The 72,089-nt window shown below is 37.6% G+C and overlaps 2 protein-coding genes and 1 long non-coding RNA gene across 5 annotated transcripts; 2 read left to right on the forward strand and 1 right to left on the reverse strand.

Moving 5' to 3' along the window:
- Window positions 1–8,438: 8,438 nt before the first annotated feature.
- Window positions 8,439–13,817, reverse strand: LOC122316227 (protein FAR1-RELATED SEQUENCE 5-like). The gene is made up of 6 exons (XM_043132761.1): window positions 11,541–13,817; window positions 11,343–11,432; window positions 11,161–11,235; window positions 10,219–10,337; window positions 9,956–10,007; window positions 8,439–8,567 (listed from the first exon to the last, which is right to left on the reverse strand). The coding sequence occupies exons 1-6, from the start codon at window positions 13,815–13,817 to the stop codon at window positions 8,439–8,441; spliced, it is 2,742 nt and encodes a 913-aa protein (XP_042988695.1).
- A 2,243-nt stretch (window positions 13,818–16,060) lies between these two features.
- On the forward strand, window positions 16,061–43,848 carry LOC122315319 (mitochondrial proton/calcium exchanger protein-like). Of its 3 annotated transcripts, XM_043131175.1 has the most exons (16): window positions 16,063–16,310; window positions 17,664–18,324; window positions 18,954–19,617; window positions 19,693–20,005; window positions 21,710–21,856; window positions 21,972–22,060; window positions 22,202–22,294; window positions 32,592–32,718; window positions 33,479–33,543; window positions 33,626–33,797; window positions 34,901–35,095; window positions 35,244–35,291; window positions 41,087–41,233; window positions 41,396–41,478; window positions 42,679–42,794; window positions 43,351–43,848. In XM_043131175.1, exons 3-16 carry the CDS (start codon window positions 19,022–19,024, stop codon window positions 43,431–43,433), a joined length of 2,274 nt encoding a protein of 757 aa, XP_042987109.1. In that variant the 5' UTR covers window positions 16,063–16,310; window positions 17,664–18,324; window positions 18,954–19,021; the 3' UTR covers window positions 43,434–43,848. The 3 variants fall into 3 exon arrangements, with proteins under 3 accessions (XP_042987110.1, XP_042987109.1, XP_042987108.1); XM_043131174.1 differs by lacking the exon at window positions 17,664–18,324 and having other exon boundaries at window positions 16,064–16,310; XM_043131176.1 differs by lacking the exons at window positions 17,664–18,324; window positions 42,679–42,794; window positions 43,351–43,848 and adding an exon at window positions 41,916–42,656 and having other exon boundaries at window positions 16,061–16,310.
- Window positions 29,938–32,241, forward strand: LOC122315320. Its single transcript, XR_006244006.1, has 3 exons — window positions 29,938–30,164; window positions 30,254–30,357; window positions 30,447–32,241. It is a non-coding gene; the product is annotated as an uncharacterized LOC122315320 (long non-coding RNA).
- Window positions 43,849–72,089: the final 28,241 nt, after the last annotated feature.

Raw genomic sequence — 72,089 nt, forward strand, 5'->3', positions numbered from 1 at the left:
ATATTTTTTTATTTGAAAATTTGAGAAAGTTGTAATGATTAATTTGAAAGTAGTTATATTTGAGTGATATTTATGAAGGAGATGAGATGAGATGAGAGAGATGACAATTTTAGGATGAAGACTTTTCCAAACAAGCCCTAAGATGTGATGATGTTTGCGATATGATTTGGTTAATTTTTCACTCATAGGATGCTACATGTCTTTTTTATGCTCATGTGAATAATCCAATACTATAAGACCAAAGAATATGTTAAAGTAAAATGAGATGCAGATAAGTTGTACGATAGGATATTGAATGGATTATGGAAATAAATATCTAATAATTACAAAATATATACATTTAAATATACATCCATGCCTCCAAAATATTCAATAATTACAAAATCAGTTTTCAAAGAAACTTTAGTCCATAAAGTCTTAATTATCCGTCTGTTCCTCAGGAGCTTGGTCCTACTCTACTTGTTTTGTAATAACATTCTCAATAAGTTAGCCCTAAAACTACATTAATAGAAATTTTACAATGACACACATACAAATGTATACACATATATATTAATAAGTATGCATATGAGTATGAATGTCAATACACTTATTTGGAAGACTCGTTTCATTTTCTTTGAAAATTCTTAAATTTCCAACACCGGATTTTATCTTGTTGCCATACACCATGAACCCCCATCATAATCGTGTGCACGCCTGGCTCTCTCCATCACACCTTCAAGTGGCATCCATCGATGTAATTTCGTCTAGAGAATGCATTTAGCATTTCTATCCACTACTAGCAAAAGGGATCCCCTACGTCTTGAGGCGGTTACAAATTATCTCTACCATTGTGTTGATTATTCGTCATCAACCCATGGGATACCCACTACAACAATGCTCATTTTTTACGGCACTTGATAATCGTCGTAACAAGGGGCAAAACTGTGGCTAAACTCATTAAGTGATGTGAACCCCAATCGACTCACTTTGAGACCCAACAACAATATTAGAAAACAAACTCAAGAACGCCAAACTCAGGTCTATGGACGGAGAATTTAGACCCGTTGAGATCTCGTTTCAAGAACCTAGATTATATTAAAATCTAGACCCAATGAAATCCCGTCTCAAGAACCCAAATTACAAGGAGGAACGCCACAAAGGTTGTGATTTACCTTTAATAACTTCAAACGTTCAATCAAGAACAAGAAGAGTAAACTCAACTCACAACAAAAATTCAATAAAAAATGTCTTACCCTCTCAAATGAGGCTACAAGTGGTTTAAATAACAATTCCCAAAATCTTAAGTGAGTCGCGGGTACTGTAGCGTGAACATTACCTGGGCTACAGTACTTCTAAAACCCTAGTTCACTTTAAATAATAACTTTCCAAATATGCCATTGGCCAAAATACAAGGCCTTCCCAAAAACCCTAATTCAATAGAAATAAGACATATGTCTGGGCCAACATCATCAAGCCCACTTATTCTAAACTAATAAAATAAACTCTTTTATTGAAATAAATAAGTCCAAAGCCTTCAATAACAATAAGTCCAAGTTGTGTCTTTCGTAGCATATCATGTGGATGAAAACTGGATCTCCTCCTCTCAAGCCCATCTTGAATATTGGGCTCTTGCTAAACACGTCTCAAGTGGATTGCACCCCTATCCATGCATAGCTTCCTTGATCTTCCTAGCTTTTAATCTTGTAATTAACCCATCTGAAACTTGCAAATGCTCTTTACAACTTGGTCCACCTTAGGGCCCATTATTAAGCCACGATTTATACATCGTAGATGAAACGCCAATATTCAAGCTTGACATCTGCTCTAATTTTCACCGCAATGAAGTTGCTGAAGATTTTTCTCCTCTTCCCATTGATCTACCTATCGAGAAAGCCAATGGTGGTAACTGCAGCTATTGAATTCCATCCAAGTCGATTTCAACGCCGCTAAGACTTTCTTCACTCCCTACATGCATCTGTCTATCACAAATCTGTGAAGCGCTCGGCGATTTAAGATCCGCCAAGCAAATTAGCAGCAATACTATTCTCACCGGCCAAATGGATTGGAGATTTTAGATTGGCGGAGCAAATTACGGCATCGTACCATATCGCTGCTCTTTCCCTTCCACCCTCAAATTTTCTACAGCAATACACTCGTCGGAGATTTGTTTGTATTCGATAGAGTTTAAGCCAATCTATGACGTTCTAGTTCATCGTGCTAGCAACAATTATTGACGATTTCCACCCTAGGTTATTCAGCGCTAGGTATCAATTTTCTGGCGATTTCTTTTCACAAAATTTCCCTTTTCGCACATGTTAATCAAATTTGGGTGTAAATTAATAACTCATGAAAATAAGCCAATCATTGAAACTTGAACTCTTAAATTAAAGCAGCAAATTTTTCAATAATTAAATTTCTATAATTTGTAGAGATGGTCCTCCTAATCAACATTGTACTCATGCATGGTGATTGATCATAAGCAGGGGTAGGGATAGATTATTTGATACTCTGGAACTAATCAACTTTATTTTCTCATATTGGGTTTGCACAATATAGGATTAATTTTCATAAACAAGCAGATATATTCCTCTTCAAATTGGTCTAACATTTGATTTTGCAATTGTGTTTATATATTTATAAACTTGAATCAGGTTTTGCACATGATATATATCAGCACAAATAGTCCAATATATATATATATATATATATATATCAGTGTGTGTATATAAGACACGGAGAGGAGATTGCATATCTTAATGTATATATATCTAAATTAATCAACTATGCAATTATAGAAAACCTCCTGATGCAATTGAATATATATCATTTACATTCCTATAGAAAGCAGTATGTCAAATATCTCAGTTAGAGATTACTCTTTCATTCAACTTGGTCTATAACTTAGTTTAGCAATGATATCAAAGCCTTCATCCATACTTGCGATTTCAACATGCCAACAGTCATACCATAAATCATGTTCATGTACATACCCCACGTATTAAGGAAAATTTATACTTAATGTTCTTTGAGGTCTTGGGTAGTACATCCAAATCACCACCCTGATTTTGGCAAAATATTGACCTGTTCCAAATACACAACAATGACATAAAAATTAGGTCAGAAAATATTGATATGCATAACTATTTAAGTTTTGTAAATTTCACATCTTCATTAGTAATACTTTCAACTGCCAAACCCCTACAAATAATATGCTTATTGTCTATTGGGCAGCCTAAAACACTCTACAAAATTACTGCTCCATTACCACAACATTAGTCTCATTTTTCCTTCATTACCTAGTGGAGATGAATGTGGTTCAGATTCAATTGTCATTTGCAATTCATATATTGCATACATGTGTATCATATACAAGTAAAATAGCAATCTCATTTTTCATAATCATCTTTTTATGAAATTTGATGGATGTTTATTTTTTTTACCTCACTGATTGCAAACCCCTGAACAACCTCTCACTCACTGCCACTTTGCTAGGGAAGCTCGAATCTGAAATTTCTATCATTCCTTTATAAGAACTATGTCTTGTATATATAACAACAGTACAGAGTCAATAAAATTATGATTAAACATAATTAGTTGTAGTTATATTTCATCATATCTCTAGAGTACTATAACAATTGTGCAAGCAATAACACTAGGTGGCAAATGAAAGCATTAAATATTCCTAAAAATTGTTAAACAGGGCAGTAGGGTATAACTAAAATTCAAAGCTGCCCAATTTAGCTACCACCCATATCATTAAATACCAACTTTTGTATTTATATAACATAGGGTATTTTAGCATACAATAGGTAAATCATTTATTGTTCATAACCTCCCAACAACTAACCCAACTAACTCTATAGCAATTTTAACATTGTAACCTAGTTTTTCCTCACATGTTTTGCCTTCTATCAAACAACCAAAAGTAGAAATTATTCAGTTGTCACTTTATTGATAATAAAATTTAAAGGTCACTGAATCTGTCATAGATGCCCTTTGCCCACCAACAGTAATTAGGTATATAGCATTGAGTCAATATAGAGCCAAAAACCAATTTACATCTCATGATCCTTGACCCTTTCTAGCAAGATCAGAATATAGTCATTACTTTTCAAAATGCGCAATAATCGTAAATCAGCATCCCCAACACACCTTCATCAAAAGTAATATTAAGGTGTAGGTCAAAAGTATTAAAAAAAAAAAAATACTATTAGCATGCACAAAACAAAAACTAAGAAACTGCAGTTTGAGTCTCTCTCTCTGAGACTCAATTTTTGACATTTGCAAATCAATACGTTGCTCATATTCTCGCATATGCTCTCTCATAGCGGTGAAACCACCTTCAATATCTTTAAGCCGATGTTGGTAATACTCTGCATTTTTCCTATTTGCTTCATTTTCTTCTACAAGTCGTTCATACTCCTCATTACTCACTCCAGCCACTTTAGTAGATTCGGGCATAATAAAGTGGCACATCCCTCTTGAATACCTAGACCTATATCTCAATACCTCCCTAAAAACATTTGAAACCATTACCATCACACAACCAACAACATAGTCAGTAAGTTCCATACTTATGTGCTAACACTAAATATTGAACTCTACATGTACTTTTCTATAAACAATTTTCTGCTCACATAAATGCCATTTATAGTTCGTATGATAAATCTCCCATTTTTATTTGACCAATGCACATCTTTGTAGAAATGGAATTAGATTCTTGTTCTTCTACATGAACATATAGACATACCAATCACATTAGCATAGTTTGCTAAATATTCCTTAATATATTCAACCACAACATCCAGGATATGTTATAATGTCAATACCTTTCTTTCCATTAGTACAACAAACAAAGTCCTTCCTCTTATATGATTGACTCTTTGTTTACACCTATTTTCTTTGTTTTGGCTGGATATTTTTTGCAATAAAATAGAAATTGTTTTTAAAAAATTTCAACCATATATAAATTGCCAACCCATATATTTGTTTAACTTAAAACAAATACATGGATATGGGAAATATTATATAAAAACAGTTTCATTTCCTTATTTAAACAGCCACATATTTAACCTTTTTGACATGTGAATCCTACAAGAAAAACAACCACATATGCTTACCTTGAAGTCATCACTTGCCCACCAATTGCATAACCATTCCCAAACTGGTTTCTCTATCAACCCACCTCCATTAGCTACTGCCTCCTCATGTGATGCATAACTCTTGTATTTAAGGTATAACTTGTAATGAAATGCGCTATATGCATGAGATAGCTGACTTGTGACTGTCCGACGATGATTTTTCTTGGTCCAATCCAAAATAAAGTCAGCCTATCAATGCTATTATGTTAAACCCAATGGGCCATTATAAAACAAGAACTTAATTCCTAAGATATTGGTTATAGAAACCCAATGCTTATACTAAAAGTGTTTGATGCAACACATTTTTTGTTAACATCTCAGCTTTTAAAAAAATGTTTACTCTTGCTAAGATTATGTGAAATAACTCATACAATAAAAAATCACAAACTTGCAAACAACATAAGTCACATTAACTAACAAAATTTCTTATTAAAATTGATGATGCAACAAATATATGTGCCCATCTTTGTTGACAAAAGAGATATTATGTGAAATAACTCATGCAATAAAAAATCATAATCTACTTTTCACATAGTAAGTCACATTTACTAACAATATTTCTTACTAAAACCCATGGTGCAACAAATATCTATGCACATCTCAGCTCACAAAATAGATTTTTGTTGTGAAATAACTCATGCAATCAAAATTCACAATCTACTCTTCACATAATAAGTCACATTCACTAACAAAATTTCTTATTAAAACTGAAGATGCAACAAATATCTGTCACATCTCAGCTTACAAAACAGATTTACGTGAAATAACTCATGAAATCATAAATTACAATCTACTCTTCACATAACAAGTCACATTCACTAATAAAATGGAATCCAACAAATCCATTCTTTGTGTTAAAATCCACTGTACCATTATCCTCAGCAGGTAAAGGTTAGTGCATTGTTTAAAACACATTCCCCATGAATTTTTTCACACATACAGCATGAAGAATGTGTTTTTCCATTAATATATATTTACATTTTTAACAACATATTCAACTAGTACTGATATTATATCAATAATTCAAGACGGAAAGCCATACTCGAACACGTTCAATAAGTTCCTCATTCTCATTTTCGTCCACGACACTCTAGCTAATTTGCCCCATTTCTACATAGTGCTCGATGATCCAGGTGACCCTTGATGTGCATACAGTTCTGTTGTTGCATGACTGGCCTATCTTGGCATCTTCTATCTCAAGTGGTATCTTGCCATACTTTCTCATTCTCTCAAAATTTGTCCCATTTGCTACACCCTTACCACGTTTACTAGTGTTGGGCACTAACCTAACAACATAAACAGTCATAGCACCATGTATAAGTGTTTTCGAAAAGTGTTTATGAATATGAAATAGAATGTGAAAAAGATTATACTTACCCTCTGTAGGAGTAAAGGGAGGCAGAAGCGATAAAGTTACATCATTTGGAACTTGAGTGGAGTCATCAAAGTCTACGGCAGCTTCATCTCTTAAAGTCCATGCTGCTGATTGACCTTATGGGTGTTGTTGTAATGTTACATGTAAAACCCGTCCAATTGGTCCAGTAGCTATTCCTTGGCCCTCTCTCTCTCTCTCTCTCTCTCTCTCTCTCTCTCTCTCTCTCTCTCTCTCTGTGTGTGTATAAATCATCTCTATTGCATGCACATTATTTGGGCAGAAATGTAAACTTATATAAGTGACTACTAGTATACTGTTATGTTGTTGGAATACTCTTACAAGTGGCTATTAGCTTAAACGATGCTAGAAATCCATTTACTGAAGTTGTGGAAAACCATAAAACCATAATAAGGCCTACCAAGTTGATGCTATTCACAGAACAATTTTTTTGAGATTTGGGCAGAACAATAAGCTTATAGTTGATACTTTTAGTTTACTGAAATTGTGAGGTTGAACAGCATGATGAAATAGTTTTAACAACAATGAAATAACAAGTGACTACTAGTTTACAAGAGTCTGGAAATGCATTTACTGAAGTTGTGTAAAACCATAATGGGAAAAAATGGACTCTTTTAGTTTACTGAAGTTGTGAGGTTGAGTAACATAGTGAAATAGTTTAACAAGAATACTTTAACAAGTGCCTACTAATTTAGAACAAGTCTGGAAATGCATTTACTGAAATTGTGTAAAACCATAAAAAGGCATACCAAGTTGATGTTGCTGACAAAATGCTAACTTTGATATTTTTCTACCTCCCTGATAATTTCTCTTGGAGTCGCAAGATGTGTGTAGCAGAAAGTTTCTTTTCAGTTCTCTATACAAGTAAGAGGGCCTCAAGAAATGAAAGTAATTGCTTATGACGTGTGTCAAATTCCCACCTAGCTTGAACCTTCTCTCGTGCAAGTACACAAGCTAGAAGTTGTCTGAGAAAGCATGGTGATGATATGGTGTTCCATAGCTGACTCCAATTTTATTAACTGCAGTATGGTTATTTGTATTGCTTTGTCATTGCAAGTCTAACAAGGCCTTGTTATAGCATGATTGCAAACCACTTGGCAACTAAGGGAATAATACACATGTTATGTTCTTTGTTTTATGTCAATAGCTAACAATTTATTATTATTGTCCTATATGTATAAACCACTTGATGCTTGACTTTTGTATACAACAATTTGTTTTATATATATTCTAGGCAATTAAATTGTAATACCCGAGTCCAATGCCAAGCTGTTTTTGAATTTTTTATTTATTTATTTTTATATATGTGCGAAAAATCCATTTGAGTTTTCAAATATATATATTTTTCTTTTTTTAAGTAGACCATGGGTTTAAAAATCTTTATTTTGGTGGATTATGATTTTCTTTAGGTTTGATGTTTAAGTTAAAAATCTGTTATGGATTGAGATAACTTTTTTAATAAATTACATTATTTTTATTGAGTCGAGACTCAAAATTTGGACAAAAAGACCAGGCCCATGAAATCTTGTATTAGACTCCTCTTTATTTTCGGCTTCATCTCGTCCATTTTTCACGACATAATTGATGCATGTCGTTATCCTTTTCATGCACGTTTGTCCCACTAGGTTATTGGCAACACTTTTTACTCAAATATTTTTCACTGCATAGATTGCACCTAGCCTTCTTGCAAGATTCACGTCCCAACTTCCTTCTTTCTCTAGGGTTTTTATAAGTTTTTCATTTATATATTCATGTTGTTGGGTCTCTAGCATATTTTTTTTAATCATCGTCAACCTAAAAATCTAGGGCTGCCGCTCCAAGTTTTTCTCCTTCTCTCGGTTTCTCACTGCCGTTGCACTACCTTGGGGTAGCCATTGTCCATCCACGCAAAACCATTACCAGCCATCCCTGTTGTTTCACCCTCACGGCCTCCCCGCAACCCACAGCGTCCGTTTCATCCAACAGCCTCGCCACTTTGAAGCCAGGCCAACCTTGTCACTGCTCCTTCCTTGGATCACCACTATACCCCTTTGCTCAGCCGCCAGCTCTCCCTATAATGACCGAAAACCACTTTGTTTTTACAGCTTAAAAACAGAGCAAGCCCGTTATGTTAGGTACAACCAGTCACGAGCACCACAACTCCTTCTCGTCGAGCCACATCAAGCCACTGCGCAGCTCCTCTGCTACACTGCTATTGCACTACCCGTAGATCACCCCCATGCCCAGCCATCGAGAAGCATTGCTAGAAACACCCTGCTTTGCACCACCGAAAACAAAGGATATCTTTTCTTCTAACCAAGGGCCAACCACACCGAAAACCACCCAGATCAGTGGCACCTTCTCTGCATCGCCTCAGCCCAGCTCCTTTTTCCCCACGATGTTGCTGCTGCAGGTCCTCTTGTTGGTTAAACTGCTGCACGATTTTCTTCTTCTTTTGGTTAAACTTCTACCGCCACCCTATGTTTTGTTCTCTGTAACTCTTGTATGAAATAAGAGTCTGGTTTATTTAGTAACCCTTATATTTTTCAAAAGGGTAGGTTTTTAAGTTTGGATTACATGTATATCCCTTTGTTGATTAGCAAACTTTGCACGTTTTAAACATATGTTTTTATCTTGAACTGGGCTTAATCTTAAATTGAAGTTGTTTTTAAGTTGGATTTGGGGGTATGTTGTTAAGCCTATAAATCTTATTTTTCCCGGAATCTTGTTTCAATATAAAAAAATCTTATATTGATTTTTTAAAATATTGATTGGTTTCAAAATATAAATCTTATATTTTATCTGATTTGTCAAGTATATGCATCATTTCAATTAAATATAGACATAAAATGTGAATTAAATTAAATTTTAGTAATGTATGTGCAAAGTTTTCGAACGGATCTTTTGTAAACATTTAAGGGTTTGTATAGAAATAGATCTTATCTTAAAATTTTTATCTTATCTCATATCATTCTATCTCATTCTCAATCATAATTTAAATACAAAATTTTAAAACTGATAATTACAACTTTTTCAAACCAATCATTACAACCTTATCAAATTTTTAAATAAAAAATAAAAAATAATTCAACTTTTTTAAATCTCTTAATAAAAATAATATTATAAAATATATTATAATAATATTTTAATTTTATAATTTTTTTCTCTCATTTCTCAAAATTCAAAAAATATGTAATTCAAACTATCTCATTACTATTTACAAACTATTAGATTATAATTTACAAAATTTTCATCTCATCTCATTCTCTACATAACTCTAAATCTCGCAGTTGAAATTAATTATTCAAAGCTAATAAGAAATCAATCGGGTGCATCGATCGAACATAATGAATCCTATCTTTATATTACTTTCAGTCTCACATCTAATAAATTACAACTTTATAAACAGATACAATACTAATAATGCCTTATATATGCTGTAAATTGAGCATGGATTTACTTCCCCATTCTTTTTGGGTACATCTTCGTTAGTCTTGAATTCTTGCACCATCCTGCAAGTATGAATATTACCCCATAAAGAAGAATATTCTGTTTCGAAAATGATATTTGCACACGGCTACGGGTACCCGCCGCGTACACGAGGCCACGTGGCTGTTTTAATGAAACGGTGCGCATCGTTAAACTGAAAGCTTCCCTCGAGTTTTCACACGGCTTGATCCCCTTTCCTCATCGTGCCAAACCCCCTTCACGCACAGAACCCACCTGGATGAATTTAGGGCAGGGATAAGGCCGTCGTAGCAGAGAAAATCGATTTGAGTTTTGGGTTCCTTCGATTTTGCCTTTCCGTGTGCTTCCCCCTTTCTCATCGTGCCAGATTTCACCTTCACGTACAGAACCCGGATGAAATTAGGGCAGAGATTAGGTCTTTCAAAATCGAAATCGAAATCAAAAACCCTCACGGTGAGTCTCTCTCTCTCTCTTTATATATATATATACACTAACACATATATGCGTATTCTTTGTTGTCTCTCTATCGAAAGATAAGCTGGTCGATGTAATTTATCTTTTCCGGTGTTTGATTTGTGCTGAAGAATTTTCTAGAATCCATAAATCTTATAGCCTGATATTAGATTTTTTGGCTGATTTGGAGGTGGACTCAAGTGTTTGCATTATGCTTTGAAATGGGTTTGTTCGAGTTTAAATGCTCGGTCTTATAATTTCTTGTCGAACCTGGATACGTATGAAAGAAAAAAAAAATCTTGGATAGACCTGGAAAATTATACAAAGTGGCTGGAAAATTAAACATATTCTAACAGAAAGTATTTAAAAGGAGTCAAGCATGAAATTGCCAATAGAGATTCTAAACTTGTTATGATGTAATGGATGCTAAGGTGGCAAAATTGTGTTAAAATGTTATAAAAACAAAGTTCATCAGAGTTTTTGTTTAAATCCTCAAAAAAATATTGGTAAACTCTATACCCTTGTCACGTAATTTAATTTATAAGAAGATAAATTATAAGATATGTTATGAGCATTACATTATTATGTTATACATATGGAGGAAGTGGGTGGAGTGAGTAGAATAAGGGGAAAATATGAGCCATACGGAAAGCACACCTGCTCCGAGTAATTAGTGTTAACGGGTCTTAAGTAATCTAGTTACTTCAATATTACTACTTCTTAAATAAAAGATTGAATTGTTACCATTTCTTGACTCCCGATCATTGATCCTTGGCGCTGGGTTCGACATTTTTCCAGAATTGAGCTTTCTTCAACAAGCTGGTCAAAAACAGTATAACAAACGTTTATAAATTTATAACCCAAGTCTGATTTTTATCAAATAACCTAGCACATGAAACGGTAGGTTGATCTACAAGCTCATGTACTTGCGACAATCCAACATCACAAGTATCTTTATCTGACGGGCCAAATAAATTCCGGCAAGTGTCCGGCAATGGTGTATCTCCTCCATCTCTCTAAAATAAAACAAGTAACATAACCAATGTAGAAACAATGCATTAATAACCATCCATACACCAAATAAAGAAGTATAATAAACAAGTAACATAATAAACACGAATTACCTGTTTACGTTTTCCCTTGACTGTTGCATTCTTGGCCTTCGCCCGTACTTTCCTTATCTCTTTTTCCATGGTCGATGCTCTCCTCAGAGATGGTGGTCTGCCTTTCCCTCTTACTATCAATGGACTGAGTACTTTATCTGAACCCGCACATGTAGAAACATCCGGTATCGAAGGAACAACATTGGATCCCGTGCATGTTCTTGATGGAGGTTCTTGGTTGTCACTATATAACTCAATCATTGAATACAACTTCTGTGTAGCATCCTCAGTATGTTTTTTTGAACCCGCAGCGTGAGTAATCATCTTATAACATATATTCAACAAAGTAGAATATCTGTTAGCATCTGCTCGCTGAGCCCCTTGGTCATAGCTGCTGTTGATTAACGTGTACCTCCTCTTAATGTCCTTCATCCATCTGTCTAAAATATACTGTTTTGGAAAAGCTTTTATACCATTACATTTAAAAACAACCAAAATATGCCTGCACAGTATACCCCTCATCTGAAATAGCCCACACGAACAGTTTGCAGCTGTATCCACATCACTAAAGTCCACTGAATATGTCACTAGCTTAGTGAAGTCTTCCACATGAACTTCATCCTCAACAAGATACGTCTTGACACCACCATCTCTCTTAAGTAATTCTGGAGCCAAATCTATTAGACATTGCAATTCTCGCTGGACTTCCCTGAATTTTGCATTCGTGTATAATTCTTGAAACTTCTTTTCGATCGGAAATCTAGATATACAAGGAATGGTCACGCTAAATGAGTGAAAGTCAGCGTTATTTTCATTCTCAATTTTCTTCTTCAATGCGTTGTCAAAATGGTCGACAAACTCTTTCAAGTTTGTCTTCGCGTGAACATAACCATAAAAGAAAGCATTCATGCTCTCGCTCCGCTGCGTTGTACTCATCCCCGCCCAAAAAGTATCTTTCAAGAATGCCGGTACCCAATGCTCACGCTCAGTGTATAAACTTTTCAGCCACGCATTCTCCTCCAACTTGTAAGTGCTGATTAATTGCTCCCAAGCGCTTTCAAACTCTGCAACATTTTGAGTGTCATACACGCATTTCATCAAAGCATTTTTCATCCCACTTTTGTAGGCAGAATAGGAGGAAAGCTTCTCAGGAACTTTTTTCAGTATATGCCACAAACAAAATCGATGTCGACTCTGTGGAAAGACAATAGCAATAGCATTCTTCATTGCTCTGTCCTGATCTGTGATAATAGCTCTAGGAGCTATACCATCCATACACTGTAACCAGGTCTTGAATAACCACACAAATGTTGTCGTATCCTCAGTGGATATCAATCCTGCTCCCAGAAGAGTTGACTGGCCGTGGTGGTTTACACCAACAAATGGTGCGAATGGCATCCCATATCTATTCGTCAGATATGTGGTGTCAAATGTAACCACATCACCGAAAGAGTCATAGGCTGCCCTACTACGGGGGTCTGCCCAGAAGACATTCTTCAACCTCCCGTCGTCATCTAAATCCATCGACGCAAAGAACCCAGGATTCTTGTATTGCATCCGTTCAAAATATTCCCGAAGCGCACCAGCACCACCAGCGCCAAGTCGTAAATGTCTTGCCTTATCGATGTAATTCCGACAATCCTTTTCCAAAAAGGGTAGGTTTTCGAAACCTCCCGCGCCAACGACAAGAGATCCGAAACTCTTATTCATTCGGATTCCGGCCAGATCATTTGTATCTAAGACTCTTTTTACAGAGTCACTAACTTCTCTGTTACATCGGAAAAAACGGGATTTTTTGGGACTGAGCCCGTGGTTATGGGTGTTATTAACTGTTGTCAACTGATACTTTCCATCTACCTTTAAGACATTAATATGGGACTTACACTCCGTTTTGCCTGTCGGCCGTGGCCTGACAACATTCAACGTTCTATTACGGGCTTTCCCACCACGGGCACAACCGAGTGTGGCATATCTGACAGTCCCATCATCTCCCTTCTCAGTCCTTCTTGTCATCACCCCAAACCCAATATTCTTAGTATACTGCTTGTAATAAGTCATTACTTCTTCAAAAGAGTTAAACTCCATTTTCGACTTGGGCTCCTCAATCGTGTCACCACCAACCTCATGATCTAACTGACCTGTCTCGTTTATTCCATCCTCAGTTTCAATTGAATCCTTGGGTATATATTTGTTGCTTTCTTCAACTCTAGCGGATGTAGATGGACAATCAATTTCAGCCGAATTGGGAGACAAGTCTTCTATATCACCTCTTTCGCTTACGGCGGATGCAGTAGTCATAACAGGAGTTGGGTAAACATCATTGGGCTAAAAAGAAGAAGTTAAATATTTAAAAAAGCACATGAAATGATTCTTAAAAATAAAACATTTGAATTTATAAAAATTCAACAATACAATTGTATCACCTCTTGAATATTGCATGGATATTGGTACCCATCTGGTTGTTGCGTTAGAGGTGCCCACGTTGGAAGTTCCCCATAGTAACCACCCATGTGCATGTAATTTCTGAAGCTTACAGAAGTTGACGGTATGCCCTAACATGTTATTACACAGGTTATTCATGTACTGTAATGCATAGATATCAACCCAATATTGTCATACAAATTTTAAAAAAATATAACACACCGTGGTTGGGAGATTTGAGCTAGATGGTGTTAGCGGAGCTGAGTGTTCTTCCCCTTTTTCCATGATTCTCGAGTCTGCATTAAATCAAGTATAGCCATTTTATCCATGTCCATGCCAAAAACACGACCCTCATTCACTACAGAAGTTGAGGTCAATACCATCCCTCTTATTTCATCACACTACAAAAATTACTTTATAAATTATAAGTTTCTTTCGATGGTTTTGTAAAATAGAAGAATAAAATAAAAAGAAAAAGAAAGAACACACTTCCCGAACTTCCTCTCCTAGGTGTAATCATGATTTTTTAGAGCTAAACTAACTCCACTTGTGGGTCTATTATGGTATGTGTTCAATGACAAAGCTGTAATATTCTCGAGCTGAAATGTTCTTTTTTGATAAGTTATATTCTCAACCAAAATGCTGATATAACTTATATGGTATGTATTACAATTACAAACAAAATGGATTGGTTGTGGAATAATACCAAACAAATTTATCGGAGTAGTGATGTTGAATACGTGCAAATGAACTACCATTCATTGACTTTATTCCATGTCATTAAATGCCCTTCACATGTTCTTGTTGTAATTGGTATTAATCTTTCGCATTAAATTAAGTTACCAGAATCTCACTACTTTGTACATACCTACAAACGTTACATTGTCAAGGGTATGATTAGCATTACAAGCAAGCCATTATCATGGAAATATCTAACTAGCTAGAGAATAGGGATGGGTTGCCAAAAAGAAAGAGAGCAGAAAAATAGAAAGGAAGTAGGAGGAGACTTGGTCAAGATGGGAGAGGCCATGACAGTCCTTCTCCCTCCTTAACTCATCAACATGGAAGACCTTAGATTCCATTTGTTATAAAGTCAACAAAGATGATGACAAGTCCATCTTCCTTTAAGCCAAAGGAAGAGGTAAACGTGTTGATTGATTCTTAAAAAGCAACTTCATAAAAATGTTGTTTTACCAGTCAAAAATGATCATCAAATTCTATGGCTTTCTTTTCTCAAACTCTGTCAATTTCTATAGAAGGTTTTTTGTTTGTTTCTAAGGTCATGATATCCAATGTTTTCTTCTTAGTTTTTAAAAGAATTAGAGGAATTTGTGTTAATCGGTCAATATATATGTGTTAGAATCGCTGATCCCAGACAACACCCCCGCTCCAATGGCATTGGCTTAATAACATGTTACAACACAGTGAATAATCAGAGACATGGATGCACGTTGCACAACTAAAAAATTCGTGTTACAGAACCCATGCAGCATATATTTCCTGCATGGGGTCTAAATTTAAAACATTTCTGTTTTTCCATTCCTACATTGTTCTTCCAAACAATCAAACTTACAACAGACCCAACCAAGAACATTGTTCTTGCCCACGCGAAAATCCTTTTCCTAAACCATCACTGGAAAATCTTTTGGAACTGCAACATACCCACACACATTGTTTTTGCCCACACGAACAGCACCCCCAGCACTAATCTTCTACACTATTTCCGGAAGTTATCCAAAAAATAAGTTAAAAACAGAATATCACTGCAAAATGGGTTTCCGGAAGCTTGCAAGAGGAACATTAAACTAAAACTGTTTACATACCTGAAAAATCTACTGCCTTTCTTGAATCGACGGCGACGGCAACGTTACCGTGCTCTGAAAATGGGTTTCGAGTTGTGGGTGGCTTATCTCCTCTCGGCTTCTCTGGGTTTCCGAAAACAGAATAGGTTTCAAAATACGCCTAAAACGGAAACGATTTCCGCCCTTTTTTTTTTTTTTTTAATATGTCGGCTGACGTGGCAGCCGATTCCCCAGCGTGTACGCAGCGCCGTGTACCTGTAGCACTATTGATTCTGTTTAGTTCAAAGCAACAAAATTGGCGTCAAGGTGTTGGTATGGTCCGCTCCAGACAACTACTTTTTTCGCACAGTTGTACGCGACGCGCGCCCGCACTCGCACACATATATATACGCATACTAGAGTCCGCTGGATTTCGCAAAGACGCCCACGCCATTGCATTTTCTAGTTTCTTCACCTTCCCTTCATGTCTCTCTGCTGACTCGCTCACTCTCTCTCGCTGCATCTAGCTCTCTCTCTCTCTGAACTTGCCCCTCTCTCTGATCGCTCTTCTTTTCTGTGAGCTCGGAAGGTAAGTTTCGTATTGACCTAATTGCCTTCTTCTCTCCAAGTATTTCTTGCATCGAACTTCTTTTTTAGGCATTTTCTTGAGTACCTTCCTGTATTTGTTCTATGGCTTTGCCTAATTGTTACCAACGTTACACCAAACATACAAAACTACGTACATAAATCTATATATGTTGTATTCTGCGCGCGTGCGAGTCTCTCTCTCTATAGAAAATGATACTATAGAGTTTGATCTCCACAATTTGACCGCTCATGTTTTTTTGTTTTAATTTTTTTTTTTGCTTAATAGTTAAGGAATTGACTATTAGTCTACTCATATTTTTTTTTAAAAATGTTTTAAAATGTTTGAAATAAAAAGGAAAAAGGAAGAAGTGCAATTTGCACTAGGGGGCACGTCCACAGTCAAACCTGAGCGGCATAGTAGCAGCACCCTATATACATATATTATGTATAAACGTGTGTATGCATAAACGTGTTTGTATATGCTTTGATTAACTAAACCAAATGGCACACTCTTTTAATATGGCTAAACATACGAAGTAAGGAAAGGATTCACAATTTTTTTATATTGTTTTTCTGGTTTTCTTATTAGAATCCATTTTCGAGCAGGGGCTTTACATCCTTAAACTATGATATAAAAATGTGTTCTGTCTGTGTGGGGGAGTGGATATGGGTGAGGCAAACGTGGTATAACTAATGATTATGCAAACCCCACTAGGCTAAGCTGGTTATTGTGAATGGTGTGCCTAATTAAGTTCAGATGACAATTCAGTATATGATAGATCCATTTGCATGGTTTCTATTAGACGTATATTAAACGGACTTGTTTTAATGGGTTGACAGATTTTTTGGTAAATATGATGATATGCATATATCTGTACATGTTGTATGCATGTGTGTATGTAGACCATGGATTTGTAGAACTGTGTCTGGGGTGCTCAGAACTGTGAACTTATGTTTGAATTTTAACTTTCAATATTTAGGCTTCAGGGAAAAGGCATTTATACTGAATCAACCCAAAATAGCTGATGTTATTAATTCACTTATTTTAGTTCATTTTATTTTGTTTTGATGAGTAAATGTTTTATTAATATCAGTATGCGTGACCCAAGTACACTGGATGTATACAAGAAAAAAGGCCTAGTTAAAAAGAAGAAATAAACACAAGGAAGTTATGAACATTAAGCCCATTAGAATCTAAAGCTATTGAGCAGATAACCAGTGTGCTGAAAAAGAAGCTTTTGAGTCCGTTCAATAAGGATTCCTTATCTTCCAAGTTCAGGTTGTTTCTTTTTTTTTTTTTTTGCTCAAAATGCACCACAGAAAACACCATGTTTTATATTTCTGCACTTTGCAGCATACCATAGAGACTTCTCCTGCTGACAATAAGATCGACCACTCTCCAAGTATAACTCATGCTACCCCAACTTTGTCAAAAAAATCATCCCATGGGGCCCTGGCAACATTATAAAGAATCATTATATTTTTGGAAACCAAAGATCATAAAATTGTAGAATTCATACTTCTTGGTCAGAGCTCTGTACAAGGTTATGTCGATCCAATCATCTACTGTTTTTGCTTGCAAGTGCATTTGGAGAAGTAAGGTGCCTCTCAAGGTTGCGCTTTTGGTTGGTTGGCCTCTCATGGGAAAATTCTTACTATTGATAAGTTGAGGAAGTGTAGTATATTTATTATGGATTGGTGCTTTATGTGTAAAAGGAATGGTGAATCGGTGGATCATCTTCTTCTCCGTTGTATGGGATGAGATTTTTGGTAGGCTTGAGATTGCATGGGTGATGCCTAGGAGGGTGGTGGATCTTTTAGCTTGATAGACTGGAATACAGGGCAATCGTCAAATAGCGGTTGTTTGGAAGATGATGCTGTTATGTCTTATGTGGTGCATATGGAATGAGAGGAATGGACTATGTTTTGATGATAGAGAATGTTCATTGGGAGTGATTAGAGATTTATTCTTCCATACGTTGTTACTTTGGGCATCGACTATTTTATTGGAGGGGGTTAGCTTTAATGATTTTTATACTTCTTTTTCTAGCTCTTAGATTGCAATTAGATGTTTTTTCTTATATACTAGATGTGTACTTGGGCTATGCCTAATTATGTGAATTAATAATTTTTCTTACTCATAAAAAATAAAAACAAAATCATATTCCTTGTTTTCCACTTTGCAATAAAAATGAGGGTAAATGAACAGGTTACAACTTGAAAAAATATTGAAATTTCCCCCTTTCACGTGCAAATATAGTTGATAATTTCTTTGGCCCATATTATCAATGAAACCATTGTGTATTTGGTGAGAACTGTGAAAATGAGAGCATGGGTCTTAATAAATAGAGTGGTGCTACTGTGCCCGAAAACACTTTTTAGGTTTTTATTTTATTTTTATATTTTTTTAATATATTCATTTTTTAAAAATAAAAAACACCAATTTATTAAAAATTACTTCTTTAATCATTAAAAAAATAAAAATAAAAATTTGAGTGGTTCATTTCAGTGGTACAACACAGGCGGCAAAGTAGTGTTTCTGTAATAAATATATAAAAGCTTCTATGAGAGCATGCGCATCATGTCAAAGCTTCAAGTAGTATTTTATATTCGTTCACTTGATTGAGAGCACCATTGCATACAGGCTGGCTAAGTCGAGTGGCTGCATGAGCCGTGAATTTTTTCTTTGCGCAAGGGCTGAAGATTGTAATAATGGCCTCAAGAGGAATTTTGCAAAGGAAAAGAAACCTCACCAATTCCCTGAATCAATCCACTTGCTTGATTCGAGGTTTTCCAAATTTTGAGCTACTAAGGACATACCCATCTGATGTATTATTGAATTCAAGCTGGGTTGCAAATCATCCATTTGCAGCTACTAATTGTAGAAATGAAGGAGGTTTATTTTCAGTCAACAAGGATGGATTACCTGGTCTTTTATTAGGATTTCCTAGGCATAACTCCTTTGCAATTCCAACTTTAGGTAATGGAATTGGAAGGGTGGGTTTCGTTCCCTCTTTGGGAGTTCAATGGATTTCACAATCTGTTCGCTTTGCTTCAGCAGCCCCATTGGGTCAAGCTGAAACAGCTAGTGGTAATGATGAGAATGAACAAAAGGTTTCTAAAAGGGTAAAGGAAGCTTCACCGGAGGAGTGTGACCAAGCAGTTGAAGGTTTGAGTACGGTTAAAGCCAAAGCAAAAGCTAAGCAGATGCAAGAATCACAAAAGAAGGTCGAATCTATTATGAAGACAATATGGACAAAACTTCTGGGAATTGGTCCTGCTTTAAGAGCTGTTGCCTCCATGAGCAGGTTCTAAACCTCTAAATCTGTTCTGTTTGATCTATTTTAACTGGTTTAGTACTTATTTTTGTATTATTCTAATAGGGAGGACTGGGCTAAGAAGTTTCGCCATTGGATGGATGAATTTAAGTCTACATTGCAGCACTATTGGTTGGGTACAAAACTACTTTGGGCCGATATTCGGATCAGCTCAAGGTTAACATTGAAGCTTGTGAAAGGGAAGACTCTTTCTAGAAGGGAGAGACAACAACTCACACGCACCACAGCTGATATTTTCAGGCTTGTTCCTGTTGCAGTTTTTATTATAGTTCCATTCATGGAGTTCTTGCTGCCAGTATTCCTGAGATTATTTCCCAACATGTTACCATCAACCTTCCAGGACAAGATGAAAGAAGAGGTAATTGTTTTGAGGTCTGTCACATTCATAATTTGGAGGACCATGAGTGGATTGACCTTTGTGGTCTTTTTCCTTTTTGTTTAGCTGTTTAAAGTTTCATTGATTTCTATACTTCACTGGTGGTTGGTGTGCAATACATATAGCCTTTTATTGCTGATCAATGGGTTATGGCTCTAGGTCACTGCCCATGAGATTTTGCTGTGAGAAAGCATCTTAGTTTGTAGCAAACCTGTGTTCATTTTTTATGAATTTTCCAAGGTAAATGTCTAAAGTTGATAAAATGAAGAAATATTTGATATTTGCTGGTGCAAGGGTTCTTCAGGTATCTTCTTCTCTACTCTAGTTAGTTATGTTAAAATAGTTATATTTGGCACAACTGTTTAGAACAGCTAAGCACTATTTATATAAATTATTCTGCTTTTGTTAGAACTCAATAAGATAGAGTACGGAGCAGAAGTACAAGGAAAAACCCTTTCCTTCTTGATTTGCATCAATCTACCAAATATTTGATTGAATTTTAAAATTTGGAAGTGTTTTCTCTAGGTGTTCAACAATTCTAGGTTGAGATTAAAATCTTTGTTGTGCTGATGGTATTTCTCCAGGGAAAATAGAAGAAAAGAGTTATTAACTGCAATGCGTATAATATAGTCTGATGTAATGTCAAATAATTTTTTTATAAGCGATTTAGTGTCAAACTATTGATTTTGTCTTCAAAATTTGCATGAGTATTGACAATGAGTTTTGCATGAGCAATTTTGACAAGCCGATATTACATTTCCTGTAGCACTTGAATTGCTGGTTCTTCTTGCCTTCATATTGAGATTGAGGATGTAATACCCCAGGTTTAATATGAGAAGGTGGTGAATAAGATCTCACATTGTTTGGGAGGGAGAAGTTCTTCTTGCCTTTTATGATAATTTCAAGAAGCTCCAATTGTATCATTTTGTAGTATGAGTCAAAATATGGCTTGAACTTTGCTTTTGTCATTTTAAATGGTATCAGTGCCAATCCCAACCAGAGGTGTGGGACTTGACCAGTGTCACCTATAATGGAAGGACCTGACGAGAATGTTAGGGACTTAAAGGGTGGGGGGGAATTTTAATAACCTGGGTTTAGTATGAGAGGATAGTGAATGGAAACCCACATTGCTTAGGAAAGAAAAGTTTTTGCCCTTTATAATGACTTTGAGGAGCTCCTATTGTATCATTTACTAGCCATTGTGGAGCATAGGATCTAGATATGGCTTGGGTTTTCTTTGGATTGTTTCAGATGAGTTACTTATTTACTTCTCTATTTTGTGCTAATATATATATGCTGTTAGTAGACCATAGTGATGATTCCAAACAGCTGTAAAGGTATATATTTTCGTTAGATATGTTATGTAACATATAAGCAAGGCTTTCATGTCTATTTTGAAAAGAGAAGGCTAAACCAGCTATATCACTGTTGCTTAAACTTAGTTATTTAAAATATCAGCAGTTTGTTGCACCTAATTGCTTCTTGTGTGTCCTGTTTCCATTCATCACTGTTGACAGATGAATCGGGGTACCTGTGATGTGATGTGTAACCCCCCTGTTCCATATATTACACTCCAATGCATATGCATAGATATATACATGCAAGTCTATGTTTGTTTTCTCCCAATTTTAGAGGGCCCCATTGTCAAGGAGAATGTTGGTTTCAATTATAATGATTAACCTGCAGGAGGCATTGAAAAGGAGGCTAAATGCAAGACTAGAATATGCAAAGTTTCTTCAGGACACAGTGAAAGAAATGGCGAAGGAAATCCAAATCTCGCGTAGTGGAGAAATTAAGAAGACAGCGGAAGATCTTGATGAATTTGTCAATAAGGTTAGTTAATTTTTGTGTTATCCTTCTAATAAACAAGGGAGGTTCAGTTGCTCTATAATCATCTGTTTTCCTGTTGTGATATCTGTTGTTTATTTTTGCTCTGTGATTTGCATAGCTGAGAAAAGGTGCCAGTTGTTCCAATGATGAAATTTTAGGCTTTGCCAAGTTATTCAATGATGAGCTTACTTTGGATAACATCAGCAGGTTGGTGCTTCTGTTGTGACTTCATATTGATAGTATTATTCCATGTATGACTTTTGTAATCCAGTGACTCCCATAGTTATTGGTGTTTTTGTTATCAATGCAGTATTTGACAAAGTACCTTATTTTTGGTGTTAAATGTAGGCCTCGGTTAGTTAACATGTGCAAATATATGGGTATCAGCTCATATGGAACTGATGCGTATCTGCGGTTTATGCTTCGGAAAAGACTACAACAGTAAGATACATTTTGTTTTTATAGCCGCATCCTTTTCTTTCTTCTTCCACTTCTTCTCTCTCCTTTTTATTATGATTTCTGTTAGCTTGCTTGTGTGTTTTTGGTCTGGAAAGAGACTTTCCGCTTATGTTTGTGGTCAGAAGTTTCTTTATGGGGGCCTTGGACAAGTGTATTTTAAAAGTGGGGCGCTGAATCTCTCACTGTCTCACAAGTGGTCATTTTTTAATTGTTTATATGTATACATCCATACGAACTGAAGGTTCATTTGTGAAATACCTTGATTTAATGTTGATTTGCACTTATAAACAAAATGACATAAGGAAATGTTATTCGCAACATTGTCTTGCTTGAAAGGAGAAGAATAGAATTGATTTCTAACAGTAATTTATCTTAAATACTTTTGGAGGCAATTTTAAAAGGTTTTATGTTTCTATTACAGTTCTGGCATTTGAAAATTTCTGAGGAGGGTTTATTAGTGGATAAGCTCATGCTTGGGAGTTTTGTGGTTTTCTTCCTTCTATTTGATTTTGGTTTTCGTTTCGATTTCATGCGTGTTTCACCTCGCTAATATGATACAAGTTTAATTACCCTTTGCTGCTGTAAACTACAAAAAGTTTTAATTTGCACTCTAAACTATTAATAGGTTTCAATTTGCACAATATCCATGGCTTTTAAGATTTCTGGCAGAGAATTTTGCAGAGTAATACTTCCCCCCCCCCTCTCTCTCTTCTCCATACACTTTTTTCTCTCCATACATTTTTTCTCTCTGAAAACTTGTTTCGATGGTAATCGTAGGCATTTGATCATGTGAGTTTGCTCGTATGGGAAGGAAAATGGGTCTTTTGAAAGTAGTTGTTATAGAATTATAGTCATTTGAGGGGTCAAGGAATGGCTGTTGGGTGCTCCTTACTGAAAGATGGTGGAAGTTTATGAAAAATATGAGCTTGGAGTTAGCTACAGCACCTGGTTCACCAAAGCTTTGGAGGATTGTTTGAAGGTTGGGAGAAAGGAGTTCTATACAGCCCATTGGGAAGGTGATAAGGGCTTCGTAGCACAGAGGTGCTCAAACTCCCAAGGTGCGTTCATGGCACTGTGATGGAGATGCAAGAAGGATCAAACACTTGTCACCAAGATGTTGACTGAATTTGTTGGCAAATCCCTTAATTTTAGGGGCTGATGTGATTTGGAGGAAGTTGAGCATTTGAATGCTCTTTAAATTAGGAAGTTTTAATAATCTATTTTGAATATCGATTTGTTCATTTGTTGGATTTGTTCCCTTAATTTTAGGAGATGTTGGGTTTGTTTTAGAATGTTATCTTGAAAAAGCTTGTTAGCAGGAATAATTGGGGGGGGGGGGGACTAACCGAACCCTGGGGTATTTAAATATTTTGCAACTTTGTATTGGATTATTATGCTATTTTTTGAATGGAAGTTATCTCTTTTTTTAAGAATTGAGTGCTAGCCCGAGTTAGTCTTGATTTTCATACTCCAAACAATTCGGATCTTGGTGTTGCCCCGAGGTAACCCTTGATTCATCCATCTAACATGACCGTAAACACCTAAGCGCAAGCGAGGCTTCCATCATTGGTGCTCTCGTTGAGAGTAGTTCAACCCGTGGAGAGGAAGCCAAGGAGGAAGATCATGGCTGATCGACAACTGACGCATAGGGGGCAGATTGAGAACCTTGAAGCCACTTTGGAGGCACAACAAACCGCCACCATTGAACGGCTTGGAAGGATAGAGAAGATGCTCCACCAATTGGTAAACCAAAAGAGGGTACCCAAGAATGGAGGTGGAAGGTGCCATAGAAGAAGGGTTGAGAGACACCATAGTCCCGAGGGTTCTGTTGGGTCTAGAAGAAGCCAATATCATGAGAGGGTGGAGGATTTGGATTCATCTAATAAGGATTCCTCAAACTCCGATGAGGAATCAACCGAGGAAAGTGAAAGGGAAGAAGAAAACCGAGGTAAGAGAAAAGGTGTTTGTAATGGAAGGCCAAGGGAGGAAGCCATAAAACCTAAGATGGACTTTCTCAAGTTCAATGGTGATGACCTGAGTACTTGGGTAAGTAGGGCTGAGCAATACTTCGAGCATAATCACATGGAGGGCCATGCTAAGGTGTCCTATACCGCCTACTTCCTTGAGGGGGAGGCTAACCGATGGTGGCAATGGATGAGGAAGACCTATAGAGCTCAAAGGAGGGAATTGAAATGGCGGAAATTTGTCAAGAAGCTCTTGGGGAGGTTTGGGACAATTGAATATATGGACTACCATGAGACTCTCTCAAAGATCATGCAAATCGGATCTTTAAAGGATTATCAAAAGGAGTTTGAATACTTGTCTACAAAGGTACACTTGTAGTCGGAAAAAGCCCTTATTGAGACTTTTGTGGGAGGCTTGAAGAGTGAATTGGCGGTGAAGGTAAACCTTAAGAAGCCAAAGACCTTGATGCAAGTCTTGGAGGTTGCACGGATTAAGGAGGATCAACTCCAAGATTTGAGGAAGAATAGCCGTTTTGAGGTAAGGAAACCACCTCCAATGGTTTCCAAGTTTGGTACCAACAAAACTTTTAGCAAGGAATTTTCATCGAGAGGCCCTAGTGGTGGTGCATCAAGTGGAGCCAAACCACTATCCGTAGGCGTGAAGAGGCTATCATGGGAAGAGATGCGACAACGAAGAGAGAAAGGGCTTTGTTTCAATTGCAATGAGAGGTTCACAATGGGCCACAAATGCAAGGTGAAGCAAATTTTTTTCATTGATATGGAGTCGGAGGAGGAGGAAGACTTAGGGGAGTGAGAGCAAGGAGCAATTTCCGGAGCTTGACCTTGAGGACAAGGTCAGTCTTGAAGGGGGGAGGACTGATGGAGATGCAAGAAGGACCAACCACTTTCCACTTAGATGTTGATCGAGTTTGTTTGCAATTTCCTTGATTTTAGGGACTGATGCAATTTGGAGGAAGTTGGGCATTTGAATGCTCTTTAAATTAGGAAGTTTGAATAATCTAGTTTGAATATCGATTTGTTCATTTGTTGGATTTGTTTCCCTTAATTTTAGGAGCTGTTAGGTTTGTTTTAGAATGTTATCTTGAAAAAGGTTGTTAGCGGGAATAATTGGGGGGGACTAACTGAACCCTAGGGTATTTAAATATTTTGCAGCTTTGTATTGGATTATTATACTAATTTTTGAATGAAAGTTTTATCTCTTATTTTCGAGAATTGAGTGCTAACCCAAGTTAGTCTTGATTTTCATACTCCAAACAATTCAGATCTTGGTGTTGCCCTAAGGTAACCCTTGATTCATTCATCCAACACGACCTTAAACATCTAAGTGCAAGCGAGGCTTCCATCACACTGGTAGAGTACCGAGGGGGTGGTCGCCAAAATTGCATTTCTATTTCTGAAGATAGGGATGGAATTGGGTGGCAGAAGCTGTTGGAGGTATTGAGGGAGTCTGGACAAGAAGGTCGTGTCGTTGGGTCGGCAACGCTAGCAACGACGGTAGCTCCACTTCAATCTTCTACCTAGTCGTACATGGAGGTTCTCCAACAACCGAGGGTTTTGGACTTGTCTCGTCACCCTATCAGATTGGATGCCAGTTCTGACACTTCAGCTCGATTGAGTGGAGCCGCATTGCTGCAACTGTTAGGAAGTGCCGCCGCTTCTGTAGGGGCCCAGAGACTTCGGTGTCAAAAAGGAAATGGTTCTTCGGGCTATGATTGAGATGCAGAGTCAGTTGGGTGAATTGCAACATAATATAAGTTGGCTGATACGTTGCGTTGAGGAGGGAAAAGGGGTGGGGGTGGGCTTGGGTTGGGGTGATGGGCTAATTGAAGGCAACATGAGGGGAGCCTCTCTTCAGGCTTCCATGATCAAAGGGCCTAGGGTAAGTCTAATGGGTCGTCTATGTTAAACAAAGGAAAGGAACCCATGGGCAATGAGAACACCCAATAGCGGCTGTGGAACATCCAGCAACCAAAGTGGCCAGGCATTGGGCCTCAAACCGTGGGCAAGCAGAACACCCAACAATAGCTGGGGCCTGTTTGGAGGAGACGCAACCCCAACACCACAGGTCCATTGACGTGTGGGTATCAGCCACCATTGCCGGCGAAGAGCCAGGGGGCCCCATTGAAGGCCCCGAAACCATTGATGGGGGCTATGCAGTCGGGGGTCGCACTTGCAGAGCAATGAGGTGCGGGATTTAGCACTTTTCATACCCCTCTTGCTTTTGATGTGCCGAGTCCAACATAGAACAACTTGAGGGAGGATGTCAGTGCTTCAATTGCAACAACACCGTCGTTTAGGTTGCTGGCGTTCGTACTCCCAACAAGGGGGGTTCCAAGAATTGAGGCCTCTCCCATCTCCTTGTCAAAGAGTTGCTTGTGATGGTGGTCAACCATAGACCGCATGGGCCACCACCATCGCACCAGAAAACTCACGGGAAAATGATATAGTGGGCTCACAGGGCAATCTTGCGGAGATGGACATGATAGACAGGGCAATTTTGATCAGTGAACGACTTGAGTTGGTTTTCACTCAAGGGCCTCTTTCAGACTTGAATAGGAGGGATCCAGACTCGTTTATGCCATTGGCTATTTGTGACAGTGAGTGCTCTATTGTGTTTGGGGGGGGAGGGTGTTGAACCAACCCTTTTTGCACACTCCCCCTAGTCCTAACACAGAGAGGTTTATTTCGGAGTGGGTGTTCAAGAAGGTAGAGGAGATACAAGCATGCGTTGGGGTTTCTTGTGTAGGCTTTGAAGAACAGTTTAGGGCGCTTCTTGTAGCCATTGAAGATGGTCAATCGAAGTTAGCCACAAAGTGAGATAGTGAATTCAAAAGGCTCACATGTGCTATTAATTATGAAGCGAAGGATGGGAGTGGCAGAAGGGATAGATTGAAAGGGAGGGACACTCTGTGTACTTATGAAGCCTAAGATTCTTTCTTGGAATGTGTGGGGGCTTAATGATTGCAATAAGCGCTTTTGCATAAAATCCTTATTGCGGACGTGGAAGGTTGATGTGGTGAGTTTTCAAGAAACAAAATTGCGGGTCATCAATAGAAGAATCATTTGTAGTTTGTGGGGGTGTTCGTATGTGGGTTGGTCCTACTTGGCCTCTTTGGGAGCTTGAGGCGGCGTTCTTTTAATGTGGGATAAAAGAGTGGTGGAGGTGGTAGATGAGTGTGTTGGAAATTTTTCGGTCGCTAGTTTATTTAAAAATACTGTAGATGGATGGGAGTGGGCTTTTGTAGGTACATATGGGCCAAACATGGATACAGATAGGAGAAGACTATGGAAGGAGTTGGTGGGTTTATATTATTTATGGGAGGTGCTGTGGTGTATGAATGGAGATTTCAATATTACTTGCTTTCCCAATGAGCGATCGGGGAATTATCGCAATTCCTTAGTGATGGATTAGTCATGGACGAGTTCTATAAGTTCATATTAGATTTAGACCTCTTGGATCTCCCCTTGTCGGGGGCAAGTTCATGTGGTCAAATAGCTGAGATTGGTCGAGATTGGATAGATTCCTCGTCTCTCCTTCATGGGAGGCCCACTTTCTGGAGCTATGTTTGAAGCGGTTGCCTTGAGTTTGCTTGGATGATTTTCCTATTTTGTTAGATTGTGGAGGTATTCGGGAGGGATGCCGGTATTTCAAGTTCGAAAATATGTGGTTAGCGGCTGATGGTTTTGTAGAGAATGTGCGTTCTTGGTGGTCTTCTTATCAGTTCACAGGCACTCCCAGTTTCATTCTTGCAGATAAGCTTAAAACTTTGAAGCAAGATCTAAAGAAGTGGAACTTGGAAGTTTTTGGCAGCGTTGACAACTAGAAGACTACCCTTATGGAGGAGCTACAAGAGTTAGAGGGGAGGGAATTGATGGGAGACACCTCAGAGGAGGTATTATTGAGGAAGAGTTCAGTTGTGACTAAACTGGAGAGGGTGTTGTTGATGGAGGAGACTTGATGGCAACAAAAATCCAGGGCACTTTGGTTAAAAGAAGGTGATAAATGTACGAAGTTCTTCCATAAAGTGGTTAATTCACATAGGCACAACAATACTATTGAGACACTTCACTCAGGTACTCAAGTGCTCTCTTCCCCATTTGAATTAGAAAATCATATTGTGCATTATTACGATAACCACCTCATGGAACCGGCCTGTTGGAGGCTTGATGATTTGTTGTTTGAGTCTATTGATTCACAGAGTGTGAGTTGGTTGGAAAGACCTTTTGATGAAGACGAGATTTATAAGGTCATTCGTGATATGGCCAAGGACAAAGCATTGAGTCCGGATGGCTTTTCGATGGGATTCTTTCAAGCTTGTTGGGATATTGTGAATTGTGATGTTATGTAGGTTTTCCTTGAATTCCACTTTTTCAAGAAGTTTGAGAAATGCCTCAATGTGACATTCATTACTCTTATACTGAAGAAACATAGGGGCAGTTGAGGATTTCTGCCCCATAAGCATTGTGAGTGGAGAATACAAGATCATTTTGAAGGTTCTTGCTAATCGTCGTAGCCCGGTATTGGAACAAATTATTTCTAAGCCTCAAAATGCATTTGTTTGGGGGAGACAAATCCTTGATTCGGTTTTCATTGCCAATGAGTGCTTGGATAATAGGTTGTGGGAGGGAGTTCCAAGTATTCTATGCAAGCTTGACATGGAAAATGCATATGATCATGTGAATTGAGAATTTTCTTTATACTTACTCGGGAGGTGTGGCTTTGTTGACAGGTGGATTTCATGGGTTCAACATTGTGTCTCTACTGCTCGCTTCTTGATGCTAGTTAATGGCACCCTTGCTGGATTTTTTAACAGTTCTCGTGGATTGAGGCAGGGGGATCCATTGTCTCCTCTTTTTTTTTTGTTATTGTTGTGGAGGCACTTGGCCGGATTGTGAAGGCTGCTATGGGAGGAGGATTTTCGGTGGGTAATGGCACTAATGGCTCTTTCATAATCTCACATCTCTTATTTGCATATGACACTCTCCTTTTTTGTGAAGCGGATCATGGCTAGATTCAAACTTTACGAGCACTTTTGTTATGTTTTGAAGCTGTGTCGGGTCTAAAGGTGAACCTTGGTAAGTTCGAGATAGTTGTTGTGGGCGTGATGCCTAGTGTCTTTTTTGCCTATGAAATATTTGGGCCTCTCGTTGGGGTGACTTTTAAGGCTAGAGCTATTTGGGATGGGGTTGTGGAGAAAGTAGAGAACAGGCTGGCTGGTTGGAAAGGGTTGTATTTATCGAAAGAGGGTCAACTCACATTAATTAGGAGCACTTTAACTAACATTCCCACCTATTTTTTATCTCTATCTCCTTTGCCTGCGGGGGTGGTGAATAGGATTGAGAAATTATTTCGGGCTTTTTTTTTTTTTAATTTTTTTTTTGGGGGGGGGGGGGGGGGGTAGTGGGGGAGGAAACAAAATTCCATCTTGTTAATTGGAATAAAGTTTGTTCCCCAATTTTGAATGGTGGCTTGGGAGTGTGCGACTTGAGGACTATCAATAAGCTTTGTTGGGAAAATGGTTGTGGAGGTACCACTTGGAGGGGGATTCGTTGTGTAAGGAAATTATTGACTCTAGACACGAAAGTGCTTCGGTGTTTGTTGGGGTTTTTTTTTGGGGGGGGGGGGGGGGGGGGCGCTGGCTGTGCTCCAATGAAGTGAGAGAAGGGGGGGCTATGGTTTGGGCTTATGGAAATTTATTAGGAGGGGATGTCAGAGTTTCGAAAATCATATCTGTTTTGTGGCTGGAGAGGGTTCTATAATCAGGTTTTGGCATGATATTTGGTGTGGAGATCGCACTCTTCATAGGGTCTTTCCAGCTCTTTATCATATTGCAGCTAACAGGGATGCTTCTGTGGCGGATTTGCCGGTATTTTCTCTTGGTTCTCACCAGTGGAATGTTCTTTTTAATAGGGATATTCATGATTGCGAATTACACACCGTTTCAGAATTTTTCAGGTTGATATACTCCCTGGGAAACATTACAGCACATGAGGATAGGATGTAGTGTAGGTCCAATGGCAGCAAGAAGTGTACAATCAGGGCTTATTACAAAATACAAGGTAATGTTCCCTTCCCTTGGAAGAATATTTGGGGGTCTCGTGTGCCTTCTAAAGTAGTTTTCTTCGTATGGACTGTTGCTTTTGGGAAGATTTTGACTACAGACAACTTGAGGAAGAGGGGGCTCATTGTGATGGATTGGTGCTATTTGTGTAAAAAGCATGGAGAATCAGTGGATTGCTTATTACTGCATTTTGAGGTGACAAGGGGGCAGTGAGATGAGATTTTTAGAAGAGTTGATGTCGCTTGGGTAATGCCATTGAGGGTGGTTGATTTACTGGCTTGTTGGAAGGAGATTCAAGGCTGCCCTCAAGTGGCGGTAGTGTGGAATATGATTTCGATGTGCATTATGTGGTGTACTTGGTTGGAAAGGAATGAGTGGTGCTTTGAAGATAGGGAGCGCACAATGGCAGAGCTTCAGAGTTTTTTTGTACACACATTATTGCTTTGGTTTTCAGCCATTGTACTTGATGGAAACAATGCTCATGACTTCCTGTCCTTAATCTATTGATCCTAGATTGTATTTAGGTGTTCTTTTGTATACTTCTTGTGTACACGGGCTATGCCTATTTTATTCGTATCAATAAAATTTACCCCTTATAAAAAAAAAAAAAGTTTTCAAGTTGCACCATCTATTAAGATTTGATTGTCATGATTGTGCCACTTGATTTTATTTTTGTTTCTCCTAATATTTAGATCTAATGAGGGTGCAAAGGGAAACATATTGGTAGTTTTTTTTTTTTAGAGGACTCGAACTGGTGATCATTGGAGAGTCAAGAACTGGTGATCATTGGAGAATCAACCCAAGGCCTGACCAATTGAGTTACCTCTCAGGCCTAACCATATTGGTAGTTTAAGGTGCTAATTGGGAAAACAAAGGTAGTTGGGGATCTAAAGTGTAATTTCTATTATGATTTATCATTTAATGTTAAAATATGATTAGTTTTAGTCTTGTATGTGTTAATCGATTTGAAAATTGTTAAATTATAATCATTATAACTAGGAGTGACAATATATAACACGACTAATGAACCCAACACGAACATGACTTGAAATAAGTGGTTTGGGTTTTATATAAATGAGTTTGGGTCAAAATGGATTAACCTGATAAAACATGATTAATAAATGGGTCAATTTTAGGTCAACATACGAAACCTACAATCAACCCGTGTAACAAGAATACATTCTGAATGGATTATGTTTAGGTTAATCCAATAAAAATTAATTATTAAACAGGTAATACGGATCATGTTGTGTCATGTCAACCGTTATTTATATGGATTGTGTTAAAGTTTTAGGGTCTGGCCCATTTAATTAAACGGGTTGTGTTTGGGTTGACCCATATAGTCTAATACTCATACCTTGACATAACACGAGCAAGACCTGCATACACAAACTGCCACCCCTAATTAGAATCAGTGTTGTAAAAAGCACACTTAAGTGCAAAGTGCAAAGGGCCACAGCTGAAGCATTTCACATACCAAAAGTGAAGTGCATTTACAAGGCACTTTATTTTTTTAGCTTAAAGCGCAGAATGCGCTTTTATATTTTTTTCAAAAATCCATTCAAGACCCAGAGAAGGATATAATAAAGTATTCTTAAGTCTTTAGTTGATATTGAAGATCATTTAAGTGGTGGCACATGTCAAAGATTTATATGCTTTAAACCTGATATAATAGTCCAAGTTGGTTTTCTAGATGGATTGATATTTGGTTGCTTATGCTGCATAGAAGCTAATAGCTCCAATTCTTGAACTTTTTTGGTCATAGTCTCATAGATGTTTATAAGCATGAGAGTTATATAATTTATTTATTTTTTGATAAGTAGCATGAGAGTTATATAATTATGTTTAGATTTATGTAATTAGTTTATTACTTTATCCATAATGTTGCACAATATTCTCATAAATGGAGTTAATAGGCTAAATATATTAGCAGTTTGCTTTTTTTATTGTATTTTATGGGTGTTTTTTGTATTATAATATATACATCATTTTAAAAAATGTGTGTTTTACTTCAGTTGGTCACTTGTTCTTAAGTGCACCTAGCTCTTTCACCAATGCTGATTCTTGCATTGCTTATAGAAAAAATTATTCTTGCATCAAAGAGTTTTGGATTGCCATTTTGGGGATTTAAAGAGAAGATATAAATGACGGGGATAATCAATAACTTCCTAAGACATCTTTAATATATTCAAGTTTTGGATGAAAAAACCTAAAATTGTTTCGGTTTGGCAGGATCAAGAATGATGATAAGTTGATTCAGGCTGAGGGCGTGGAGTCCCTTTCAGAAGCTGAACTTCGTCATGCCTGTAGAGAACGAGGAATACTCGACTTATCTTCAGTGGAGGAAATGTGTCAACAGGTTCTTGAACTTGCATCCTATTATTTTCAATGACACACGGTTCTTGAACTTGCATCCTATTTTTTCGCTGATGCACTTCTTCTTGGGTGATTGCATTTGAAAAGTTCTGAGGATTCCTTAGTCTGTTGTCTTAATTGAAACCATTTGTTCATTGTACTTACTTACATCCACCAGAAACTCATTCTTTTGATATGGTCTGCATTCACCCACTAGTTTTCTGCTCAGAACTGTTAAAGTAGCCAATTGTCTTGATTGATTTAATGTGTGCCAATTTAAGCAAGGTGCAGTAATTTGATTGTCTATCGTCCCTGTAATTACTGCCCTTGAGAACAATGTGAATTGTCATGCCTTATAGATTTACTTCACATTGAACCTAATTGGTTCTGAACTTCTGATGTCTCTGTTCAATGTCCTCATGCAAAGGTCCAATGACCTTATCTGAAAGTCACACTGTCCTGTTGATACAACACAAGGCATCTGCTGAAGCAGTGAGAATAATTTTAACAGGACATTTAACACATCTAGAATGCTACCTGGTGACAGCTTTAGCAACTCCTAGAATCAGTCTAGTTCAACCTATCTTATGGCAGTGCCTCTCTTCTGATGTCTGTGACTTATTCATTAAAATTTTGAAGATGCCTTTAAAATAGTTAGAATTTGCTTTGGAAGTTTTGATATATTGCTCTTTGCATAGAAGGTACAAGAAAGGTTTCCCTTTATTCAGGCATGTAAGTTTTTGTATCTGTTTGCAACTTTGCAGCTGCGTGATTGGTTGGATTTGTCTCTCAACCACTCTCTTCCATCTTCCCTCTTGATTCTTTCTAGGTAACTTATTGCTGCACCTGATATAGATGTTTCATGACACAACCATTCTTGAATTTCTTGATTGTGGTCTGGTACTTTGCAGAGCCTTCTCTACGTCTGGTAAAAAGCCAGAGGAAGTTGTTCAAGAGGCAATCTCCTCTCTACCAGATGAGGTTGTGGATACTGTTCAAGTGACAACCTTGCCGTCAGAAGATGCTGTTTCAGAAAGAAGGAGGAAGTTGGAGTTCCTAGAAATGCAGGAAGAAATGATCAAGGTTAATTATACAATGCTTTAGGTGCTTTTGCCTTTTCCAGTGGCATTTTTGTTGGGCTAGAGATTTGGTATTTCTACTATATATATATCTGGTTTTCTTTTGATATTCTGTTACTAGTTCTTGTTCGCTTATATGTATAAAAAAAAAAAAAAACTAGTTCTTGTTTGCTTATTAGGTGTATTGGAAGTATATTTCTTGTGTAAATGCCTATGTTCTTTCTTGCTCATTAATAAAATTTATCTTTCTTATATATATATAAACTAATGCTTATTGAATTTATGCCCCAAACTTTTTCATCAAATATGAGAAGAATAACAGGTCAGAAATTCATAAATGCCATGTCTTGCCAAAATTATTCAAGATTTCTGAAACAGATCATTCATAACATAAATACATAAAAGAGCTGTACTGTGTTGTGAGTCAATTAGCGTGCAAGGATCATATGATTGTGTTGCATTGAAACTTTTATGGTTCTTTAGGCCATCTTTGGTTATCACTTTTAAAAAAAACATTTAATTTCAATCCAAAACATCTTTCAATCTAAAAACAAATTCTATATCAATTTTTATCAACTCATTTGCTTAGATTTCAGTGAAAAAAAAAAAGCACGACCAAAAAACCTTTTACTTAAAAACCACTCTTAGAAAAATGTATTCAAACAACTTTTCAACTTTACCTACCCACTTTCACAAACTTCAATACAAGACAAAAAATTAATAAAAAATTTCTCACAAAACTCAATAAAAAAACGCATCTCAATTTTTTCAAAAGAAAATTCTCAAAATCTTTCTTAACCAAGAAAAGCTTAATAAGAAAAAACTACTCTTAAGAAAAATTATATTAAAAAAAGCTTTTCAACTTTAACTACCCACTTTTACAAACTTCAATACAAAACATATAAGAAAAACTTCTCACAAAACCCAATAAATAACGAATCTCAAATTCTTTAAAAAACAGTCTCAAAATTCTTCTTAAACAAACATACGCTTAGTTCGTAGGTCTGTGATACATCATGGTATATCATTTTTTGATTGGTATACATCATGGTATATCATTTCCTTACCCTTTACTTGTTTATTAACCATTTTGACTAATCTCTATAGGAGGAGGAAGAGGAAGAAGATGAGGAGCAGGCCAGGATGAAGGAATCTGCTGGCAGCCAAAAGGATGTGGCTTTGGAAGAGATGGCTGCAGCCATGGCTAGAGAAGCACAGGAACAGTCGAGAATGAAAACACTGGAGAAAGTGGAGGAGCTTTGTGAGCTCAGTCGTGCACTGGCTGTTTTGGCTTCAGCATCTGTAAGGATTGGAAGTAATTTGACTTATAAAAAAAGGATTGCTAGTAATTTTAATTTTATTAAGGCTTGTCCAAGTGATTGATAATATCTTATTTAATAAATTCCTCATACTTATTGTTTGGTTTTTTTTTCTCTGCTACACATTATAGTCTGTGAGCAGGGAGCGCGAAGAGTTCTTGCAACTTGTCAAAAAGGAGGTAAGCTAACAAAACCTCTCTTACTTTGAACCAATACATTTTTAACTTTTGCTGAGTCTGTGTATGTGCATATATTAATTTCTGAGTTTATCTAAAAGTCGCACCAAAATTTTCTTAGTTTCTGTGTATGTATATATAACAATTCCTCCTTCATGTTGTCATTTTTATATCTTCTTTTCATCTTCCGGAAGGGTCTTATCGAAATTTGTCTTTTAAGTAGGAACTTTGTTCATGTATGCTGGGTTCGTATAACAACTGGAGGTGGTTTTTTTTTTTTTTTGGATCGGTAATCAAGAAGTTATTTATAATAATAGGCAAAGCCCAGGTACATAGGGAATATACTTGAGAAATACCTATCTAGAGTTTACAACTGAAAAAAGAAAGTCATGGACATTTAATCCGTTACAAACAATGGCCCCCACCCAAGAAAACAATGTTTTAAAGAAGAAAATTTTCAGCTCCTCTATCATTCTCTCACGGTCTTTGAAATTTCTATCATTTCTCTCTCGCTAGATACACCAACACATACATATGGGAACCATTTTCCATAGTGCTACAACTTGTGAATCTCCACGAAGGCCTCTCCAGCATGCTAGAAAATCTACCAATCTACGGGGCATGATCCATGATACTCCAAGACCTGTAAAAAAATCAGCCCACATGGTCCTGGCCACCTCACAATGTTGAAACAGATGATCAACTGATTCCCCATCATTCTTACACATGCAATACCAGTCCAACACTATTAACCCCCGTCTCCTTAGGTTATTTGTGGTGAGAATTGTTTCCAATGTTGCTGTCCAAACAAGAACACTGCTTTTGAAAGAGCTTTCATCTGCCAAATACTCTTCCATGAGAAAGTGGGCATGCCTGGACTCGATAAAACTTTGTGAAATGATTTAATTGTGAATTTACCTCTTTGAAGGGCTCTCAAACATCCTGTCCATAGTATCCTCGGTCATACGTATGGAGTACAGTGCTGCGTAGAATTCTGTGATAACCTCCAACTCCCAGTCTTGGGCTGCCCTAGTGAAATCCACATTCCAATGGGGAATCCACCAGAAAAAGCCAACAGATCCGCTATCGCAGCATCCTTGAGTCGTGCTAGCTCAAATATGGCCGGGAAAGTGTCTTTGAGACACCGTTCACCGTACCATTTATCATGCCAAAATCTGACACAAATGCCGTCCCCCACTACGATATGAGTATGTCTCCTTAAGGTCTCCCAACCCTTCCTAATGTCTTTCCACAAACCCACTCCATGTGAGCCACGTATCTCATTCAAGTTTTGGATAATTATGGAATTTTTTTGAAGCTAGCATAATTATGGAATTCTTGAAACACCCGCATAAGGTCACCCTTGATCACTTCCCAATAGGTTTGGAAGAAGTCTGTGGTAAAACCATCAGGGCCTGGGGCCTTATCACAAGCCATACCTCGGATGACTTTTTGTACTTCTTCATCAAAAGGCCTCTCAAGCCGCCCTACACACTGTTGATCTAATGCTAAGAAAGACAACCCATCTACTGTAGGTCTCCATGGTTGTTGTTCGGCTAGTAGATGTTCGTAATACTGTGCCAATGTGGTCTTTGATACTTGCTTGATCTAAGGAAATTGCTCCATCAACCATCAATGCATCTATAGCGTTGTTCCTCGGATGCGAATTAGCCACTCTATGAAAGAACTTCGTGCACCTGTCTCCCTTCTTAAGCCATAGTGCCATTGATTTCTGTCTCCAAGAGATCTCTTCCATCAATAAAGCTCGTTCAAGATCGGTGACTATCTGACTCTTGCGAGTTTTTTCGGAGTCACTAAGAGTTCTTGCCTCCTCCTCGCCCTCCAAACCCTATAACTCCTCCAGATGAGTGTCGCTGTAAAAGCACATTACCAAACACTCGTTCATTCTAAATCTTCAAATCTTGTTTCAGTGCTTTCAACTTTCTTGCCAAAATGAAACTTGGAGAGCCTTGGAACTCATAAGAGGACCACCATTGCCTAACCCTGTCTACAAAATCATCAGATTTAAGCCACATATTTTTTAATTTAAAATACCTTTTGCCTCCTTGGATGCCCCCACAATCCAAGAGGGTAGGGAAATAATCGGAACACAATCTAGGTAGTTGTCTTTGGGTTACATCAGGAAAATGTAACTCCTAGTCAGGAGTGAGCAAAAATCTATCAATTCTCGACCAAGACAGAAATTCTCAAGTGTTGGACCAGGTAAACGATCCTCCCATTAGTGGGATATCCATTAGCTCCTGTTATGAAATGAAGTTAGAAAATTCCCTCCTAGCGGGTGTGATGTAGGATGTACCTGACCTTTCACTCGGGAAGCGAGATACATTGAAATCCTCCCCTAAGCAACTTGGTAGCTCCTTCCAACTAAGAAGTCCCGTCAATTCCTCCCACATTGATCTGTTTTCCGCATCAAGATTAGGACCATAAACTCCTACAAATGCCCATCGGAACCCATCTTCTATATTTACAAAGGAGCAAGCCACAGTGAAATCCCCCACACAATCCTCTACTCTTTCCACCACCCTTTTGTCAAACATGATAAGAACACCACTTGATGCTCCTTTGGAAGGTAAATACGACCACCCGACATGATGCCTCTCCACAAACTTTGAACTATTTGCCATGTAATTAATTCTAACTTGGTCTCCTGTAAGCAAATGATATCATCTTGCCATTGTTGAAGTAAGTTCCTGACTTGGAGCCATTTGGCCTGCTCGTTTAGCCCCCTTACGTTCCAAGAAATGATTTTTGGCTTCATATCAGAACCATTGCTGACCTTCCCTTAAAACGCTCTAGGCTAGAGCTCCGCTCCCCTCCCTCATCATTCATTGCCTACGTAAGCCTCTTGAGTTCTCTCTCTCTTTTTTTGCCCAAACCAAATGAGGGATCAACTTTGGCTTGTGTATGACCAGCTTCTATAGCTGTGAGAAGTGCCAAAAATTCATCTTCAAAACCCACGCATTTAATCCCGATGACATGTTTGAGCTCCATAGCTGTTTGAATAACCCAATCTGACACCCTCGGATGGAATGAGTTCAAAGGAGTAGGTTCTGTCCTCTCAACACAGCAACTGCCCCTCACTGTGTCCTCCCCCATTTCATCCATCATCTCCACTCCACTTGTAAGCTCACATAACACCAGAGCCCCTTCCTTTACAGTTTCCTCTGAATTGCCCACGTTATCTGCATTGTTGAGAGCAACAGAGGGATTTTTTGGCTACTAAAACAGATTTCAGTGTCGTTATCGGATTTTGAGCAATAGAGGAGGGTTCCGTCAGCCCAGAGATCACTTCCGGCCTGTTTTGTGGCCCCTCGTAGTCACCTAGCCCTCCATGCAGCTCCCCCATCCTCTCATCTAAGAGAACCAGGGGAGGCTTTGCATGTGCCGGCGCCGGTGACGCCACTATTGCCACCGTGATGGCGGGAGGCAGCCTAGACATGTCCATCTCACCCTTCTGTGCCACTCCACTGGACAGAGAACCTCCAACTGTTGTTAAAACCAACTGCGTATCCTGCCCAGTTTGCGGATACAACCCTGGCGCTAAGCTTTTGATGCAAAGGTTACTGACGATAGCCCCAGAGGATGCTGACGATGAGCTGTCGGTGATGGGCTGCTGCCGCTGTTGATGGGTCTTCACCGGCGAGGATAAAGGCCCACGCAAGCCCTCATTGTCGATGGGCTATTGTTGGGCTGCTGAGGACATGGATCCCTTCTCAAAGGAAGGCCCACTCTTCCTGAGCCTCCATTTGATCTTGGGTTGGGTTTGGTGTGACCGGCCCTCCCAAGCCCACACCCATCTTGGCTTTGCCTTTGTTCATCCTGGGTTTTAGCCTTGCCCCAGCCCCCTTATGGCTCAGGCCCAAGCCCAAGTCTATCTTAGGAATTGAATCCCGGTCCATCTATAGCCTTCTTTAGACAACAAAGTTCCTTCTTCATCCCAGCCAGTTCCTCCTTCATCCCAAAGGGTAGGGTGGGCAGCGGGGGCCTGCCCCCCACCCCCGTCCGCCTCGCCCCCGCATGGGCGGACGGGCTACCCCGCACCGCACATGGACCCCGCCCCGCATGAAATACACTAAGCGGGGGCGGGCAAGGCTCAACCTTGCCCCGCCTCGCACTTAATTATAATTATAAATATATATTTATATTTTACAAATTGTATATATATAAATATATATTACAATTTGTTAAAGTTGTTCACAAGAGTCACAAGAGAGTGAGACTTGTTTACAAGATTGTAAGTCTCACATTGCTCAAGTAAGACTCTTGTATAGCCTTGGAAATCTATATAAAGGTGGCTTAGGGTGCCCATGCCATATGCAATCTTGTGAACAAGTCTCACTCTCTTGTGACTCTTGTGAACAAGTCTAACAAATTTAAAAATTAATAACATAATTTTTGTGTTATTAGTTTTTAAATTATTATATATATAACTTTTAATTTACGATTTAATTATATAATAATTTGGGTCTAAAAAACATATTTTTAGACCCAAAAATAATTTTGAAGCCCAATTAGGCATGGTGTCCTTGAAGTGGGCAGGGGGCGGGGTGGATGGGGTGTTCGCCCCGGCACCGGGGCAGGGGGCCCCGGCCCCGGCCCCGCCTCCTGGGGGCGTGGTGCGGGACGGAAATACCATCCCCAGCATATGCGGGGGCGGGGTGTGGGGAAGGGGTGCCCCCGCCCCTGCCCTCGCATATGCGGGTAGCATCCCTACCAAAGAGGACCTTTTGCCCCTCCCTTTCCCCTACACAAACATTGGACAGACCATCTCCAACTAAAACTGGTACACCATCTCGACCAACCCACCCTGCCAAAGAACACTCTCCTGCAACCCACTTCTTCTTGTCTTTTTCCCCATTTTGTGAAGTCAAAACCTGCCCCTTTCCTACGTGCACCACCACCCTACTACCTACCCTACTACCAACAGCAGCCTCAGCATATGTCCTGGCATGCCCACCCACCTCTTTCCCCTTCCCACCACCCTTCCCACCACTAGAGCCTTGGAAAGGCAAGAAAGAGCATGCTTCATCTCCAAGGATAAAGTTTTCCACCCATGTCCTTCCCTCCCTGCCGGAAACACCAACATGCCTCGACGGCCATTACCACCATATTCAGTAACTTCCATGTAGTGTCCAAAGGCATTCGAATGCCGGTGAGCAATGATCGCCAAAGACCCAACTTGAAAAGTCTTGAAAAAATCCTTTCTTCCCTCCGAAAGGTAGCATTCTTCCACCATGTTTGCCAGCCAACGAGCACTAGAAGTACTAAAACCCAACTCCTTCATCACCTTTCTACCTCTTTCGGTAATACGAAAGAAGGTCCCCCCCCCCCCCCCCCCCTTAAAGCTAGAATAAAAACCATAGTTTCTATGAGTAAGTGTTTAAGTTAACCCATCTTAAACTAGAAACAGTAGCAAAACCAAGCTGAAGGGATGATGATTCCAGTGTATATCACCAGAAAGGATCACCCATGGTAAACTGTATGAAGAGAAAATGTATGGAGAGATTGTATGGAGAAAATCTCCTTCGTGTCGCTGGAGGTTGTTATCGTGAGCTTCTGCTACATAACTCAACGATATCATTTTCCCCTTGAGTTTTGTTGTCCATCATACCATAATTCAAATTTCACCATGTCAATTTCATGAGGATTAATTGAAATAACAAGTAGTTTAGGTTTAAAACTTTTCCATGTTATTCGCACTTTTTTTCTCCTTCGGAACCTTGTATGTGTCTCATTATATTCTGTTTATATGTTTTTGTTGCTATTACCATTTCTAGATAGAATTGTATAACAGCGTGGTGGAGAAAGAGGGTACATATGGTGAAGAAGAAGCTAAGAAGGCATACAAAGCTGCCCGGGAAGACAGTGATCATGCTGCCGAGACAGCTGCAGATCACAAGGTTTCTTCGGCACTTATAGAAAGGGTAACTATATTTTAAAAATACTTTTTGAGTTATGAATTCCTCTTTTTTTTTTTTTTTTTTTTTTTTCTTGATTTATTCCTTGTTGATGGTTGGATCTTGATTGCATGTGTTCTATGTGCAAGTGGAAATATACAAAAGTGTTACGGGATGTTATTGTTTCAGGTTGATGGAATGCTCCACAAGCTTGAAAAGGAAATTGATGATGTTGATGCAAAAATTGGAGACCGTTGGCGGTTACTTGATAGGTTTGTTGCTATTTAATAGCTGTCATTTGGAAGGTGATGTTGAATGCTACAGAGCTTTATGCTCATGTTCATGATGTGTCCATATAGGATGTCATCCCATAAATGGTTTTAGAGAAGGGGGGAGAGGGGGGGTATTTGACAACCTTCCATGGTACATATTGAGTGTATATATTTGTGGGAAGGGATTGTAGGATCACATATTGCATGCTGTTTCCATTTCCCAATGCACCTACAAAATGGCAGTTGTACAGGCCTCTCGGGCTTAGCTTGTCTGAACACATGGTGATTACCTTACCTCTCATGGTACCTATATATATATATATAGATTTATTTATTTTTTCTCTTGAAAGGGGAAAAAACAAAAGAAAAGAAATAGTTCTGGAGTACACAAGTCTCAATAAAATCAATGATTTGTGACTTAAAATCTTCAATTATAGGAAAGAAAAGATTTGGGACAGTTACTTTGGAACCATTTGGTTGTCATGATGTGTCTCTTGCTTAAAGCTGCCTGGCTCAAAATGGAGGTGATCAGATCTCCTAGATTTCTAGTTATGTGTTCCTTGTATATACTACCTGAGTACTCGAACTATGTTTTTGCAATTTTAATAAAAAATTTAATTACTTATAGAAACAAACATGTGAAACTTTCCTCGATGGTCTATTAACCTTCTTGTAGTAAAGAGAAATTTAATGTGAAACTTTTGCGGACGCAACTTCAAATTCAAGTCCTGTTTACCCGAGACAAAGTTTGAAGAAATGCTGGTGATACAATTTAATGGGTTGGAAGTTTTCTAAATTAAGGCCCCGACATTTGTGATTTTTCATATTTGTGCTGAACTTATTAGTATATATCTCCTCTGATGGATCAAGCAAAAACAAAATCATTTATCACTGTCAATGTTCTGCATCATCTCCCTAAAAATATTACTCTTTCACCCAAAAGACATTACATCCTACCCATAAGGCACCAGTGAAATTTTTAGTCTCCTAGAAAGTTACGTCGTTAGTGTACTTTTGAATCATCCTGCACACTGTCCCGACACTATGTTATTAACTCATTATTACCATCAGCAGTTTAAGCTAATATCATAGTCTAATCCTTACGACAAAACAATTGTTAGCTCCCATTATACTCTTAAGAATTCATTGCATCTGTTGGAGTTATGTCAAGTTTACTGCTTTTTGTTATTTTTATGCCAGGGATTATGATGGGAAAGTGACACCTGAGGAGGTTGCATCTGCTGCGATGTACCTCAAGGACACTTTGGGTAAGGAGGGCATACAAGAACTTATCAGCAATCTTTCCAAGGATAAAGGTCAGTGGAAATAGGTTATTTCCCCTTCTGATTTTCACCATCCTATCTTCACCTAATAATGTTAATATCAGTTCCCAACTGGTGGAATAGACAGGTGGTGTGTGCAGACAGAACTGTTGGAGATACTGGTTTTCTCACTTATTATATTTTCTGTGTGATGCAATTAGACTTCAATTATGAAGAGTTTGGTACCACACGGAGACAGACATTCTCCTTCCCCCCCCCCCCCCCCCCCCCCCCCCCCAAAAAAAAAAAATGCCAAGAAAAGAGGAATAAAACATCACAATTTTATTGATTATGATCTGTTGAAACGTCCTTCATGCGTGCTGTGAAATCAATATTTTTAACTAAAGGAACCCTCACATGGTAGAAGAGCAATATGAACATCCTTCTCTTTCCATTGCTTTTTGTTATTGCATAAAAATGATTGGATCTATGAATATAGCTATAAAGGCCTAAGTTTTTCATCTTTCTGATTTCTGTTTCATTCTTTGACGTTCAAACATCATCATAACCATTGTATTTGACTGCTACTTGCTCATTTTCTTTGCAACAGAAGGAAAGATACTGGTTGAAGATATCGTCAAACTAGGCAGCGAAACGGAAGATATTGAATCTGCTGAAGCAGGAAAATCATAGAGGATATATACATAATTTAGTTAATCCAAGTTTTATATTTGTGAATGAAATGGCTGTGAGATTTAGAGAATAAATTCTACTTGGATACTCCGCTCTCAATATCTGTGAGATGATGATCCTATGCCCGCCTTGAACCGAAGGAAAAAGATCAGGGATTCTTTGTAGTTGTAGCAGAAGGAAGAAGTGATGCATCCCTTGTTGCCGCAAAATCAATATATAAATAAATGGAGAACTAGTATGTGTATCCACACGAGATCTTATTTGGCTGTCTTGTCTGTGAGATGGAAGAAAATTCACTAGAATAATATTGTTGATTATAGAGATAGGACATGAGTTATGTTCATGTTGATTTTGTAAATTGATGGCCTCGGATTCTGAAGTATGATATCATCAGGTAACATTTTTTAGACTGAAACTCAACCCTTTCGACTTGTTGAAACCCAAGTGGAAAGCTGTCTCATCTTGGATATAAGGTGGAATTCACGTTCCCCACCATTAAGCATAGGAAACAACGAATGAATTGTTGTTCTTACTATCGAAATCTTGAATTTCACATGCAATGACCTATCTCTAAAACATGCAGCTGTCTATTGAGGCTGTACAGAAAAGCATCCGGTTTTTTGCACTACACATGATGCTGCATTTGCATTCAGCATGGTTCTGTGACTGATTTTCATTATTCTTATATTATTTTGTATATTGTCAAGTCCTAAAACTAAGGGATTACAGTAAGCTTTGCTGAGTATTTGTGAAACCCCAAGGAAGTTTCATGCCACATCTTGGCTGAGCTTCAAAACGACTAGTTAATTGTACAATTGGAACCCCTTGGAATCATTATAAAGAGCAAGAAATTCTCTTTCTCAAACAATGTAAGATACAATTGGAGTGTATTTGAATCATTGTAAAAAGTAAAAACTTCTCATTCTTTAGCAATGTAGATTTCATTTACCACCTATAGGAACTCAATACGGAAAAATTAGTAGGTATTCCTGTAATATGGATGGTGTGGTACTCACATATTATCACAACATGTCGTACAATGGAAATTGTTTATGTAAGTATCAATTTTTAATTAACATGGTATCTTATGCTAGGAAATGAATACTGCGTGTCCATGCTCCAGGAATACCTAATAGTTCCTCAATGTGGTATTATATAGTATTCCCATAGATAAAGTCCAAGTCCTAATCGATTTGGCTCTGGGTTTTTGGTAGATAATAATCTACTTGAGATTGCCAAGGAGCTTTTAGTGGTTTACCACTGCCTGCTTGTACTTCTCATTTATAGTCTTTGTTATGTTGTTTTCCCCTAAAGATTGCTGCTGCAAGGAAGTCTATTGTATCGAATGAGATTGGCTTTAGAGAAGCTAACTTTCCTTGTCTATATCTTTGAGCACCAATTTATACAGGAAGATAAAAAGACCTTTATTTGAGCCTTTGGTGCAAAAAAAGTAGTTGGTTGCCTATGCATGAACTCTCTTCCTAAGAAGGTTATGTATGAAGTATCGAGGCTGTTCTCAGAATTTTCCTGGGGAGAAGCAAATGGGAAGGGAAAATTGCTGCTTTGGAAAAAATGTATGCAGACCGGTTGAAGAAGGGAGTTTTGGCATAAGAGATTTGAAGGAAAAATTCTATGGGCTGTTCACATGAAATTTGCTTAGGATTTTCTAAGTGACTTTTTCTCATGGGCTGAATAGCTTAAAACAAAATATTTGCAACTTTCTTATCTCATTTTTCCTTCTCAGTATGGTTCTAGTTTCTGGAGACCCATTGCTTCCTTGATTTAAGCGGTCAGGAGAGGCACTTGCTGCAGTTTGAAAGAAAGGACAGTGGCTTTTCGGTATGAGAATTGGTCAGGCATTGGAATTCTTGCCGGTAGAGTGAATCAGGTGCTAAGACCAGATATTACAGTGGATTTCTAAGGTACTGTTTGAATAATGAATTGAGATGAGATAAGATGAGTTGATATAAAAGTTAAAAGTTAAATAAAATATTATTAGAATATTATTTTTTAATAATATTATTGTTTTAAAATTTGAAAAAATTGAATTGTTTATTATATTGTGTGAAAATTTAAAAAATTTATAATGATGAGATAAAACGCTTCTTGTATCAAAACTGGACCTAAAAATTGGAATGTCTACTTTTAAAAGCCGGAGAAGAATTGATAGATTTATTGTTACAAACAACTAAGGTTACAGCCTGGAATAAATATTCCAATTTGGTTAGTAGCTAAAGAAAGAGGTATTTTCTTCTAACTCAGCTTAAAGAGGCCAAAAACTGAAGAGTCTAGACCAATTAGAAAGATCATTTGAGGTAATTGAAATAAAGGAAAAAAAAGATCATAGCCGGTCGGGTGAGAAAATCTCATTTTAACACTAGCCAATAAAAATCCATTACGTAAAACGTGCAGCAAACTAAAATTTACACACATGCAGTAGATTACTTCATTTTTTATATCTCGTCCCCTCTTCTCTCTCTTCCTCCCCCACCCCATCTGTAATGCCCGTCCTTGTGGTAAATCCTTTAAAAAATGATTTTATAAAAAGAGACGGGAATTACTGTTTGTTTTGAAATTTCTTTTCTTTTCATGTTAGGATACAAAAAATTCCATGTTTATAAATAAAACATGTTTATAAATAAAATGTGTTTCTTAATTTAAAAGGTTACAGTGAAAAATATTAAATTTATAAATTAAAATTTCTCGTACAAAATGTTGTGCTTAGCCTTTCATGCTCTTCCCCTTGGGCCGTGTCCATCCTAATGTGTCATGCTCATCTTGTCCTTGGGAGGGCATACATAAAAACTAAAATAAGTCGATGGCTCGTAAGTATTACTTCTTACAGTTAAAATATAATAACATAGGTTTTTAATATGCATTTATCATTCCATACAGACCATACATAGACATTTATTTCATTTTAAAACGTTGCGAGGTGGGTTTTTCTTTAAAAACGGTTTTTTTTTTTTTAATCGTAAACAGTTATCCACGCCTCGCTGCCTTCATTTATTAAAAAGTCTTAGCATACATACATTTTTTCTTAACATGCATACATTCTTTCTTATCATTTTCATTGACCGCTGCACACTATTATGCCTTGTGTGAGGGTTAACAGTCTTTTGGACCTTAACTTCGCTGGTGGCCACGGGCTAGGAATCCATTCTGTCAAGGTGCAGCACTGGGTGCACTATCAGTACTACTTACCCGGCATTGCAATCTACCAAATTCAGTCCTTTGGTACCTTCATTCGTTCATTCATGTGGCTATTATGTATTTTTATACATTAAATCATTCAGTCCTTTCAGTTCTGCAGTCCATTCATTCATAAAAGTTATTTAAAAGCATGAGTTTAAACATCATCTTTCATGGCATCATTTAAAATATCAGTTCATGCATCCTTTAAAACATCAGTTCATAGGGACATTTAAAACTCTTTGTTCGTGTCGTTTAAAGCATAACGCCTAAGCCTCACATTTCCTTTCAAGAAAATACGTCACGTATACCATCCATTTACATACATACACTTACATACTTGGGGTGCGTAAAAAAGGGCGGCCAAGAAGTTCTGTTACATACTTATGCTTGAAAACTTATACTTAGCATTTTTTCGTAAAGCATGTTTCGTGTTTATCGTAAAGTATCGTAAAGGAAAAACATTTCATTTTCATTTTCATTTATTTAGAAAACTTTAGAAGAGTATGAATGTAATACTTACCTGGACTCCATACCATACTCATTTCATGCAGTCCATTCATGTGCATGTCAGATGGGAATCTACATGCATACACATAACCTCAACGTCATTCTCTATCTAGTACATAAGCAACTATACTAGAAATAGAACTACACTTCACTTGGAACACTCTCCATCCATTCCTATGTTCTTACGTGCCATTTATTATGCTAAAACCTTCGGAGTCCATTTACCGTCACTACCTCCATCTTCGATGTCTTCCTCATCATGTTTTCTCTTTTTAGGACCCACTTGGGTCACCTTTTCCAATCCAATGTTCTACTTCGAGGTCTTATCCTTTAAGGTGAACCTCCATGATTCATCTTAGGGTTAATACACCAATACTTTTGTCTTACTCTCCTATTAACCCCATTCCGATGCATGACTCAGACCAACTAAGTCACGCATTCCGATCCTAGACAACATACCCATTATTACCTTCATGCATCCTAGCCCATACTAAATCCCCATTCCTATCCATACATGCCACATGACTTTAAACCCTGAGGCTTAAATATCATGTAACCATGCTTAGGATAGATTACCCATTATATTTGGTAAATCCGTCCAGTACACGTGTCTCACCAGATGCACATGTATCTTATCCTTTATCACCTAAGATCAACTTATAGTCCATTGAACGCTGCTTGTATAAATAAGTTCCATACTTCAATAGCAACTTCTACTCAAACCCAGTCAGTAGGACCTTCCTACTTCTCGACCCTTTACAAGTTCATCCTAACACTTGACACAACAGGGCTCCATTCATTCCATGACTTGGTCTCGTCGTGTAGCTCGAGACCAACCTCAAGCTACATCGTGACACCTGTCATTACGACAGTGTCACATCATAACTACTTCAGGACACTGTTTCACAGTTATCAACACCATACAATACACTCTACGCTCCTTAATTACGCCATCCCAACCTTCGTGACATGCCACTTGGTGCATCATAACACTGCATCCACACTATGCCACTCATCACTATGACGCATGCCACATGGTGCATCACCACACTACATGGAGTACACTCCATGTGTACTCCCTTCACACACTACGCCGCATCATAACTACAACACACACATCATACCCATATTTCACAGCATAGTCCACAACACTACGCATCACACTACATAATTAAGCCAACACTTCACTACATAGCGAACTCTACAAACTAACAGCACAATCCGCAACCTATCAACTAACATTTAATATAAATAACGAGGGATAGATGGTTATACCATCAACGAGATAACCTGTGCGTTGCTTGCTGCCTGTCATGGTCAAAGGTGTCGGAAGGGTCGTGCATGGTGGTTAACACCGCGTATGATGGCCTTGGAAGGGGTGGCCATGGGGAGGCTCATGGTGGTCTCAAATTGGTGGTGAGGGGCGGAGCACGACAGAATCTTGTCGTGAACAGTGCACCTGAGAGAGTGAGGGTGCGTATGAGGCAAGTGGAAGGTTGGAGACTATGACCAGGCATGGAGGAGCTTAGGAGGTTGTTGGTGAAGTTGTGGTGACAAGGTGGTGGCGGTACGGTGGTCCACAGCGGCAGATTTGCGTGAGGTGGAGGAACACCCATAAGATGAGTGGGGGAGAGTAAGAGCGATGGGGATTTTGGCTGGGCATGGGAATAGTTAGGGAAGGTCGTGGGTGGCTGAGGATCACGATGGTGGTGGTGCGGTGGCTTGGGCGGCAGTGCATGGTGGTGCAAGTGGAGGAAACCTGTGGGTTTCATGTGTGTGCGTGATGTGATCCAACGGAGAGGGAGAGAGTTGTGGGGGAGGGAGGAGATGGGAGTGGTTGCCGGAGGTGGCTGGTGTGAGGTGGTGGTCAGTGGCAGCGTGAGTATCCTCGTATGGCGGTGCAAGGTGAGAGAAATGGGTTTGAAACCCATTTCAGAAAGAGAGAGAAGGAGAGAAAGAGAGAGAGGCTACCATGGGACTCACCACCGGTGAAGTTGGACTTGTTGGCGTGAGGGGGAGCTGTCGGTGGTGGAGGTGAGGCTGGGTGGTCAGCGGTAGCTGGGCTGGAGAGGAGAGGAGAAGCATGGTGGAGAGGATAGAGAGGCCTGTCGTTGGGCTGGGAGATAGGGAAAGGAGAGAGAATGGAAAGGAAAAAGTGAGGGGGGAAAAAGCTAGGGGCTTGAGTATTTAATCATGACCCTTCATCATGGGATATTTAAAACGATCTAAAGGTGAGTTTAAATATTGATTTGAAAATGTGTAAGCATTTATTTAATTTAAATCACTGAGAAGAATTAAGATAGAATATTATTTTATAAACTAAAGTTCATAAAATAATATTCTTTCATCATAAAAAAAATGATGAAGTCTTGTTAGTTATTTGAAGAGAATAAAACCATTTAAATTAATTTAGAGTTTTCAACATAATTTAAATCTCGTAATATTTTTAAATGACTAAAATCATATAAATTAAATAAAATTTCACAATTATAATATTTTTGGAGCTCTTCCAAAATATTATAATTGCCTTATTTAAAATTAATTTTAGTCCTATAACACTGGAAATATCACATATAATTATTTTCAGGACATTTAAAATATTCGTAAGCTTTAAAATACTGGACCTGCTTTAAAATCACTTGATATATTTTGAAATATGCCATCAAAGCTAGGCATGCAGAATGAGACTCGTAACTATAAAAGAAAGAAGGAGTAGGTTGTTACAATCTCGCCTCCTTAAATAAATTTTGTCCTCGGAATTTGCTTAACCTTACTATAGAGCTGTTTAAATAGGCCCTTACGTTGTCCTCACGTTCTTGTGCACGTTACACATCTTGGTCATTCTTGGGAGGAAACTTCTTTCTCACGTCTCATCACTCATCCATTGACACGCTCGAAGTCGACTCCAGGCACTTAGCCGTATCCATCAGTTAGCGCTCACACTACCCATACTATGATCCTTGCGAGAAAAGCTTGAAGTTGTCGTTTCATCTTCTATCTCGGTCCTTGCTTAGCACGTGGTCGCTCATGCATTTCCTAACTATCACAGTTCATATAGCATTTCTAGTCTATTCCTCTCATGACATGCAATTACTTCTATGCGTTCCTAGCCTTTCATATTTCATTTCTCCCCTTTCTTGCTGCATTCATTTTCTAGTACTTCCTTCATGACATGCATATAACATGACCTTTCCTAGTAGGTGCCATTCTGACATGCATGCATTGGCTATGTTATACTTGTAAAATACTATAATAATTAAAAAGAAAATACTTTCTTATATTTACTGTAGGACGAGACATGCCTTGGGAAGACGTCAACCTTGGTTCTTCCTTCTTCCTTCAGTTCTCTTTTCAAAAGTTTTCGTTCATGTAAGAAGTTTTCTCTCTTTTATTTTGAAAAAGTTCTATAGAGTCTTTCATAACTTAGGTTTTGCTCTAATACCACTATGTAATGCCCGTCATGGTCAAAGGAGTTGAAAGTGTCGTATGTGGCGGTTAACACTGCATATGGTGGCAATTGGCCACGTACAATGGTTGTCCACGATGCATGGTGGCTGTTTGAGCGTGTGGATTGGTGGACTTGGAAGGGGTGGCCATGGGAAGGCTCATGGTGGTCTCGGAATGGTGGTGAGGTGTTGCGCCTAAATTTTGACTTAAACTAGTAAACAAAAAATTTAGTGCAGTATTACATGCAAGTATACAAGTGTTCTAGTACCTATTATGGTCGAATCTACAAGGATTGACTTATGTGATGAAAAAATAAACTCAAATAATGAAAAGAAATTATTAAAGGAACATGCAATCGAATAGAAGAGAAAATTACTAAGATGACGATTTTTAAATTAATAGAATAAAACTAAAATGATAAAATAAATTGATATGAAGAAAGACTAAGGTTTCGAGAATCCATCTAATAATTTAAAATATTGTTTCCAATCGATTTACTTCAATTTAACTAGAATAATGATTCTGTTTAATTGAAAGATTTAACATTTAAGGTCAAGAAAAATAGTCACTAATGATTAAGCATGAATGATTGATGATTATAATCTTCACAAACTCATTTGAATATCACAAGAATTTTTTTCAAGCATTCACTGTATTTGAAAATCACAATGAATTAAAATAAATATATAGACAATCAAAATATCCAATAGTAAAATCCTTCAATCGATCAAGCTCACAAAATAAATTTCAATGTTGATCTGAAAACAATGTTTAAATCATTAAACTTCACCTGTAACCTTAGTACGAAAATTTAGCCAACCATGTTCAGCACAAGTGCTATGAAAATCACAAAAATGTTCTCCATAAAAAAAGAACTGAAATAAAATACAAAAATTAACACTAAAAAAATAACTCTCCAAAGAGAACAAAGATGGAGAGGAGATAGAGCCAAAAGAACCCCCTCAGTGCATACTAAAAAAGCTCCTCGTCAAAAGCTGTTCGTCCCTTTCAGCATTCTTCTGTTCTTTTATTTCAAAGCTCTCAGCCCTCTACTTTTCGTCTAGCGTGCAACAAAGAAAAATGAAAAAACCCTTGCCGAAAGTCCCTAGCCAGAAAAAACTCCTGCCAAAAGTCTCTAGCCGTTTAGCTATCGAAAGTCTCTCCATTTAGCTGAAGCTTTTGGTGCAGCCATCTACTCTGTTTTTTCCGTCCCCTGCATCTATCCTTCCTCTCCAGAGCTCCTCCTTCTTTCTTTTTTATTTTTTTATTTATTTTATTTTTTTCTGTTTACGTTACTCTCTACCCTGCTGATCCGTAGCTCTCTACCCAGCTGCTAAAAGTCTCTAGCCAGAAAAATAAAATCGTGCCGAAAGTCCCTAGCTTTTCTTTCTCTCCGTATTTTTGTGAGTCCCCCCTCAAGTCTCTCTTACGTCCCATACTAGAAAGGCCGAAAACCCCACCTTCTCTCATTCTCTCACTCTTCTTAAATCTCTAGTCTCCTACGTGAACCCCTTGGTCATCCTCCAAAACTCCTCTCTCACTCTCTTTCCTTCGGTTCCAGTCCCCTCCCCCCCCCCCCCCCCAACAAGAAAACAAGTGATCCCGACACACTTTTCTTTTCTTTTTTGTCAGCTTGGCCAGAGTCTTTCTCTCCAAAGCAGTCTTCTCACGTTCTTGTGCTCTGTTTCCTGTAAAACACTCCCTAGATAGAAAAATACAGTCTACCTTTCCCAGCCGTCCTTCCCTTTCACGTTCCCCACGTTTTTTTTTTCTTCAAAACGCAGCTCTGCTGCTTTTCCTCCAAAAAATATGCTACTGCAGTTACCCACTATGGTCTAGCGTCCTTCAAGTGTAGCTGCAGAGTATGTTTTCCTCTTTTGCTTTGCTGACCTTCCCAAAAATGCCATCTGTGTAAGTCTCCTTGTTTATACGTCCCAGACAAAAAGTCTCGTCCTATGTGCTTGGGTTGAAAAGTTCTGCATGTTTTCAAGAAACTATAAAATCAAAGTAAAAGTAAAAATAAGGAAAAGAAACAACCCACTAGAAAAAAATAGAAAACCAAAAATAAATTTAAAAGTAGAAATAAAATATCAAAAAAGAAAAAAAAACATTGTTCATGTGAAGAAATATCTTAATTAAATCAGATGTTATAAATTTAAGTATAAACCATGATACTAACCAATTTAAATCATAACTCAAATCTATACCTATTAACCATTTTTCTATCTAAAACCAATAATAATGTCACGAAACAATTAAAATACATTGGTTTTAAATATATAAAATATGCAATATTTCAGGTCAAACACACCACCAACTAGCTTTTTGCTAATCTTTGAGCAAAATAGTGAAAATTAATTGAAACGAATATTGCATAAAGCTCAAAATCCAAACAAAAGCAATCAAACACAATTATGAATTCTCACAAAAGTCGATTCATGACTACTCAACACTATGAGTTGTATCCACAAGAACAGTCTCAACAATTTTTTCACATAGAATTGGGGAAAATATCTTAGAACTAGGTGTGTGTGGCCAAACCACTGTGTGTTCCTCATTAATAAGCATGATTTATTATATGATTTTTCAACTTTAAGATTAATCATTATTGATTCTAACTACCTAAAAACCTAAGGGACTAGCAGTTTTCACGCTAACTCTGTTTAAAGGTTGAACACTCAACCCCCAAAGTTTTGGATAACTGTTTCTAGCCATTTGTTCAGTAAAGCTAACACACTTTCATCTTTTTTTTTCTCTCTATCTTTTTTGTTTTGTTTTTGTTTGTATTGATTTTCTCATTTTCATTCTTCTTCCTTTTTTTTTTTTTGATAAGGCTTGGTAGTCCTGCAATTTACTTCTCCTATTTTAAATAAATGAACATTAATGAGAAACACTACAAGTGTAAGCACGTGCAAAATGTTCTTTCAAAACTTGCCCTTCATTCTATATAAATCATAATAATTCTCATCTCAATAAATACCACATCCCGATGTTTCAAGTCAAACGTCAACAAAATATGATGCATCGTAGGTCATACTCTATGCTTAGGGTTGAAGATAAATTTTCATAAAATAATTTCGCTCAATTACTCCACCAAAGTGCTCAAATTTCACAAGAATGCCAAAATGAATGTGTTAATCATTTGGGTTTCAATGCACATTACAAAAAATCTTTTTTTGTTTTATTTTGTTTTTTGTTTTAAATTCATTTTCAATAGAAAACCCTCCCCCCAACTACATGTGAAATTGTTCTCAATGTTCAGCAAATGAATGTTCGATGACGTATGCTATACAGGCATGAATTAAAGCAAGATAAATACTGCAGAACACATAGTGAAAAAAAAAAAAATTAAACGAAGAGGAAATGGGTCACCTGAGATATTTGAGTGCACCCAAGGATTAGATTTCTATCAAAGTTAGATGACACAAAAAGCAAAAGAAAGAAAAACAAGACAAACAAATACAATATTTACAATGAGAAATCAAAAATTAATTCTAATAAGCAGGATCATCCAATGTAGTGGACTCAACCTCTGGAGTAAAATCACTCAAAAATAGTTTCAACCTTTGTCCATTAACTTTAAAAACATTACCATTCTCTGGGTTTTCTATCTCAATGGCCCCAAAAGGATAAACAGTTTTTACAACAAAGAGACCAATCCATCAGGATTGAAGCTTGCTAGGAAACAAATGGAGCCTTGAATTATACAACAAAACTTTTTAGGAAGGCTCAAAAGACTTTCCAAAAATCTTTTTATCATGAAAAATCTTCATTCTCTCCTTGGAAACACGAGAGTTTTCATAAGCTTCATTCCTAATTTCTTCTAACTCATTAAGCTGAAACTTACGAAGAGAGCAAGCTTTATTCACCTCAAAATTAAATTACATAATTGCCGAATAAGCATTGTGTTCCAATTACATAGGCAAGTGACACGTCTTTATAAAAATGAGTCTATATGAGGACATACCAATCGGGATTTTAAAAGCAGTACGGTACGTCCAAAGTGCATCGATTAGTCGTAAAGACCAATTTTTGAGACTCGGGTTAACCGTCTTTTCCAAAAAAATTTTGATCTCCCAATTGGATATCTCAACTTGGCCACTTGTTTGTGGGTGATAAGGGGTAGCAACCTTATGAGTAATACCATATTTTCGCATTAAGGTCTCGAAAAGCTTATTGCAAAAATGTTTACCTCCATCATTGATAATGGCTCAAGGTGTTCTAAACCTTGATAAAATATTTTCTTTCAAAAATTTTAGCGCAACTTTGTGATCATTTTTCTTGCATGGAACTGCCTTGATCCATTTGTACACATAATCAATAGCTACCAAAATGTAGAGATTGCCAAAAGAAACTAGGAAGGGTCCTAGGGAATCGATGCCCCAACAATCAAATATTTCAATAACCAAAATTGGATTTAATGGCATCATATTTCGGCTGGTAATCCCTCCCAAGTTTTGACAACGCTAACAAGTTTTACAAAATTCATGGGTGTCCTTGAAAAGGGTAGGCCAATAAAAACCACATTGTAAAATTTTAAAAGCTGTTTTTTTGCCAAAAAAATTGCCACCACATGCCCCAGAGTGACAAAAAGACATTACACTTTGAAATTCACTATCAGGAACACATTGCCTAATTATCTGATCTGGATAATATTTAAACAAATATGGATCATCCCAAAAAATTTTTTTTACCTCTACAAAAAATTTCCTCTTGTCTTGTTGAGTCCAAATATGAGAAATTTCACTTGTAGTGAGAAAATTAGCGATGTCAGCATACCAAAGCAATTGAGATATACTAAAAAGTTGCTCATCTAGGAATGTGTCTCTAATAAGAACTGTCTCTATGGAATCTGAAAGAACAAGTCTAGATAGATGATTAGCAACAACATTCTCAATTCCCTTTTTTATCTTTAATTATCAAATCAAATTCTTGCAGCAAAATGATCTATCTAAGAAACTTGGGCTTTGCATCTTTTTTTCGCTGAAAGGTATTTCAAAGTAGCATGATCAGTAAAGATGACAATTTGAGACCCAATCAAATAAGAACGAAATTTGTCAAGTGCAAAAATTACTGCAAGTAGCTCTTTTCAGTTGTTCAATAATTCATTTGAACACTATTTAAAGTTCTACTTGCATAATAAATCACACAAGGCTTTTTGTCCTTACGTTGGCCCAACATAGCTTCAACAGCATAATCACTAGAATCACACATAATTTCAAATGGTAAATTCCAATCAGGTGATTGCATAATTGGAGCTAAAATCAACATACATTTTAGCTTTGTAAAAGCTAACTCATAATCCTCAATCCACAAAAAAGAATTTTCCTTTGACAATAAATTGCACAAAGGTCTAGAAATTGTACTGAAGTTTTTGATGAATCTCCTGTAAAAACCTGCATAACCTAGAAAAGATTTGATATCCCTGATGTTCTTTGGGACGGGCAAATTAAAAATTAATTCAATCTTAATCTTGTCCACTTCAATACCTTGAGAAGAGACAATATGACTAAGGACAATCCCTTGAGTGACCATAAAATGACAAATTTTCCAGTTTAAAATCAAATTCTTTTCTTTGCATCTAATCATCACTTTTTCCAAATGAGTCAAACATTCATCAAATAAATCACCAAAAATGAAAAAAAATCATCTATGAATATTTCAACAAAACGCTCTACCATGTCACTGAATATGCTCATCATGCATCTTAGAAATGTAGCAAGAGCATTACAAAGTTTGAATGGCATCATTCAATATGCAAAGGTACCAAATAGACATGTAAAAGTGGTATTTTCTTAATCTTCAGAAACAATCTCAATTTGGTTATATCCAGAATAACCATCTAGGAAGCAATAAAATTTATGGCCCGCTACACGTTCAATGATTTGATCCATGAATGGTAGAGGAAAATGATCCTTCCTAGCGACTGAATTCAGTTTTTTGTAGTCAATACACATACTCCAACCAGTAGTAACTCTAGTTGGGATCAATTCATTATCAGCATTCTTAACTACAGTCACACCAGATTTCTTAGTTACTACCTGTGTAGGACTAACCCATTTGCTATTAGAAATAGGGTAAATGATCCATACATCTAGAAGTTTTAACACCTCCGCTCTAAGAATCTCTTTTATGTTGGGGTTCAGTTTACGTTGCATCTCTCTAAAGGGCTTAGCATTGTCCTCTAGATATATCCTATGGGTACAAATTAAAGGACTAATATCTTTAATATCAGCTATGGTCCATCCTATTGCCTCTTTGTGTTCAATGAGAACACAAATTAATTTTCTCTCTTCAATTTCATCCAATTTTGATGAGATGACCACTGGTAATGTCTCTGTTGGCCTAAAAAAGCATATTTGAGTTTTGGTGTTTGCACACTTGAGGGGAGGGACACGACATCACGAGGTGGCAATTCCTTAAAACTTGTCCTTCATTTATCAGTGTCCATTATAGGAGTATATTCTAACAAAAAATTCATAACTGCAAGCATAGAATCATCATTAAATATTTTACCATGAACCAAACAAGCCTCAAAAGGGTCAGAAAAAGTTGACAAATCAAATTCATTTTGAACAAGAGTTTGGATCAAATTTACTTCATGCACATCATCATCATCACAAGGTTGTTTACAAATATTGAAAATATTCAACTCCAAAGTCATGTTGCCAAAAGAAATTATCATCACACTACTCCTACAATTTATTAAAGTATTTGAGGTCGTAAAGAATGGTCTGCCTAAAATTATAGGAATTTGAGTGCAAACATCAAAGATAGGTTCTGTATCCAAAACAATGAAATTCACTGGGAAATAAAATTTGCCAACTTGTACTAACACATCCTCAACTATCCATCTCGATATTTTTCTTGAACGGTCAGTATGTTGGAGTGTTACCTTGGTGGGTTTACGTTCACCAAGACCCAATTGCTCATATATCGAGTAAGGTAGGAGGTTAACACTAGCACCAAGTTCAAGTAAGGCTTTCTCAATTTTAAAATTCCCAATCACACAAGAAATTGTTGGACAACCTGAATCTTTATACTTTGAAGGAGAATTATTTTGAAGGATGGCGCTTACTTGTTCTATGAGAAAAGTCTTCTTTTGCATTTTTATTGTACGCTTCACTATACACAGATCTTTCAAAAATTTAGTGTAAGATGGAATCTGTTTAATCGCATCCAACAAATGAATGTTAATTTTCACTTATTAGAAAATCTCAAGAATATCAGCATTTTGAACTAATTTATGAGAGAGGGTTGTAACCTTTGGGGAAAAGGGGCAGGTATTGGGACCTTGGAAATTAAAGAATTGTTGGTTTCACCAACTTTTATTGAAACACTTTTATCAATTATTTTTCCATTGCGTAGAGTAGTGATAGACTTGGCATGTTCAAATTTTGAATCAGAAAAATTTGAATTTCTTACTTCAAATTTCCCTTTGGGATTCAGTTGAAGTTGAGCAGGAAACTTACCATTTTCTTGAGAGTGCAATGCGGAGGTCAAGTCACTAATGAAACTTCTCATTTCATTAATGGACTGCATTGTCTGAGTATTAATATTAGTTTGCCCCTACATAAAAGTTTGTCTCCTCAAGGGTTTTCTTATGTGGAGGCACATAAGCAATAGAAGAAGAAGGCCCTTGAGAATTTTGATTTGAATTGGATTCGTTCCTCCAACTAAAGTTGGGATGATTTCTCCATCTAGGATTATAGGTTTTCGAATAAAGGGAAGAAAATGGTCTTCTATAAGAATTCATGGCATTCGCTTGTTCGTGCAACACATCTTTAAAAGCGGGGATTGTTGGACAATCTTGAGTTAGGTGTCCACTAATCTCGCATATGTCACAATTATCTTCTTCTTTTTCAATGGCCTTTAAGGAATTTACCTTCCTAAGTTCCATGGCCTCGACTTTTCTTGTCAAAATTTTTATCCTAACATTCACATCATCATTTCCTTTAAGGACATATATACCCACTTGAGAGATGGCATTATGCTTGGACTTATTTGACCGATTAGAATGACCTATGTTGTCCCAAGATTGAGCATTTTCAGCCAATTGGTCAAAATAGTCCCAAACATCATCATGATCTTTATTTAAAAATTCACCATTACATATCATTTCTATGAACTAGTGCATTTAAGATGTTAAACCTTCATAGAAAAAACTAATGGTGCACCAAGTCTCATAGTCATGATGTGGGCAAGTTAGCAATAATTCTTTAAAATGCTCCCAACACTGGATAAAGTTTCATTTTCTTTTTGAGAAAAATTCATAATGTCTCTATGAAGAGTGTTGGTCTTGTGTGTAGGAAAAAACTTTTTCAAAAATTCTCTTTGCATTTCCCGTCATGTGCCAATAGATTTTCGTCTCAAGAAATTAAACCAATTTTTAGATTTTTCTTTCAAATAGAATGAAAACAACTTTAATATAACAACATTATCATTGACAGTTTGGTTTTGTAAAGTTGTACAAACCTCTTCAAATTCTTTCACATGCAAATAAGGACTTTATGAGTCTAAGTCATGAAACTTGGGAAGTAATTGAATTACTCCTAGTTTTAAATCAAAATTCCCCATATTCATAGGAAAAATCATGCAAGATGGAGTACTTGTCCTTGTTGGCAGCAAATACTCACGCAAAGTTCTCATTTGGGGATTATTTTATGCCACCTCATTTTCGAGTTTGTCATGAACGCTATGATTGTTGGCCATGGTGTCAGAATGATTTTTGGAATCACCAAACAACCTATCAACTAATTATTTTTAAACAATTTCTTCTTTCCTCAATCTACCAGTTTGATCACATTGTATAAGATCATTCATCATAGAGGCTCAAATACATTCAAAAACACTAAAAGGTATATACGAATCTCAAAATTAATTAATGCATGTACCACCTAAAGTCTTCTATTCTAAAAACTAAATGCAAAAAAAGCAAGAAAAAAATTAAAAAAAAGAATGGAACAAGATTACCAAATGATATGTGAATAAGATAATGCTACTCGATCTCTTTCCCGACAAAATAACCAAAATCGTACCTGTAAAAAAGAGAAAAAGTTAGCGAAAGATTACTATTAATTTTTTTTTTTAATTTTCTTAGAAAAAATATCTTATCACACGTTTTAATCCTCGGCAACGGCGGCAAAAACTTGTTGCACCTAAACTTTGACTCAAACTAGTGAACCAAAAATATAGTGCAGTTTTACCTGCAAGTATACAGGTGTTCTAGTACCTAACATGGTCGAATCTATAGGGATTGACTTATGTGATGAAGAAAATAAACTCAAATAATGAAAAGAAATTACTAAAAGTAACGTGCAATCGAATAGAAGAGAAAATTACTAAGATGAAGATTTTTAAATTAACAGAATAAAACTAAAATGATAAACTAAATTGATATGAAGAAAGACTAAGGTTTCGATGATTCGTCAAATAATTTAGAATATTGTTTCTGATCGATTTACTTCAATTAAACTAGAATAATGATTCCGTTTAATTGGAATATTTAGCATTTAAGGTCAAGAAAAATAGTCACAATGATTAAGCATTAACGATTGATGATTATAACCTTCACAAACTCATTTGAATATCACAAAATTTTTTTTAAGCATTCACTATATTTAGAAATCACAATGAATCAAGATAAATATATAGACAAAGAAAATATCCAATAATAAAATCCTTCAATCGATCAAGCTCACAAAATAAATTCCAATGTTGATCTGAAAACAATGTTTTACCAACCATATTCAACACAAGAGCTATGAATATCACAAAAATGTTCTCCATAAAAAAAAAAGAAAAAAGAACTGAAATAAAATGCACAAATTAACACTAAAAAAAGTAACTCTCCAAAGAGAACAAAGATGGAGAGGAGATAGAGCCAAAAGAACCCCCTCAGTGCAGATTGTGACGCCCCCAAATCCCCATGCAAAAACACGGGAAAATCGAGACGTCCGGATGATGACATCACGGGTCATCATCCTATCGACTTGTGCCAAGTGTGTGTATAAGTGACGAATGTGCACGAGAAATACGCAGCGAAAAGCAAGTCAATAACTAAGTACCAGAATTTTTCTTGTTTAATACAAAGCTATTCAAAACATACATAAATAAATATTACAAGACACGAATATAATTTAATATCAAATACAAATACATAACATCAGCATCCCGGCGGAGCCACATCCTCGGGCTCAGCCTCCTCCTCCTCATCCTCGATCTCTGCACCAAAATCTACCTTACCAAAAATGGTGCCGCAGGTAAGTAAACTCCAAACACCACTAGATAAAAATATATAAAACTCAAACAACATGGATGCAAGAAAAGCCAATGCACATGTCCCGCAAAACCACATTTTTACCACGCACGCCAAAAACCCATTTGACCCATAAAAACATATCCTTAAAATCAAGCCTCGCCATTATCCCAGATAATGGCCCAAACCACCATTTTCTCAGAAAATGGCCCACATCTAAAAACCATAAAAACAATCCGGTTATGCATGCACCATGGATCTCCCCTAGGGATCATCCGCACACCTTGGTTCTGTGCCACACCGCAGGTAACGACTACGCATGTGACACCTAAACGAGCGATGCCCAGACTCGCGCCCAGCGCGTACCTGGCCAGGCCATCCTCTAGCCCTCGCCAGCGAAGGGCCACAGAGTCGGTGAGTAGAGCGATGCTCAGACTCGCGCCCAGCGCGTACCTGGCCAGGCCATCCTCTAGCCCCGCTCCCGTCGTCGCCCAGCGACAACTCAGGGGACGTCACTCAGTATTATCCACTCCCGAGTGACCAGAGGAGCTCCACCGAGATAATAACCCATCCCGACTTGGGCTCGTGAGACACACGCACCTGAAAATCCATTCACGCCAGCAAAACAGGATTTCTCAAATAAAATAAAATACACGTGCATGCACCATGTAAATGCAATTTCAATGCACAAAACAATCAACCAACCACAAATCAATAAATCAAGCAACTCCGTCCTCCATCCATCCGACCCCCGAACTCCTCGGACTCAGTCCGGAATCAACCAACCAGCAGCAATAATTTATTGTAAGAGCAAAATATATTTAAATCTAAAAGTAGGGTTTGAAAAATACTTACAGCGCTATATGGTATTTTTAGAAAGCTTGCGGCGTTGCAAACGGCGGAAGGAAAGCAACGTAACAGTGAAAATTCACTGTGGCCGTGGGTTGTAAAATACCTACTTTTGAACGGGGACAAACCAGAGCTTGGGATTGATAGGAAATGGTCTAAAGATGATTATGAAGCTATTGGAAGTGAAGTTTGGCCGTGGGTGGCGGCGAAAACGGTGGAGGGAGGCCGGATTTCCCAAAATGGAAAGCTAGCTTGTGGGAGCTGTTTCGGTGGCTATTAGGGGCCGGAAATGGGTGGGTTAGGACGGCAAGGAACGGGTGATGAAGTGGTGAAGAGGTGGTGGCCGGTGGCGGAGCGACGGTGGCGGATCGAGGCAAAAACCGTGGGGCTTTGTTGGGCGTTTTCCGGCCAAACGGCTGGTCGGATGGGGCTGGGATTTGGTGGGGTGGTGCGCCGGAGGGAGGGGGTTCGACCGGTGGGGGTGGTGTCGCCCACGGTGGCCGGACGGCGGTGGGTCAGGGCTAAAGGTGATTCCGGCGTGAGAGAGAGAGAGAGAGAGAGAGAGAGAGAGAGAGAGAGAGAGAGAGAGAGAGAGAGAGAGAGAGAGAGAGAGAGAGAGAGAGAGAGAGAGAGAGAGAGAGAGAGAGAGAGAAGAGAAGAAAAAGAAAAAGAAAAAGAAAGAAGAAAAAGAAAAGAGAACAAGGGAAAAAGGAAAAAGGAAAAAAAGATATGTATGAGGAAATGAGGTCCAATCCTCACTCCGGACAACAAAACAAATCCGCCGAGAAAGAGATTAAAAACCGTAAAACAAATAAATAAATGAAACACAACATCAATTAAATAAAAACCAATTAAAATACATTAATTTAAAATAAATAAACTAATATATTAATTAAATTAAAAACAACCCTTCAGTGAAAAAAAACACGTGAAAGCGGGTCATCACACAGATGAAAAAAAATTTCTCGTCAAAAACTCTTAGTCCCTTTCGGCATTCCTCTATTCTTTTATTTTAAAAGCTCTCAGCCCTATACTTTTCTTCCAGTGTTCAACGAAGAAAAATGAAAAAACCATGCCGAAAATCCCTAGCCAGAAAAAAACTCCTACTGAAAGTCTCTAGCCTTTTAGTTCCTCCTTCTTCTTTTTTTCGTTTATGTTACTCTCTGCCCTGCCGGTCCACAGCTCTCTAGCCAGCTACCAAAATCTCTAGCCAGAAAAATAAAATCGTGCCGAAAGTCCCCAGCTTTTCTTTCTCTCCATATTTTTGTGAGTCCCCCCTCAAGTCTCTCTTACGTCTCAGACCAGAAAGGCCGAAAACCCCACCTTCTGTCCTTCTCTTACTCTCCATAAATCTCTGGTCTCCTGGCGTGAACCCCTTGGCCATCCTCCAAAACTCCTTTCTCACTCTCTTTCCTTTGGTTCCAATCCCCCCTAGAAAATAAGTGACCACACCACACTTTTCTTTTCTTTTTCATCAGCTTGGCAAGAGTCTCTCTCTCCAAAGTAGTCTTCTCAAGCTCCCGTGCTCCGTTTCCAGTAAAACACTCCCTAGAAAGAAAAATGCAGTCTACCTTTCCCAGCCGTTCCTTCCCTTTCACGTTCCCCACGTTTTTTTTTTCATCAAAACGCAGCTCTGCTACTTTTCCTCCAAAAAATATGTTGCTGCAGTTACCCACTATGGTCCAACGTCCTTCAAGTGCAGCTGTAGAGTATGCTTTCCTCTTTTGCTTTGCTGACCTTCCCAAAAATGCCATATGTATAAGTCTCCTTGTTTATATGTCCCAGACAAAAAGTCTTGTCCTATGTGCTTGGGTTGAAAAGTTCTGCATGTTTTCAAGAAACTATTATCAAAGGAAAAGTAAAAACAAGGAAAAGAAACAACAACACACCAGAAAAATAGAAAACCAAAAATAAATTTAAAAGTAAAAATAAAATATCAAAAAAGAAAAAAAATATTGTTCATGAGAAGAAATATCGCTCAATTAAAATTTAAGTATAAACCATGATACTAACCAATTTAAATCATAACTCAAATTTATACCTATTAACCATTTTTTCATCTAAAACCAATAATAATTTCATGAAGTAATTAAAATACATTGGTTTTAAGTATATAAACTACGCAATATTTCAGTTCAAACATGAGGGGCGGAGCACGGTGGCATCTCGTCATGAACAGTGCACTCGAGAGAGTAAGGGTGCGTGTGAGGCAAGTGGAAGGCTAGAGACTATGGCCAGCCTTGGAGGAGCTTAGGAGGTTGCTGGTGGAGTTGTGGTGATGAGTTGATGGCGGTACGGTGGTCCACAATGGCAGATCTGGCCTCAAGGTGGAGGAACACCTGTAAGATGAGAGAGAGAGAGAGAGAGAGAGAGAGAGAGAGAGAGAGAGAGAGAGAGAGAGAGAGAGAGAGAGAGAGAGAGAGATGGGGATTTCAACTGGGCATGGGAATAGCTAGGGGAGGTGGTGGTGGTGGTGGCCTAGGCGGCAGTGCACGGTGGTGCAAGTGGAGGAAACCCATGGGTTTCGTGCGTGTGTGCGTGATGTGGTCCAACGGAGAGGGAGAGAGTTATGGGGGAGGGAGGCCATGAGAGTGGTTGCCAGAGGTGGTTGGGAGGTGTCTGGTGTGAGGTGGCGGTCAGTGGCAACGTGGGTAGCTGCGTATGGCGTGCAAGGTGAGAGAAATGAAACCCATTCGAAAAGCGAGAGAGAGAGAGAGAGAGAGAGAGAGAGAGAGAGAGAGAGAGAGAGAGAGAGAGAGAGAGAGAGAGAGAGAGGACTTGGAGGCAATGGTTTAACAAACCCCACTTTTTTATATAGTTACTAGCCTCGTTTTGCGTGTTAAGCCTTGATGACGTGTTTCAAAAGATATCAAGTGATTTTAAAGCAAGTCCAGTATTTTAAAGCTTACGAATATTTTAAATATCCTGAAAATAATTATATGTGATACTCTCTCCAAGCAAATACGCTCTGATCTGCAAACTCTGATTTTCATTGTCGCCTAGAGAAAAGGTTGGAAGAAAAGGTTTGATTTCTTCCATTCTGATTGTAATGCTTGATTCTTTTGTATGCGATATTTGGTCTCTTGGTCGACATTTTTCAATTAAGTCAACCATTTCAATGGTTCCTTTTTGAACTTCAATCTTTTCTGTGATTCCCCCATTTCAATTCTTTTTTCAGGAATTTAGTGTTGAAGTATAGCTTCACACATTGAGAATATGAAGGTAAAGTCAAAAGAAGAAAAAGTCAAAGTAGAGAAAGTAGAGAAGAAGAATTAGTTTATGTTATTATGTTATCAAGTTCTATTGTAGTATAAATATAGTTTAACACTTTGTAAATATTTATTCAATTCAATTTTCATTCAGTCGATTACATAGTTTTTCATTTCCTCTCCTCTGTTTCACTCCCTCTCTACCTTCATCACGTTCTCAGTTGGGTTTTTATAAAGTTCTTGACATGGTATCAGATTGAGAATTTATCTTGCTTCCACAAATTCATTTCTTCATTCCTTCTTTTTTTATTTCTTGAACTTTTCTCTATTGTTAAATACATATTTCTTGTCTTCTTCCTATAGCTTCTGGGTAATTCTCCCAACTCTATTATTCTAAATTCTTTAGATGATTCTTCTAGCCCTTATTATCTTCATCCAAGTGATAATCTTGGTGCCCTCTTAGTCTCAGAAATATTCAATGGAGATAACTATGTAGCTTGGAGCCACTTGATCACCATAGCCTTGACTATCAAGAATAAGGTTGCTTTTATTGATGGTTTGATTACTTCTCCCTCAACTTCTTAACTTGTTGCTCATACAACTTGTTTGCGTGCCAATAATCTAGTACTTTCTTGGTTAGTGAATTATATTTCTAAAGAAATTAGGAATAGTGTGACGCCCCCAAATCCCACATACGGACACATGGAGATCGAGACGTCGGGATGATGACAACACGGGTCACCACCCTATCGCCAAGTGCCAAGTGTGTGTACATGCAACAAGTGTGTAATAAAAACACGCAGCGGATAACAAAAGTCTAATAACTAAGTACCAGAATTTTTCTTTGTTTAATACAAACCCATTCAAAACATACATAATAAAATATTACAAGCCTCAAATATCATTTCAAAACCAAACTACAAGGCATAAAACTCCAAATCAATACTTCGGCGGAGCCGCCTCCTTGGGCTTAGCCTCCTCTTCCTCCTCGACCTCTACATCAAAATCTACGGTACCAAAATGATGCAGCAGGTAAGTAAAGATCCAAATGCCACAAGATAAAAACATATTAAACTCAAACAATGTGCATGAAAGAATGCCAAACGCACATACTTTATAAAACCACATTTTTATTCCCACGCACGCCAAAAAACCCATTTTGGCTCAAAACATATCCTTTAAAACCAGTCCTTGCCATTATCCTAGATAATGGCCCAAAATCAAGAAAACCACTATTTTCCCAGAAAATGGATCACAAAACCTCAAACATAACCTTGCCATTTTTCCTAGAAAATGGCCCGTATCCAATATCCAAAAAACCTGATCCAATTTATTGCATACACCATGATCTCCCCTAGGGATCATCCACACACTCTGGCTCCTGTGCCACACTGCAGGTAACGACTACGCGTGTGACACCTAAACGAGCGATGCCCAGTTCTCGCGCCTAGCGCGTACCTGGACCAGGCCATCCTCTAGTCCCCGCTAGCCTAGGAACCACGGAGTTGACACGACAGCGTTAACGTATCGTTCGATCCAGTCATCACCCAGCAACAACCCAGGGGATGTCACTCAGTATTATTCACTCCTGAGTGACCAGAGGAGCTCCACCGAGATAATACCCCATTCCGGCTTGGGGTCATGATACACACGCACCCGAAAATCCATTTACACAAATAACACCGGTTTTTCTCAATTAAATAAATGCACATGAATGCATCATGCAATGCACACCTCAAGATACAAATCATCCCACCAATCACAATATCAATAAAACCAAACAACTCCGTCCTTAATCCATCTGACCCCCGACTCCTCGGATTCAGTCCGGAATTAACCAACCAGTCAAATAAATAATTGTAAGAGCAATAATATATTTAAGTCTAAAATAGAGTTTGAAAAATAGTTACAGCACTATAAGATAATTTTTGAAGGATCACGATGTTGCAAACGGCGGAGAAAAAGCAACGTAACAGTGTAAAATACACTGTGGCCGTGGGTTGTAAAATACACATTTTCGAACGGGGATAAAAAAAGACTTGAAATTGATAGGAAATGGCCTAGAGATATTTATGAAGCTAATGGAAGTGAGTTTTAGCCCTGGGTGGTGGTGGAAATGGCGGTGGAAGCAAAAAAATGACAAATCGGAGTTGAGCTCGTGGGAGCTGCTCCAGCAACGGATTGGGGCCGAAAATGGGTGGTTTATGATGGCAAGAGGTAGGTAATGAAGTGGTGAAGAGATGGTGGCCGGAGGTGGAGCGACGACGGCAGAAATGCACAAAAACCGTGCGGCTTAGATGGGCTCTCGGTGGCAAATGGAGGCTCGGATGGAGGTGAAACTTGGTGGAGAGGTGCGTCGACTGGAGGGGGAAGTTTCTGGGTGGGTGGTGTCGGCCACGTTGCCGGTGAGCTGCGGTTCTGAGCTGAGGAGCTGGATGGCGATAGAGGAGAGAGAGAGAAGGTGCAGTGCGCGCGGGAGGAAGAAGAAAGAAGAAAGAAAAAGAAGAAAAAAGGAAAAGAAGGAAAGGAAAAAGAAAAGGAAAGGAGAAAAAGAAAAAGAGAAAAGAAAAAAGAAAAGATAGGGAAAAGAAATGAGGTTCAATCCTCACCTCTGGAGTCCAAAAATTGATCCGAAGAAAACAATTTTAAAAACTATAAAATGACTAAAATAAATTAAACGCCACATCAAACTAAAATAAATCTAATTAAAATACAATAATTTAAAATAAAAGAACTAATATATTAATTAAATTAAAATACTCATTCAGTGAAAATACACGTAAAAACGGGGTATCACAAATAGCCTGCTATATGTTGTCTTGGCTGTTGATCTTTAGAATGAGTTAAAGACCAGATATCTCAGAAGTGATGGACCAAGAGTTTTTAATTTTGAAAAATCGCTAAGCTGCATAAATAAAGGTTCTTTATTTGTCACTGAATATTTTAGTGCTTTTAAAACCCTTTGGGATGAATATGTTAGCTATAGGCCATTTCCAACATACACATGTGGAAAAATGTCAAGCTGCACTTGTGATCTTTTCAATTTCTTGTTACTTCAACAACAATTTGATTATGTTTTGAAGTTTCTTGTTGGCCTGAATGATTCATATGCCTCTATTAGGAGTCAATTACTCCTTGTTGTTCCATTGCCTAGCATGGCTAAGGTCTTTTCGCTATTGCTCCAAGAAGAGAGTCAAAGACAACTCACCAATTCTGTATGTAATGAAACACATGCATGGCCAAGCAGTTCAATCAGCCAAATATTCAACCCAAGTTCTCGAAAGATAAGCCAAATAAGTCTTCTTTGCGTTGTACTCACTTTGGATATAATGGGCATACAGTTGACAAGTGTTTCAGCTTCATGGATACCCTCTTGGATGGATTGGACTAAAAGGAAAATGAAATATGCCTTCTGCACATGCTGCCATTTTAGCTAGAGAGATCTATATTCAAAATAGTAATGAGCAACAAAGGTTTTCTTTAACTGCTGACGAATTCAATAAACTCTTACCACTTGCCAATTCACCTCAACCTTCTTGATCCACTCAAAATACTACCTCAGTAGCAGCTGTAAACCTTGTCACTTCTTCCCAATTTTTTGGAAATACCATTTTATTTCTTGCAATTTTGCTTCTTCTACTCTAAAATCCAATTTTTCTTGGATTCTTGATACTGTTGCAACAGATCATATGATTTGTTCACCCCTTCTATATTCTTCCACCCCTAAATCAATTACTGCTTCTTTTGATCTTCCTAATGGCCATACTATTCTAGCAATACATGTTGGCACCATATGTCTTTCTAACACATTACTTTTGCATAATGTTTTGTGTTCCTACATTTTCCTTCAACCTATTATTTGTTTCTAAGCTAACCAAAGAATCTATCTTTGTTTATCCTTCTCTAGTTCTTATTGTTTTTACAGGACCAATCAATGAAGAATATGATTGGGATTGCATTTGAGAAACAAGGACTTTACCATCTGTCTCCATCTTTTTCAAAAGCTTATTCTTGCATCCAATCTCAATCTAATTCTACACCTGTTGTTTCAGCCATTATGTAATAGCTTGTTAGAAATTCAATGGTGGAATTTCTATAGACTTTAGGAACCTCATGAAAATTTCGTAAGTTTTCATGAATTAACTAATTGCATAGGTTTTAGTCTGTCAGTATAGTCAGTGTTATCACTCACTGTGGTGTCAGGAATGTGATTTTATTTATTTGAAATAGTTAGAAGTGTCAGAATACGTTATGGTATGCCCCAATAGACTCAGTTGATTATTTAGGATTTTATAGCACAATAATCTCATTTCCAGTTTTCGAACGATACGCTTGTTCAAAAATGTGTTTTGCTTTTTTTGAGGCATTTCGGAGTTGAATTTTGATAAACAAATTGCATAGTTGGGTTTGTATGAATATTTAGGATTTTACAGTGGAAAGTTTATTTTTCACTTTTTCGAAGTGAATAGTAACCTCAATAGTAGCACCTAGCATTGTGTTTTTAAAATCACAAAATGGAATGTCCAAATTATTAGGGAAGTTTTATTTGAATATTTGGCAAGATCTTAGCCACACATAGTAAATAGTATTAGACACTTGGCACCATGAGAAACCATTAGATAGATTTGTGAAGGAAATCGAGGTGTGAAATCATGCCACCTAAGCAAAACTTTTTTTCATCTGATTAACCAAATTGTGCCAAACCAAAGAGGGTTTCAACCTTGTGCAAAACCATAAATGGTTGGAATCCAATTGAAATCCCAAAAGCTTGCTTGAAACTGAAACCCTAAATGGTTTCCCTAAACCCTAAAGTTGGCATTCAAACCCTTTTTGATCCAATTTCTAGCATTATATTTAATCACTTAATTAAATTACTTTCACATGCTATTAATCCACCAAATTCTTGTTATGACATCATTATCCAACCTTTTAAGCCTTGAAAAATTGATTGGGCTAAGAAAATTGAATTTGGGCTTAATCGCATCCCAAACCCTAACCAAACCCCCTTTAAACCTCAAGTTGAAGCCCACTTGGTTGAGGCCCACCAAGGCCCAGGAATTTGGCCACCTTGGCAAAAAGTTTTGAAGAAGCTTCCTCCCCCAAATGGTAGGCCATCCACTACCCTTGGCTGCACCCAATAGTGTCTTGATGTAAAGGAGAAATCGACCTCATCACTGTCCATACCTCACAGCTGCAGGAGGTAGTCCTTGCCCCTCACTATTCTCCACTTTATGTGACATAGACACATCTAATCAAGGGTCATTCAAGCCCATACCTCTCCCCTACAGAATTCTAAAGTCATGAAAGACACATTTCGCTCATTTTCATCACTTCTTCATCCCATTCTTAGAGAGAAACCCAAAAGAGCTTTCTCGGGCAGATTTCTGGGTCTTTTTGCGTGGCAATTTTCAACCCTTTGTAATTATTTTAGGATGATGACTCCATATTTTTTTTTTCTTTGATTTTATTTTCCATGGATATCTTAGTCATCTCTTTTAGTGGTCATTTGATTGGTCAAAAGTATTTTTAATCATAGAAAGATCATTTTGGGAGTAAAACTGGAGAGTATGTTATGTTTTGGAGTTTTTGACCAAGCTAATGGACATATATTAGTCCAAAAATTTAATGGAGTGTTGTTAGCATGTGTTTATGAATTTTCATTGACGTTTTTTGCAAGAATAAAGTTTTTGATGATAGATTTCCTTAAATCTAGAAACTTGAAAACTAGAAGTGGAAAAACAATTTTGGTTTTGAGAAAGTTTGAACTTTGTGTGCTTTAATCGTACTCCAAAAGCTTTGATATATTTATATGATGATGCTAAGTCTCTTATTTGATGTTAGGATGTTAGTTTGAATATATTTAGCATTATTTTCAAAGATGATTTTTCTATGCAAGAGGATTTCGGTTTGGCCTAAGATTTGATGTTTTTGGATTAGATCCATGTTTTATTGATTTGTAGCCATGTGATTTTAAGTTTTATGGTTGGATATTATTTAGAACATATTTTTAAACCATGTGATATTTTCATTTGAAGAACTCATCTTTTTAAGCCATGGATTAAGAGATTGATCAAAGATAGTTAAGAAAAAAGTTTATAGTTTTAGACTAAGTGTAAAACTAAAAACTCCAAGTGTTATTTTGTGATTTTTGGTGACTTTTGTTTGATGATTTAAGGTATGTTTGATCTTATTATGATGTTATGAATATGTTGAAAGTAAGATTTGATTTTTTAGAATTCTTGGAGATGTTTTGATTTAGGGTCAAAGCTTGTGATTCAAGGATTTGCTATTTGTTAAAAAAGTTTGGATCTTTTTACAAAAATTTTAGTGTTGATGATTAGCTTTTTCTCAATGGATGTTTTAAGTATGGTTTTAAACTTAGGATAGGAAGATCTTTATTGCAAAATTTTGGTTTAAGCATGAGTTTTGAAATTGGAAGGAATTGCAACAAAACTAAAGAGAAATGACCTATGGATGTTTCAACCATAGTGTGTTTTTTATAGTTGTGATTTGTTTTAAATTTTTCTGAGTTAATATTTGAGTTTAGGACAAAATTTACATGAGCAATGTAAATTTTAGAAATTTCTGGAATCAGGATGTGAAATCCTTAAGTTAGGGGTAAAATGGTCATTTTTTCACATGTAGAAGGTAAAATGATAATTTTATTGTAAATTAGCTTGTTTGCATGCTTCTAATTGTTAGTGATTAAATTTATAATTTTTAGAATCACTATTTTCAATTTTTTGTGTTTTGCACTTTATTCTCATAGAACGTGACATCAAAATAAGTTAGCTTCTAAATTACTATCAGTTTACTGTGTATGTGTTATGGGTAAGGAAATTACAATTTATGTATGTATGTTATCATATATGCTATGTCATGCCACGTCATTACATGTTTATTTATTACGCATGATTTATTCTATTATGAATTCTTATCTATTACACAATCTATTTGTTCACGTATTGCTATATGTTACAAGTATGTCATATTACATTATGCTATCTATTACATGTATACCATGGCACATCATATTCATTGTTGCATATATTTTAAGTTACATGTTATGTTATTCACTGTTACATGTTATGCCATGTTATGAAATATTGTCTGTTATATGTTATGTCATGCTAAGAAATGTTATGCCATGTTAAGTAAGTCATGTCTCTCAAGTTACATTCAAGTCATGTT

Source organism: Carya illinoinensis, chromosome 7 (assembly GCF_018687715.1).
Source record: "Carya illinoinensis cultivar Pawnee chromosome 7, C.illinoinensisPawnee_v1, whole genome shotgun sequence".
Classification (NCBI taxonomy): Eukaryota; Viridiplantae; Streptophyta; class Magnoliopsida; order Fagales; family Juglandaceae; genus Carya; species Carya illinoinensis.

Coding starts and splice junctions, on each gene's coding strand:
- LOC122315319 (XM_043131175.1), top strand. CDS start 19,022: ATGGCCTCAAGAGGAATTTTGCAAAGGAAAAGAAACCTCACCAATTCC. Junction 33,798..34,900: donor TGCAGGAAGAAATGATCAAG/GTTAATTATACA, acceptor TAATCTCTATAG/GAGGAGGAAGAGGAAGAAGA. Junction 42,795..43,350: donor CAATCTTTCCAAGGATAAAG/GTCAGTGGAAAT, acceptor TCTTTGCAACAG/AAGGAAAGATACTGGTTGAA.
- LOC122316227 (XM_043132761.1), bottom strand. CDS start 13,817: ATGACTACTGCATCCGCCGTAAGCGAAAGAGGTGATATAGAAGACTTG. Junction 11,433..11,540: donor TCAAGGGAAAACGTAAACAG/GTAATTCGTGTT, acceptor GTTTTATTTTAG/AGAGATGGAGGAGATACACC. Junction 8,568..9,955: donor TACCCAAAAAGAATGGGGAA/GTAAATCCATGC, acceptor CGGTCATTATAG/GGAGAGCTGGCGGCTGAGCA.